The following is a 72,089-nucleotide window of genomic DNA, read 5'->3' on the forward strand; positions in this document are numbered from 1 at the left end:
GGCCTCAAGGGCTTGATCCGTATGCCCATTTTGTGAGGCGCCCCCAGCCTCATGCAACCATCTCACAAACTGCCTACCCTCGTGCCTCGGCCCCTCACGCAGCGAGCCTTGCCTCGCACCTCGGCCCCTTGTGCAGTGAACCTTCCCTCGCACCTCGGCCCCTCGCACAGCGATCCTTCCCTCGTGCCTCAGCCCCTCGTGCAGCGAGCCTTCCCTCGTGCCTTGGCCCCTCATGCAGCGACCCTTGCCTCATGCCTCAGACCCTCACACAGCGAGCCTTCCCTCACGCCTCAGCCCTTCGCGCAGTGAGCCTTCCCTCGTGCCTCGACCCCTCACGCAGTGAGCCTTCCCTCGCACCTCGGCCTCTCGCGCATCCATCTTGCCAGGCACCCTTACCTCGTACGTCCATCTCGAGGCAAAACAGTCTCGTACGTCAGTCTCGCGAACCATGGGCCTCATGTAGCCATCTCGCGAGGCGTACCTACCTCGAACCTCCGTCTCGTGCACTGCCTCCCCCGCGCATGTCTTGTGACACTGTGTCGCGAGGGTTTTATGTGCCTGACCCGTATGCCCATCTTGCGAGGCACCCCCACCTTATGCACTACAATCATGCTGCTTGCAAGGCATCCGCGCCTGATGCAACGAAAAGACGGTGGGCCTCATGCCTAAATATCATTGAGGAGCTACGGGATTCACGTAGAGAGAAAACACTATTATTGATGAGACTCTGGCTATGCAAGGCCCAACACCCATCTATGCATCAAGGGGACCCAAGCTACCCAACTAAAGAATCCATATAAGTCATTCAACACTTAGCCAAAGATAATGAAACTTGGAGCAATGGTGTGTCTTAGACATGTAAGAACTACCATCAGGTATAAGGTGCACGTACGAGCACAAGATGTACGACCATGTGGAGGACAGAAGCGTGACTCTGACATCCGTATCATACATGTAGTGGTGGTACGAATTAGTACAAGGAGTGGAGGAACTACTTGCACGCCTCTAACCATATATCAGAGCCAACATCACGGCTTCCTACACCACTACGTCTGGTGCCACTATCCTGGCAATGTACTTATATATAATTTTGTCCCCCGGGACCACAATGTATCAGGAGCCATTAGAGCTCCACTATAAATAGACCTTCACCCTTCCAACAAAGGGGTGGGAAAAATCATTGTATACTCAGGCTATTGAGAAATATACGAAGGTTGACTCCATTATTGATTTGTGTTCATTTTTCCTTAAGTCTATTCTAAGTTCATATCTAGCTATCTCCATACTTACCTTTGAGTTTTCCAACCTAACATCGTTGACGAGTTCTCACCGTCAACATCTGTTATGAATGAAGTGTGCTCCTCATCAGTCGGGTTCATGGGTATTTGATTGTACCCTGAATATGCATCCATGAAGTTGAGTAGCTCATGCCTAGCCATGGCGTCTACTAATTTATCTATCCTATGAAGCGGGAAGCTGTCCTTAGGCCAGGCTTTATTGAGGTTAGTAAAATCCACGCAAGTTCTCCACTTTCCATTGGGATGCGGGACTAAAATTGGGTTGGATACCCATATTGGGTAGAATTCTTCTCAGATAAACCCATTTTCCTTAAACTTGTCAACTTCTTCTTTTAGGGCCACGTATCTTTCTGGATCTAGTGCCCTCTTTTTCTGCCTCACAGGTCTGGGTTTTGGGTCGATGTTCAAGTGAAGGCACATGATTGATGGGTCTATCCCCACCATGTCCTCGTGACTCCAGGCGAATACATCGAGGTTAACTTTTAGAAATTCTTCCAGCTTTTCCTTCACGATATTCGGAAGGTTTCTTCCTACCTTCAACTTCCTCAACGGCTCATTCATAACTATGACCTCTTCCAACTCCTCTACTGGCTCGACCCTGGGTTCCTCCATGACCCGTGGGTCCAATTCATGTGGGTTTGTGCTTCCATGTACTACCATCACCATAGGCACTGACAATTTTATGGTCGTGCGGAGGGATGTGTTATAACATTCCCTTGCTTCCTTCTGCTCTCCTTTCATGCTCGCTATCACCCCAGGAGTCGAGAATTTCATGGCTAAGTGATATACTGAGGTTGTCGCCTTCAATTATCTTAGGGATGGTCTTCCTAATACTGGGTTGAAGGCCGAGGCGCAGTCTTCCACGACAAAGTTTGCCATTATGGTGGTTTGTCTGGGTTGTTCTCCCATGGTGAGGGCTAACTCAATTGCGCCTATGGGCTGTATCAAATCTCCTATAAATCCATACAGGGAGGTAATGCAGGCCTTTAGGTCCCTGATGTTCGGTCCCATCTTCTCTAAAGCTGGGCGATACAGGATGTCTACTGAGCTTCCATTGTCCACCAGGACCCGATGCACCCTCATGTTAGAAAGTTGGACAATTAACACCAAGGGATCACTGTGAGGGAAATGCACACCCCGTGCATCTTCTTCGATGAAGGTTATTGAGTCGTTCTCCCCCTTAAAACTCTTTGGGGGGCATTGCTCCAAACATAAAACACATGGAGGTGGACTTCGCCTGGCTTCCCTGGAATATTTGTCTCGCCCCTTCCTTGATTCGCCTCCAAACCCTGGCCTTTTAAGGATGGTCCTAACTTCTCCTTGCACCTCTGGGGCAACATCCTATGCCCGTGGTGAGGATACTCCTTCTTCTAGTCTTTGGTTTTCTTTGCGAACGTATCTGCCCAAGTGTCCCCTGCATACAAGCTCTTCGATTTCTTTCTTCAAATGAGTGCATTCTGCGGTGGTGTGACCAATATCTTTATGATACTGACAATATTTACTAGGGTCTCTTTTTCATCAGTCTTTTTTCATTGGCGGGGGGCCTCCTAAAATGGACCTAATTTTCATTTGTGACGAAGATATGCTCCCTAGCATGTGTTAGGTCAGTATAAACAGTGTAGGGGGCTTGTTTACGCTCATCAATGCGTTGGGGCTTTCTAGGCCGATCATCTCTCGACCCTTCGTAGACCCTCTTATTCTTTGCGCTACTTAGGCCTTCCCGGATTGAGGGTTTTGGAGGGGACCTGCTTTTTCCGACCTTAAGGCTCTCGTGAGCATCTTCGACACGAATATGTTTATGTTCCCGTTCGTAGAAATCATCCAAGTCAGTGACCTCCCTCTTAAGCATGTTATCCCATAGCTTACTACCCGGGCATACTCCGGTCGTAATGGCCATTTTTAATTCTCCACGTGTCAAGCTTCCTACTTTGGCTGCCTCCATATTGAACATGTGGATATAGCACTTTAGACTCTCATTTTCTCCTTATTTCATGTTAGCGAGGCTGGTGTCTGGCATTGTGTAATCATGCACGACGTAATGTTGTTGGAGACATTCATCAAAAAATTGTTGCCAAGACTTGATGGACCCTGGCCGGAGTCTTTTGAACCATTTGTGAGCACATCCTTTTAACGTGACAGCAAAGCAGTGGCATTTGGCCCTGCTACTAATTCCTCTTAATTTCATTAGGTCGTTGAATGCATCCGGATGGTATTTGGGATCCATATTTCCTTCATAAGGGGTCATGTGAGGATCTTTGAAGTTGGCTGGGAGTCGGACGGCTTGGATTTCCTTAATGAAGGGTGATTTGTAATCAAACTCATCGTCGTTAGCTTGCCCTCTAGACGCGATATTTTCTTGCTTCGGAGGCTACTCATTTCTGTGTCTAGGTCTTGTCTCCTTTTGTTCAAGGAGTCTCTTAAAGTGGACGGGTTAGCCTTTCCCTTCCATTTTTCTTCCTGGGGAGCCATAGGAGGTGTAGTCCTCTTGTTCGTCCTTTTCTTGTTGAGCTTTTCCCTTAAGTCTGAGGGTGTTTTCCTTGAAGTGATTTCGACTTCATTACGAAGGTCAGCGTTGTTCTTCTGCTTTGGCCTCTGGGGCTGTTTTGATTGTCCGGGACGTTCACATTGTTTCGTCCGAGGGGTATTACTAGTGGAGAGTCGAGTCCTCCCATCATCCACTGGGACTGTGGTTTCTGCCCCCTCTTGGTCGTTCTCTTTTCGCCTAGGAAGAGATATGCTTTATTTCCCCTATAGCAGGCCATTCGATACCTTTTGTCAGCCGGAGTTCGGCACCTGTGGCGACTTTAGAGGTGGGACTCTCCGGTATCTCTCATAGGAGCAGCCACTAATCTCAGATGGTTCGCATCAGATGGGACAACTGGAGATGAGGCCTCCATTTCATCTTCAAGAACCCTAGGCTCCTTTGGTGCATTCACATTTTTGGGTGGCAAAGGATTCTTCAAGGAGGCCTTCAACTGACATCCATTGAGGTGGACCTCAACCTCCCGTGGTTCTCTCAATCGCTTAGAGTGTCTTGGCATCTTCCTCTGCCGAAATCAATGGAAGAACAGTTACTTGGCACTTATCTTTCCCACATACGGTACCAAACTGTTGACGATAAGAACTCGTCAACTAAGTTAGATCAAGAACTTGGTGTGTTATAAAATAAGTAGATTCAAATAAAATGAACTTCAAGCAAACTTTCATATGATTTCAAGAACAGAAAATGTAAATGTTGTAATTTTTAGAATGAAAAATAGAGAGAATGTAGAGTGTCTCTTTCAACTCACAATGAGTGGTTACAAAATTCTCTCTCCCAAAAATCCCCCCCTTTCAGATGAAGGAAGGTCATATTTATAGCAGTGTACTAATGACTCTTAGTACACCATGGTCCCTGGGGACACCACCCTGCACATGCAGTTTACAGGTGGTAGTACTGCCAGGAACGTGGTGGTCGGTTTTAGTACATGCAGACGGTTTATTGGAGCACCTCAACTTCAGTACTTGGATGTACCTCCACCACTTGTTTAGTACGTCAGAGGTTGGCTGATTAGGACCACACCAGGTAACTTACTCGTATAACCACTACTTGTCTGGCGTGTACATTGTGTCCGTACTCCGACTCCTCTTGGTTTTTAGGTACATGTCGTATTTGTACGAGCTCCTCGAGCCACAATTTTTCACCCTCGCAAGGTACCTTATTCCTAAGGCCTTCAAGTGCTGAAATCCTTATATGTTATTCCCAGATGCCTGGCAATCAAGGATCTCGTGAGATGGCCCTATGAAAATGAGATGAGAAGGGCCTCTTGACCCCAAGCACATATTCTGGGCACAAAGTATGGCTCCATACGCGTATGAGGCGGGACACATAGGGTGTTCTCGCAAGACCATGGTGCGAGGTGAGGCTGCATGCACGAGGCTGTGGCACGAGCCCGTGGCGCAAGCCTGTGGCACAAGGCCATTGGTGCGAGGCGAGGCTGCACATGCGAGGCTGTGGTGTCTTGCAAGGAGTGACGCAAGACGTGGGCTGGTGGTGCGAGACGCCTGGTGCGAGGTGAACGATGCGAGAGCGTATCATGTGATGTTGGCGAGACGGGGTCGTGAGGTGCGGTCTTAGGGCACGATGGTGTCTCGCGTTGTGTTGGTGAGACAGAGTCGCGAGGTGCGGTCTTATGGTGTGACGCCGTCTCGCGTGGTGCTGGCGAGACGTGGTCGCGAGACGCTGACTTGGGGAGCGATGGCGTCTCACGTGGTGTTGGCAAGACGGAGTGGCGAGGGCTGACTTAGGGCGCAATGGCGTCTCACGTGGTACTTGTGAGATGGGGTCGCGAGGCGCTGATTGGGGTGCGATGGCATCTCGCGTGGTATTGGCGAGATAGAGTCGTGAGGTGCTGACTTGTGGTGCGATGGCGTCTCACGTGGTGCTAGAGAGATGGGGTCGCGAGGTGCTAACTTGGGGTGCGATGGCATCTCGCGTGGTGCTGGCGAGACGGGGTCGCAAGGCACCGACTTGGGGCGCAATGGCGTCTCGCGTGGTCCTGGCAAGACGGAGTTCCAAGGCGCTGACTTGGGGCGCAATGGCGTCTCGCGTGGTGCTGGCAAGATGGAGTCGCAAGGCACTGACTTGGGGAGTGATGGCGTCTTGCGTGGTTCTGGTACGCGGCATGGGTACACAGTATTTGGGAGCTAGGGTGAAGTGAGGTGTTTCCCTCTATGCGAGGCCATCATGGCTTCAAGGCACCCGAGTGAGACCTCTGAGTCAAGCGCGAGGTGAGCGCCTCACGGGACTACTCGTGTGAAATAGTTGTGTTAGGCATGACGCAAGGCCAAAGCGGTGGTAATGCTGAGACCATGTTTGATGCCTTTTTCACTGAGTCAGTGCTCCAAGAGACCAACGGGGCGTTGGCCATGGTTGTTTTGGACCTTCAAAGAACCATAAACACGAGATGTGGGTCTTTCATCAGTGTGGAATTTTTTGCATCCACCGTTGGTAACTGAATATATGAATAGGTCTTTAGATTTCCCCCTTTTCTTTAGAGGAAATTAAGGATGTAGTTTTTTCTATGCCTATAGATAAGAGTCCATGCTCTGATGGTATGAGTGTATGGTTTTATCAAAAGCATTGAGATATTGTAGAACCATTAGTATCTAAAACGATTTTGGATTGTTTGAATGGATTAGTGGACTTTTCTACCATTAACTCCACCATAGTCACTCTGGTTCTAAAAGTGAAAAACCCAGTTTCTATCAGTGAATTTTGACCAATATGCCTCTATAATGTACTTTATAAAGTTTTCTCTAAGATTTTAATTAATAGATTAAAACCCTTTCTTTTATCTATAATCAACATTTCTCAAAGTGCTTTTGTTCCAGGAAGACCCATTACAGACAATGCATTAATAGCCTATGAATGCCTACATAGTTTAAAACTTTAAAAGCTAGTGAGTAAGTGTTATGCAACAATGAAGTTAGATATGAGTAAGGAATATTATCGGGGTTGAATGGATTTTCTTGGAAAATTTGTTATTAAGAATGGGGTTCAGACAAGCCTGGGTAAACAAGATAATGAAGTGTGTAACTTCAATTTGATACTCTTTTCAAATTAACGGCCTAGTATATGGAGAAGTGATCCCATCAAGAGGTTTGAGACAAGGTGCTCCTCTATCACCATATCGATTTTTGATTTATGCTTAAGGCTTTTCAATTTTACTTCGACAAGCAGAAAGTAGGGGGGATATTATGGGATTAAGAGTTGCTACCAATGCTCCTGCCATTACTCATCTCCTTTTTGCAGATGATAGCCTCATCATCTTTCAAGCAACATAATGATCTGTACATGCAATACACCATATATTCTTTCTATACTCAACATGTTCAGGATGGGCAAAATCACAACTCACAATTGAATTTGATATTAAAATGTTAATATTATTATTTAAAATAACTATAATTGTTTTTCCCTTATAAGCAGATGATCAACTTCACGAAGTCTCTATTATACTTTTCTCCAAATATCCCATAAGATATTACTTCACTTTATACATCCACTCTAAACATGCAAAGGACAGATGAATTAGAAACATATTTGGGGTTACCTATGTTGGGAGGTAGAAATAAGAAAGCTTTATTTAACTCAATAAAGGATAAAGTTTGGATGAGGTTACATTCGTGGCAATCAAAACTTTTTTCTCAAGCTGGTAAAGAAGTCCTCCATAAAGCAATTATTCAAGCTATGCCTACATCCCTAATGTCATGTTTCTGTATCCTAGAAGGGGTATGTCATGAAATTGAAATGTTACAGGCACAATTTTGGTGGGGATCTATAAGTGCCCATAAGAGAATTCATTGGCGGGCATGGCATAAGATTTGTAGACCAAAGGATGAGGGAGAATTAGGATTCAAAGGCTTTATTGAATTCAATTAGGCATTATTGGTGAAAGAAGCTTGGAGGTTACAAATAAATCTTTCATCTCTCATCGCACAAGTACTTAGAGCAAGGTACTATAAACACTCCAGTATTATGGAAGCTAGGAAAGGTCGTTATCCTTCTCTAACATGGCAAAGCGTAATATGGGGAAGCGACCTCTTAAAAAAGACTAAGAAGACATATAGGTAATGAAAATGAAACAATGGCATTTATTGATCTATGGATACCAAGACCTCCATCTTTCCTCCATAATATATGTGACATATTTTATCCTTTAAAAGTCTCTAATCTCATAGAAGTACCTAGTTTATGGAACAAGACTTTAGTGGAACTATTGTTCAATGCCTCAGACACACAACACATATTAACCATACCATTGACCTTTTTTGATCATCCGGACTCGTAGCTTTGGCATTTTAAAAACAATGGAAACTACTCAGTCAGAAGTAGACAAAAGGTTTATATGTCTATTGATGTCTCAAAACCTTCTTCTTCTAGCGCTATCTTATCAATATGGTGGAAGTCCTTTTGGGGAATCAAAATATCCCATAAGATTCTACATTTTACATGGAGAGGGTTCCATGAAATCATGCCTACCTTCAAAGGGTTGAAACGTTGTAATATAACCTCAGATTGTAATTGTGTAATTCCCCAATTTCTCGAAACATTACTTTTAAATTTTCGTTTTAAATCGATAAAATTTATGAAAGAAAAACTTATTTATTGAAATAAAACTAGGCATGGGATCTCATTATTTAAAATAAAAATTTTGACACTTAATGAAAAAACCATAATGACATTAATAAATCAATTCAAGTCCAAAACCAAAACTAAAATGTTCCATTCTGAAAACATTTTAAAATTCTAAAACATTGCCCACTACTAATGTAACGCCCCAAACTCCACGGACCGCTACGGTGTGCCTTGTAAACAGTGCTAAACTCGCTAATCGAGTCATTTGGCCAAAAACGTGATCTAGGTATGATTAGCGATTCAGGGATTAAACATTTTGGTTAAGATGTAACGTTTCACTAGAACATTTAGTATATACATTGGGATCCTGAACATAAAGTTTTAGAGTTTATTACAGAAAATATTTACAACAGGCCGTTCTAAGCGGCAAAACAGGGTTTTACCCTAGTTCCACTTTAAACCTCGGCCGTGGCGGACGAGCAGCTGCATATGTACACATCATCACCTAAGCTCTCCAACTCAAGGATGGTCCAGCTTCCTCTTGCCTTTACCTGCACCACGTAGCACCCGTGAGCCAAAGCCCAGCAAGAAAACACAATAAAGCGTGACATAGTCTCAACAACGATCATAATAACCATTCAAGACTATCAGTCCAAGCAAATAGGTGACATTAGCCAAAAGTCACAATAATGAGCATCGCTCCTTCTGTCCATGTGACGATAGGGTCACCAGGGCTCAACTGACAAGTGATCCTTTCATAAGTTTGATTAGGATAGGTGCATGGTGAATGGTCACCAACATAACCTTCCTCCCGACCCTAGAGTCGTGCTATGGACAACGTCCCTTGGCCATGTGACAAACAGTCACCGGGGTCATATACCTTGGCCATAAACATCTGGTCATAGACCAGGCAAGCGCTTATAGTTCTCATTGACCTTCCGGTCGGTCCAGCATTAATACCCCATATGAGTCGTTCAATGTCGACCTCGATTAGATCTAATCTTTAATCGGCCCGGCGTTCACAACGCACTGCCACTTTTGACCCTTGGGTCGGTAAAATACAACCAGTGCTCAGCCCGTGGCGAACTTAACTAATAAGTCACAGCTTCACAGACGGATCTGACACCATTGTCGATTCTGACTAATAAGTCAGTGCCATACACAGGTAAGCCATGCCACCAAACATATATCACATGTCCAATATCCATAGACAAAGTATTTAGCATGCTTACTAAACAGATGCCAGTACAATTAGGACCATATACAACCACAGAGGCTCAAGCTCTGAACAATATCGTACCCAGTATACAAAGCATATCCTAACCACATGTTTCTCAAGCATCATATGCAATATATCCAGTAATCCAACATGCACCAGTAACAGCTATGCATGTCACGTTTAATAGTCAACCAACATGCATCAAGAATAACCATGCATGTCACACATAATAATCAACCGGCATGCATCAATAACAACCATGCATGTCATACTCAATAATCAACCAACATGCATCATAATAGCCATGCATGTCACATATACACAGGGTGTAGTTTTCTTACCTCAAAGTCGAGCTAGAACGATTAAAGGAACAACCCTTGAGAACGATCAACTTTTAGTCCTTTAGCGGTCACCTAGTCATAACCAAATACAATCTCCAATTAATGAAAATCACCAAAGATAGTGTCTTAACCTAAACCCCACTCTCGGGACCTCGAAACATGCCCACACGGTGAGTAGATTCGATCCCGGGCCTTAAGGATTGAAACCCCAAGCCAAAAGCCCTTAAAAACACCCAAAACAGGGTTCTGAGGGAACAGGGTAGCGCTACAGCGCTGCCTTTCTAGCGCCCCAGCGCTCAAGACAGAGTCACAAACCGCCCAACTGAGCCCTGTGTAGCGCTATAGCGCCCTCTGATGGGCGCTACCCCCAGACAGCACCACCCCTGAAACTTCCTTCTTCGACTTCCTCAATTCTAACTCGATTTTAATGCTTCCAAATCCCATTTTTGGTGCCAAATGAACCCAAAAACCATCCCCACATGTCCTAGGGACCACAACCCCAAGAATCCTAGCTAAAACTCCAACCAATTCCCAAGTTTCCAACCCAAAAACCACCTGAAACTTAACTAACAAAACAAAGCAAAACCAAGAGTTCTAGTGGCTAGAAACTCACCTTAATCTTGGCAACACACCCTCTTCAATGGTGGAGCATAACCCTAGCTTGGCTAAGCTTGGTTCCTTGGCTCGATTCCTCAAACTGAGCTCGAAAATCCAAAGAGAAAAGAGGAAGAAAATCTATCGGGAGAGAAGGAGGAGAGACTCTGTTTTTGTTACTCTTTTACAACCTTAATGGCTGATATATATCTCTTAGGGTAAAAAGACCTAAATACCCTTAGGTCTAAAATGAAACCTTAGCAGCCACCAAGGGCAAAACCGTCCTTTCACACCTATCTCATCAATCACAATTAACATCCTCCAATTCCCGCTATTCCCAATATTCTCAAACACCAATAACATATCCCATTACCCTTTAATTCCCGGTAATGCTCTAACCATTAAATTCACCCCGAGACTCCCCCCGAGCCCCGGACTTAAACCCGTTATGACTAGACCGAACACTTACATCTCATGATCGTCTCATGTCGATAGCTCGAACCAATCCACCTTATAATGTGGCTATATTAATTAATCACAATCATGCACCCAAGATACACAATTACGCCCACAGTGGCCAAATTACCAAAATACCCTCACAATAATAAATTCTCCCATATGCATGCACTCACCGTCATATAATAATATAATTCACGTAAATATGCATATAATCATGAAATACTATAATAAATCAATTATGGCCCTCCCGGCCTCCTAATCAAGGTCCTAAACACTATTAGGAAATTTGGGGCATTACAACTAACGTGTAAGATCCATGCCTCAAGCTCACACCACTCAGTGCTTTGTCTTGCCTTTACCTACATACAAAGTACCCATGAGATAATGCCCAGTAAGAAGAGGTATGTAGGACATACCCCCCCCCCCCCCCCAACCAGATAACATAAACATAAATAACAATTTCACAATTAACCACATGCGATATAAACACCATACCATAGTAAACATCCAATGTGTGTTGTACTCACACACATACAAAAGTCTCATATCGCACATTGTACTCACATATGATAATCAACTCAAATCCATGTTGATCAGACATGAAATGTAATTTTCCCTGCCTTGTTCTATACTCACACTTGGTCTCATTACCATGAATTGTGTCACCCATGATAATGCCAGCAAGTGTTGTGATCACACAAGCAGCAATTATATAGAACATGCCTATATAGTCTATCATTCAAGCATGTCAACTATCTAGTTGTCCCAGCACTATTCTCATGCTAACGACACTATCATAAAATAACCAATCACAGAATATAAGTGCATAAAATAACAAACCACAACAAGGTTGTATGCTTAAACATACACCATGTGCACAAATGTCTACTCTTCTTACCTTAATTGATATGAATCCCCTTGGTCTCCCCTAGAACTTCTTGCTAAATTTCATTGTTGAGGACAAGACCCTAGACACTCAACAATACAACGACAACTTAGAAAATACTCAAATGAGATAGCTAGGGTTTCTAACATCGAAACTCTAATCTAGAAATCCTAATTCAAAACATAAACCAATTTATTTTCACTAAGCATGACACACCAAACATAATTATTTCACCAAACAAATCATACCATTATCTTACATGCACATGTACAAAAATATTACATGTATCGCATGAATTCATACAAACACTTTTTATGTGAAAAATTACAAAAATAACCTTATAGTCAATACTGCTCCTTTAATAACCAATTAAGTTCACACAAGCACTTATGTAACGCCCTACCACCTAGGGACTGTTACACTGTGTATTTTAAATAGTGTTAAACTCGCTAAACGAACCATTTGTCCCTAATCATGTAGCAAAATGTGATTAACAGCTTAGGGTTCAAAATTTTGGTCAAGAATACAAACGTTTCACTAAAACATTTATTGTATACATGGGATCCCAAATACATTTAAAAGGTTAATTACAATAAAAGATTTACAACCAGCCGACCTAAGCGGCAAAATAGGGTTTAACCCTAGTTCCTCTTTGAACTCTCGGTCGTGGTGGTCGAGCAGCTGCATATGTACACATCATCACCTAAGATCTCCAACTCAAGGATGGTCCAGCTTTCTTTTAGCTTTACCTGCACCACATAGTACCCGTGAGCCGAGGCTCAGCAAGAAAACTTAAACATGCTCATAAGTAGTTAATAATATGTCATCAAATCATAATAGGCACACCTAGCAGTAATAACCCTATTCATGCATGCAGGCAAGTATAAATAAATGATTAGGGAATCATTCTGGATCGATTCCCTAGAACATGGGACTAATAAGTCACCATGGGGCTTTGCCTTGTCCTTTGTATAACCAGCTTTCTAGCTGATCTAGTGTACTCGACGCTAGGCTGTCTTCGACCAATAGGTCGGTCAAGCATATGATGTGCTTCAGGTTAGGCTAGATCATATGGACCAGCGCTTATCGTGCTAATGCCTTGCTTGACTAATAAGTCAATGCCTTACAACCAGCATTCAGTGTGTCATTGCCGTACTTAACTAATAAGTCAGTGCCTTTCGACCATTACTCACTATGTTAATGTCGTCCTTGATTAATGAGTCAGTGCCCTTTGACCAGCTCTCAGTGCTATTGCTCATCTTATTTAATAAGTCAATGCTAGGATGTGGGACTAATAAGTCACCTTGGGCCCCATTTCCCTATCCTCTATATAAGCGCACCTGGCGCTGACCAGCATTCAACTTGCTAAGGTCGTTCTTGACTAATAAGCCAATGCTAGGATATGTGACTATTTTGTCACCTCAGGTCTCTGAGCCATATCCTGTGTATAAGTGTACTTGAGGCTTCGGGTTAGCTTAACCAATACGACCAGCGCACCATAAGTCAATTCCATATGACCAGCACTCAGCACCATTGTCGTTCCTAACTAATAAGTCAAAGCTTCATGACCAGCGCTCAGCACTATTGTCGTTCTTGACTGATAAGTCAATGCTCTTCGACCATCACTCAGTACCATTGCTGCTCATGACTGATAAATCAGAGCATTACGACCAGTGCTCAGTACTATTGCCATTTCTGACTGATAAGTCAGTGTGTTTCTCAAGTAAACAATGCAACCATGGATTCTGTAATGCCCTAGATAACCAAGACTATTACACTGTGTAGTTAAAATAGTGTAGGACTTGCTAATCAAGTTATTTGATTAAAAATGTAATCCTAAGGTCAACAATCAGAATATGGTTAAAAGATTTTGATCATAAATGGTGAATTTTCTTTTATTGAAATAGATGTTTGGTGCATGGGATCCCAAAAATAGGTCTTAAGAGACAAAGTTACAAAATTCTCAAAAGTTATATACAATCCAGTGGCCATTCGAATGGCAAAATACAAATTTTAGGTTCTGTCCATGTACTTTTCCTATGCCGTGGAGGACGAGCAGCTGACAATGTACATCTCGCCCCCAGAGCTCTATATCATAGCATTGTGTTGTTTCGTGGTCTTAGGTAACTCGTTCACAAAGTCAGTAGTCAATGGTTGTAGCAATCTCGTTGGTCTTTGATGTTCTTGTAACGACTCTCAAAACATACAAGACCAAAATCATGCGGAAATTTAAACTTTTTACTTTTAACTCATTGTACCGAAAATCCATATAAAAAAATCTTTTAAAAGATTGTGTGCGCACACTTTTAGTTTAGTAAATAGAAATACAACTACTCTTCAATAGAGTTATAACAAAAAAATTATCCCAAAGAAATATAAAACTTCCATCTTTTTCTTTTCAAAATGGTGATCCATCAAAAACCTCCCTAGGTCAGGCCACATGTACATATCCATAAGCAGACTTGGGGGCTCACTGCTCCACTTTTCTTTTGCTCTTACCTACAACATGAAACAACTAGGTAAGCGAAAATGCTTAGTAAGAATTTCCTTGTACACTAATTTACTAAACCCAGTAATGGGTTGACCTATGGTAGATATCGCTACTAGTCATTAGGGTATTGGATAGATCTCAACCCTAATACAATTCTCATTAATAGCCATAACATAAATTCAAGCACATTGGTTGTGCCCAACAACCAATTTTCATACACCTTATAAAACCTGCACTCAGAAAAATTCCCAGAACATCCAATATATATAACCATATCCGAACAATAACTTTGGTTATTTCTAAAAACCAAGTTCACACATAACACAATAACCTACACTTAGAAAATCCCACAACATTCAAGATACATAATTATAAAATTTAATCAATTCAAACATACACAAAGGATCCTGGCTCCAACCTGGACTTTATCTTACCATGTCCTGGCTCCTACCCGGACTAAAATTTTACCATGTCCTGGCTCCAACCCAGACTATAATCTCACCATGTCCTGGCTGCAACCCGGACTATAATCTCACCATGTCCTAGCTGCAATCCAGACTATATTCTCACCATGTTCTGGCTCCAACTCAGACTATAATCTCACCATGCCCTGGCTCCAACCCGGACAGTATTATAATAAGTTCTGGCTCCAGCCCAAACTCACTTACCATTAAGTTGCATAATGCATAAGCATTGCAAAGGTAGGCATTAATCATACTGTAACAACCCTCCAAACATACAAGACCAAATCATGTGGAAATTTAAAGTTTTTTACTTTTAACTCATTGTAACGAAAATCCATATAAAAAAATTTAAAAGATTGTGTGCGCACACTTTTAGTTTAGTAAACAGAAATACAACCACTCTTCCACAGAGTTATAACAAAACAATTATCCCAAAAGAAATCATAGCTTTCAGCTTTTTCTTTTCAAAATGGTGATCCATTGAAAACCTCCCCAGGTCAGGCCACATGTACATATCTACAAGCAGACTCCAGCGCCCACTGCTCCACTCTGCTTTTTGCACTTACCTACAACATGAAACAACTAGGTAAGTGAAAATGGTTAGTAAGAATAGTTTTGCACACAAATATACTAAACCCAGTAACGAGTTGCCCTAACGAAGTTATCGCTATCGGTCATTAGGGTATTGGATCAATTCCAACCCTATCATACAATTCTCAATAATAATCCTAACAGAAAAATTAAGCACATTGGTTGTGCCCAACAACCAATGTTCATACATATCAAAACCATCTGCAATAAGAAAATCCCAAACATTCAAGATATATAACCATATCTGAAATAAATACTCTAGTTATTTCTTACAACCAAGTTCACACATAGCACGATAACCTGCACTCAGAAAAATTCCCAGTACAATATATTACTCATATTGTAATATCATGCACTCAAAAGATTCTCTGAATATTCACTCTAGGAATTAGTGGGAATGTGGCAAATGACGGATTTACCCTTGGTGGTATTAAAGGGCTAGAATTGATCTAAGGGGTGTTTTGGTCATTTTGGGTGCCAAGGGATAGACTTGGGGGAAGCTTTGAGAAGTAGTCAGACACACTTATTATCTTAGACCTTATCTCTCTCTCTCATTCTCGTGCATCACCCTCTCTCACTCTAACCTTGGGAAGTTTTGACACTTTGAAGAATTAACTCAATGAATTGGAGATTTGAAGCTTGGGGACTGGGAATTAAAGTTGGGATTAAGTGGAACAGCTCAAGGGGATTGAATTCTCAGTTGAGGTAAGGTTCTTATTCTGATTTTGGTAGACTTTCAGCTGTGGTTGAGTGTTTTCTTGAGGTTTAAACCTTAAGTCTGATTTTGGGTTTTTGTGAGAATATGGGGTGGTTTTGGGGTAATTAAGATGCCTATGTTGTGTCGATAGGATTCCTAGACATAATTATGGGTTTGGATACTAATTAGAGTGAATTCTAGTGAAATTGGCTTGAGAAAACGTAGGGAAATTCTGGGTTCTGGAGCTCGAGTCGTGGCCCTGTTCTTCAAACGCCGCGGCCCGCATGAACCCAGAAGGCTTTAGGGGTCTCTGAAATCGTCCAAGCACCGTGGCATAGGCTAAGGCATGTCGCGGCTCATGTCCCCTAGATGAGAGCCTCGAGATCTCTAATTTGAGGAGGGTCGTGACTCCCAGAGAAAGGTTGCGGCTCAAATGGAAAATAGTGGCCAATTAATAGCTTTGGGCTTGGGAACTCAAACTAAGAGGCTCGGGAAGGATCCTACTACCTGGTTTAGTAGAATTCGAGGTCCCGGAGGCTGGTATAATATTCTGAAGGATTTATTATTACTTTGTGACTAGGTTTTACCGCTAAGGCTCGAGATTAGGGATTGTGCTCGGGATCACCTAATACTGTCAACTCGGAAATCAAGTAAGAAATTTGTTTGTGCCCATAAAGTAGAGCATGGCCCGATTATCTGTGTTTAGTGTTATGTATGAATGTTTATAATTGTTATTCCATGTTTGTGTGTTTATGAGCGATCGACGTAGTTCGGGTTTGGCAAAGGTAGGGATCGATGAAGGTTGGGATCGGCAAAGGTCGGGAACGGCAATAAGCATGCCGAATGCAGGCCGAACGATAATAACCTTGCAGAATGCGGGCCGCCATGGCATGGCCATCTAGGGTGTTATACTCACTCGTTCAATGAAGACCGTGAACCTAGTGCCTGGTAAAGCACCTTGATCGGCAAAGGCCGCTATGTGAATTGCTTGTTGTATCTGTTTAGATTATGCAATTGTTGAAATGAACGGCTATATGCTATGTTTCTGGAGTTTTCTTGTTGGGCCTTGGCACACGGGGGCTCTATGGTGCAGGTAAGGGCAAGGGAAAGGCCGACCAAGCATGAGTTGGAGGGCATGGAGTGGTGCGTACATGTTTGGCCTACCTGGCCGCCACAGCTGGGGATGTGTTTGGGAAAAGTGTTATAAACGTTTAACTTTTATCGCCTAGGTTGACTGTACATTAACTTTTGGGTTGTAAATACTTTTAAACAATATTTTGGGATCCCAATGTAACACTTTTATGATATAAATGAATGTCCAACCTTTTCTTATAAAGTTTCATTAAATGAGTCTTTATTTTGATTTAATCTCACTTTCTGGTCTAATACCACGATTAGCGAGCTAATGGCACATTTTAAAATCACATGGTAACGACTCTAGGGTAGTAGGGTGTTACAATATGCTCCCCCACCACCACAGTCAAACTTTCCTGATGAAGTAATATTTTCTTATCAACTCATTATTGCATATATTGGATAAGGTAAAAATAAATTAGGTTATCTAAAACGCTTACTTTGATTGTTTTGTAATGTAACTCATTAATTGCAAGTTGTGCCTTGGTTCGACACAAAATATAGTTGCAGAGGGGAAACTTTTACTTGTTGCACAGAAATACATAGCGTTCAACTACCTATTATCATGTGAGAGTTGAGGTAGCCATTCAAGAGGACGCTAGTTAACTGCATCCGCTTACAATTGAAGGTTGTTTAAAAGATTTTGATCATAAAATAGTTGTTTTTCATTAAAAAATAAGATTTTGTACACAGGATCCCAAAAAGGTGTTTACACAACAATTACAACCCTCAAAATAATTACAATTGAAGCCAGCCTAAGTGGCAAAATAAAATTTGGCTCTAGTCCCTGTCAATCCCTCGGTCGTGGCGATCGAGCAGCTGCTGATGTACACACTACCCCTAAAGCTCTCCAACTTATGGTTGGTCCAGCTTTCCCTTTCCCTTACCTGCACCACATAGCACCTGTGAGCTAAGCCTTAGCAAGAAAACTTAATTTGCAATCACAAATGAACAACAATATATATAGTAAACTTAGATCGATCAATTCAAGGACAACATAAAATAAGCAATAAGCTAGGCAATGATAAACTGTTTATTCCAACATGTAATTCAATCTCAGCATTCAATACAGTTAGTTAAGTGCAAAAAGGCACTTCTGTTTATTCAAAGACGTTTAGGCCCGACCCCCTTAGGGCGACCCTCTAGTTATTTAGCTGACCCCGGCATGCTTAGGGCACGCTACGTTCTGCACACTTAACATCATCCTTGGCTCCCTTAGGTTGGACTTTTAGATCATATATAACAAATGAATAGATTGCAGAACACGCAATCGATTGCAGCACAAACAAGTATGTCTATCCAGATATTCTCAAATACAGATATATTAATAATCAATAGCATATTCTCTAATAGGGGTCCAAGCTCCAATCACAAATCGGGTGTAATTTTCTTACCTCGAGTCCCGAGCTGAAGGTGTAGAGCGGTCCCGAGCACGATCCTCAATCCCGAGCCTTAACGGTAACCCTAGTCACAAAGCGATAATGGATAACCACTAAAACCTAAACCAATTAAAAACTTTATAATAACATACTAGCCTCTGGGACCTAGAATTCTTCTAAACTGGGTGGTAGAATCCTTCTCGATCACTTAGGTTTAAGTTCCCGAGCCTAAAAACCTAGTTTGGATATTTCTCTCAATTAGAGCCACGGCCCAGGCCTTAAGGGCTGATGTGCGCTACAAGTCAGAGAGTAAGGGGCTTTTTCCTGGAAGACATGGGCTGCGGCGCGCCCTAACCTGCGTCGCTGCGTCTTGGCAACTTCAAGGGCCCTCATGACCTTCTCACGCTCAAGGGCCCCAATGCCTGAAGAACATGGCCGTAGCTCATGCCCAAAACCCAGTATTCCTCAACGTTTTCAATCTAAAAATCTTCAAAATTTCCCTATCAAAAACTTCATTTTTCCCAAAATCAAACCCCCCCAACAAGTTAACTGCAGCATATACAACATTTATGACCTATAAACTAGATCAAAACTACCTTAAATCTTAAGATTCATACTTAGGCTAAAAACTTAAGAAAAGCTTAACTTGACCAGAGAAATTCACCTAATAAATTGGTTTTAAACCTTACCTTGATAATGATTATAACCCTGAACTGATCCTCAAGTAATCCTAGCTTCAATTCTTCAGCAAATTCCTTCCCCAAAGTTCAGAGAATTGGTGTTCTTCTTTAGCTTTCAAAAGTTCCCCAAGGAGAGTGATAGAGAGGGTAACGTGAGATAGAGAGAACCCTTAGTGGTTTCTGGTTGTTCTAGTCACTTCCTGAAGTATTTCCCAAGCCTATCTCTTAACACAAAAGACAAAAATTCCCCATAACTTATCCTTAGCCTCTTATTTCCTTTAAGGGCAAACCCATCATTTACCACATTTCCCACTAATCCTCAAGTGATCCTATAAATTCTCAATTAATCCCGACATACCCAATTAATCACCAAATAATTACCTGTTACACAGCAAATCCTAAATATACGCTAAGTTCCCAAAATACCCCCAGGCTCACCCCGAGCTAGGCATTTGACCCTGTTGTGACTATTCCGCTAATCTACTCCCTAGGATTGCCTCAAGCTGAATAATGCAAATATATCCACATAATAATGTGGTCTTAATCATTTAACGCGTATAATCACATTTATACCCTCAACGGGTCAAAATTACAAATATGCCTTTATTAACAAAAATGAGCCCACATGCATATTTAATTCACATAAACATGCACCTATATTCATATTACCATATAAATCATGTATTCCACATAGTCACGCATTTAATCAATTAATTTCACACACACATATATATATATATCCAATTATGCCCTCCTGACACACTAATCAAGGCACTAAGCCTTATAAGTAATTTGGGACGTTACACAAGCTGTCGAGTACGATGTTGGATGGCCACATCATTGGGTCCTTACTAATCAACAAATGAAAGAGTCATTTGTGCCCTCTACTCAACAACAAAGTCAAACAAGGCAAAGAATAGAGGCATTGACACAGGAGCCTATAAAAGTGCATGTGAAAAGAATGTTGAAATGTTTGGTGAAGTTTGATAGGTGGTAAAGTGACCACGTGGTAGAAATTATGATTGTAGAAATGGTATTTGGATTATCTAATGATACTTGATTATTGAAAGAGGATTTCCTCCACTTTTGCAACTATGAGATGATTGGAAAAACTAAGCTAACATTATATATGAGGTACAGTGGTGTTTATAAATTTATAGTTTAATTAGTGTAACTTGAAATTTATTAGTTTATTGCTATATGTAGGTGCTCGATGATTTAGTGCATACGAAGGGGTTGAACCACATGTACACTTTCATGCATCTTGCTTTAGTGTCCATTGATGGAGGAACCAATGAAGCATGAGCTAAAAATCTCTTCAAACAATTTTTGCAGATGAAGCTAGAGACACAATTTCTAATTTGTCCTTGGAACAACAAGTAAGTCTACTTAATTTTATATACATATATTTTGTTCATTGATAAACATCTTACATAAAAGTTTTTTTGGTTGTAGCTTTCACTGGATGCTAGTATTGATTAAGCCACACAGTCATTTGATGGTATTTTTGGATCCTGTATATTCACATTTTCGTCCGAAAATCAAGGAGATAATTATCATGTAAGTTGTACATATTACTTAATCAATTTACAATTTAATCTGGACTCAGATCTAGATAAATATTAATATTTTGTACATGGCATTAGACCAATATGATACACACCGAAGACAAAATGTGTCTATTAAACTAAAAGTTTGTGTTCTTAAAGTAAGTAAATTATTATTTATCTTATTATAGTTTTGGACATATTTTTATTATAATAAATTGCTAAATATGATACTTACATTTGGATAGCTATGTTGTAATAGTGTCAAAACTAAACTGGGTCTACCGAGTGTGGCTATTACATTATAAATTTTGCTAGAGAATTGATTTCACAACCTAGACCGAAGACCTACTTGGAAAATGAGGTATTATTTTATTCTTTAAATTTTATTTAAACTATCGCTTATGATTTTATTTGGATGGATTCTAACTTCTTATTTTAAATATTTCTTAAATAGTTTAAGAATACATCACCATATACGGCTGACGAAATCAACGAGATGCGGAATGAGTGGACTGAATCAATTTTGGTGTATCTCAGTTAGCAAATTAGCAAGTTTGGTGAGGAAACTTTTGTTTAAGTGTTTAATTCTTAGAAATTTAGAATACAATAGTTATAACTATATACATAGATTAACTTTGAAATCTAAATTACTTTTGTATATTTTAATAAAAAATGTTAACTATACAAATGTTTTAATGATTTATGGTATTTTTTTTTACACTGCTATTTTCTATTTTTGCTGCTGTTTTTCTATTTCTACTGCTGCTTTTCTGTTTCTGCTGCTGTTTTTTTTTATCAAATAGGCCAGGGGAATCGGCATAAACATTTGCAATTTTCCTGGTTAAAACATTATGTGGCAGTTCTTAATTGACGCAAAAAATTAAGTTTTTCGCTTTTGTGGCAGTGGAGCACTAACGCAAACCAGCCTATCATTTGCGTCAGTGGAGCATTGACGCAAACCTGACATTTGTGGAAGTGTAGCACGGATGTGGATGCTAGGCTAGTTTGTGTCATGGGATTTTGCATCACTTTTAAAACTGACGCAAAAAATCAATTGCGGCAGTTGGGAACTAACACAAATGTCCATTTTTGTAGTAGTGAATTCTAACAAACGGGGCGGTGGAGTCGTCCCCAGTGCCCACAAGTTCTCCCTAAGCCCTAAAAATGACACAAGTTGAAATGGCATAGGGCAAGGGCGCCCAAAACAAGGGCAGGGGCACCCAAGCTTCCCCCTGCATAGTGCAGGGGCGCCCAAACCAAGCACAGAGGCTCTAAGTTGCGAACCCAGAATTCAGGGTTGCATTTTCTGCAATTCCTTCCACCCAAACTCGACCCAATTCGACCTAAGCCCTCAAAAATCACCAAACCAAGTTTCCAGACCAGATTTTTTTACCTCAAAACACCTCATACCACTTAGATAATCAGAACCCAACCTCATTAGACCACACAAACACAATTTAAGCCCAGTTGAACATAGCTTACAATTGTTGAGTTTCAAAATCAACTTAAGCTTCAAATTATGAAATTCCAACTTTAAAACTTAATTTCCCAATAGTAACAAGTATCAAAATTAATTTATAAACCAATTAATTAAACCAACTAATGCCCAGAAATGTTGACACTCGAGCTAACTCTAAAAATTTCATCAAGAACACTTAAGAGAAAAAGGAAGAACAAGTGAAGAGAACCCATACCTTTCCTCTGATCTCCTTGAAACCCTTCTAGTGTTTATGACCTCCAACAACCAAAATCCTTCCCCTTGAAGCGGAATCCCACCAATATCTCCAATCTATGGCAAGGTTTAACTCTAGGTCTAGTGTTTAGCTCTCAAGACTCCTTCAAGAAGAACTTAGGAGAGAGAGAGAGAGAGAGAGAGAGCAGGTACGGGAATCAATAAGAGTATTCAGCCTATTACTTAACATAACTTAACTTATTCAAATAGTCAAAGTGACAATTTTACCCCTAGCTCTAATTAACCTGAAAAATCAAATCCAAGGGCATTTTGTTCATTTTTCCTAAATCTCCAATAATCCTCAAATTATGCCACTAATTCCCAATTAAATCCATTAAGCTCAAATACCCACCAAACTAATTCGAATTACCCAATAAACCCTAGTAACTAGCCATGTTACCAAAGTACTCCTAGGCTCACCCCGAGTCGGGTACTATCCACGTTGTGACTTTACTGCTAAATTGCTCACTAGGACCGCCTCGTGCCAAATATCTCAAATATATCCACATAATAATGTGGCCTCAATCACATAGAATATATAATTACACATATACCTTCACCGGGTCAAAATTACGAAAATGCCATCTTCTAACAAAAATGGGCCCACGAGCATATTTAATATACACAAACAAGAATAAGAAATCATATCATAATATAACTCATGTAATTCACATAATCACATAATCATTCAATATAATCATATAATATCGCATATAATTTCTAATAATTCCCTATTTGCACCATAATCAAGGCACTAAGCCTTTTTGGGATGTTACAACTATCATCCAAGTCTTCTTCTATCTTTTGAATGTTTCTGATCTCCTTAAAGATGACATCTCTAGGTGTTTCCATTCTAGCTCAAACTACACATAACAATAAATATATCACAATGAAAATCATACAATAAAACAACTTACAAACAAAATGATGACTTAGGTTCCTTCCAATCTTGTGCATGTATTCTGTGGGAGTTTCGAGTTTTTAATTAACAACTTGTCTCTGATACCAACTTGTAACACCCTAATTTAACTAGGACATATTCGTTGAATAAACATTTTTTATGCAAAAGAAAATAGTCTTTATTAATGCTCGGGAGTTGAGTTTCGTAAAAGATAAAGCCAAAACATGCAATTTAAATCAAATATGTCCCAACATAAAGTGAATGTATTTCATAAAACTAAAAATAAACTATGGTGTTTATAGGATCGTCATCGTCCATACGGTCCCCTCTCATAGCACATGCACCTTCTTTGAATATTCCCTACTCACCATGCCATCACATATTCAATTCTTGGCTGTGGAGAGGGAAAAAGGGGGTCAGTTAAAGCCTAGTAAGGAGAATCAAACAAAACAATCAACATAAAACAAACCTCATAAAGCCAAACCATAAACTCATATCATAACACGACAAAGCATCATCTTCATCATAATAAAATTCATCATACAGAAAACCTATGTACGCACTATGCATATAAATGGGAGAGATAACTACGAGGAAGTTCTTGCTATCCTCTCTGCGACCTCCAAGGTCAACTTCGTGGTAACCTTTGTCCACCGTTTATGTAACGCCCTGGATAGCCAAGACCGTTACACTGTGTGTTTATAAAGTGCCAGACTTGCTAATCAAGTCATTTAATTAAAATCGTGTTACTGAAACTGTAAAGGAACTAGGGTTTAAAATGGTTTGGTCTCAAAAGCCACATTTCCATTAAGAAACATTATCCTTTACACGGGATCCCAAAAAGATACAAGTTTTAAGATCGTTTACAAAAGACACAAGGTTTATACACAATATCAGGCCATACTAAGGAAAAACAGACAGTTAGGTAATCCCTGTCTTGATCCACTCCTCGACCATGGCGATCGAACAGCTGGCTATGTACATTCCACCTCGGAGCTCTCCGTCTCAGGCTTGGTCCAGCTTGCCCTTGCCTTTACCTGCACCACATAGCACCCGTGAGCCAAGGCCCAGCAAGAAAACACAACAACAGAGCATAAGCAATAAACAGACAAACCCATATCTCACATTGTATCACAAGTTCTCAAACATATAATCATTCAGCATGACCAAGTATTCAACATACTAAGCATACCAATTCATATCACATATCACTGCACAAATGATAACTAGGGCTAGCGCTCTCAGGCTGCTCCCTCCGTTATCCCAGTGACTCCGGCCCGCTTAAGCCGAGCTCAGTGAATATTCTCGGCTACCAGTGGCCAAGCTGTGCCCTGTGCGCAAATACTATGTACGGCACTCTTAGGCCGCTTTACATGTCCCATGGCGTAATACCATCATTGACACGATACACTTCTCGGGAGCACTTAGTCCCATCACAAACATATAACGGGTGCAGTTTTCTTACCTTTCAATTCACTAGCTTTGATCCCTCGACTCCTTGAGCACGATCCCCCTCGAGCCCTAGCGCCCACCTAAACACAATCATGGGCCAAAGTTATCATCAACCCTCAAGTCCAAAACCCAGCCCCGGGGCCAATCCCGAGCCCCCGGGAAGTCCTAGTTCCACCAAACAAGGTGGTGGAATCAAACCCCAAACCCTTGGTCAAAAACCCTTGCAAATAACCCTAAAATCCCTTTCTGAAAACAGGGTAGCGCTACAGCGCTCATGGGATGGTGCTACAGCGCTACAAACAGAAGCCAAAATCCCCTCAGCATCATGGCCTAGCGCTACAGTGCCCAAAGGCTAGCGCTGTAGCGCTAGTCACAGACAGACCAGCTTCAGTGTTCCCCTCTTGCGATTTCCTCGAACCAACCTCAACCAAAACTCTTCCAAATCTTCCCCAACCTCAAAAACAACCTTATGACCATACTCCACTCATCCCAAGCACCCCAAATACCTAGAACTCAAGCACATGCATCCCCAAACTCAAAATTCACCATAGCCACTCCTAAGCTCTAAAACTTAGTAAAAACCAGCTAAACAATAAAGTTGGAGTTAAGGGTTTATACCTTTGGTGTAATTTCGACCACAAATTGCCTCAAGACTTCCTTGGCTTGCTCCTCCTCAGCCTTAGACCCGAATTCCCTAAAGTTCCATCCAATTCAACTTAAGCACCATAGCTCAAAAACCAGAAACAGAAACTGAAGAACTCTAAAGTCTTACCTCAAGTGTTGATGTACCCTTGCTAAACCTCTGCCAATTCCCCACACTTAGCTTAGAATCCTTGATGCTTAGTTTATCCCAGCTCTCCTCTGAGCTTTACTCCAGAAATCCTCAAGAAACAGGTGAAGGAAATATAAACCGACCTAGAGAACTCTCTCTGTTTTCCTTCCTTTCTTTTCCCTTCCTTTTCCTTCTTTTTCAGACTTCTACATTTCTCTACACTTCCCACTAACATAAAGCCTTGGTAATACTTAACTCTTGTAAGCCAAATGACCATTATGCCCTCCCTATTAAATCTAAACCCTTTAATCCACTTAAGGGCATTTTAGTCATTTTACCCAATTCCCGCTAACTCCTCGAGTGTCTCTAATATTTCCCGCTTAATTCCCGATACCTAATTAACCACCAATAATATTCCTCAATGTCAAAATAGACTACAGTATATTCGCTAAATTTCCATTTATACCCCTAAGCTCACCCCGAGCCGGGTATAAATCCCCGCCATGACTTTTCCAGTACTTTTCTCACTAGGATCGTCTCGAGTCACAGATCACAGATATATCCACATAATAATGTGGTCTCGACAATCATCACATATATCAAAACAGTTATGCCCATAATGGCCAAAATTACGATTATGCCCTTCTAACCTAATCAGGGCCTACATGCATACTAATACACATAGTCATGCATCTCAAATACTCAAATAATCATATAACATGCTTTAACTCATAATCATGCATCTTAATAATTAAAATCACACATAATTCCCTTTATGCCCTTCAGGCACACTAATCAAGGCCCCTAAGCCTTATTAGCGAATTTGGGTTGTTACAGTTTACCTTCCCAAGTACATGCCCTAAAATATATAGCATACAACATGCATTCCAAAAACATTAGCAATCAAGCAAACATGTTTAACCTCCTTACATTGGTGTGTGTGTGGAGTCTTTGAAAAAGAAGAAAGTGATCCCGTTTATCGATCAAAGCCTGTCCACAAAATAACAATACCTTATTTAGATCATATCATGATTACATAGATAAGTTACACTGTAATGCCCTGGATAGTCGTGACCGTTACACTGTGTATTTTAAATAGTGTTAGACTCGCTGAATGAGTCATTTGGCCATAACCGTGTAACTAAACGTGATTAATGGTTTAGGATTAAAAAAATGTGGTCAAAAGGTATAAATGTTTCATTAAAATATTTACGTTCATACATGGGATCCCAAAATAATGTTTAAACAGGTAATTACAATTCAAAAATTACAACCAACCGACCTAAGAGGCAAAATAGAGTTTGTCCCTAGCTCCTCTGAGAAACCCCCGGCCGTGGTGGTCGAGCAGCTGCATATGTACATGTCGCCACCAAAGCTTTCCAACTCATGGCTGGTCTAGCTTCCTTTTCCCCCTACCTGCACCACATAGCACCCGTAAGCCAAGGCTCAGCAAGAAAACTTAAATATGCTCATAAGCAGTTAATAATATATTACTAAATCATAATAAGAATGCCTAGCAGTAATAACCTTACTCATGCATGAATTCTATGCAATTAAGTGACTAAATTGTCACTCAGGGGCCCGCTATCCAACTAGATGTCTAATAAGTCATATCGGGGCCATGCCCTAGGATAAGGGACTAATAAGTCACGCTGGGGCCCATTGCCCTATCCTTTGTATAACCAACTTTGGAGCTGGCCCATCGCACCTGGCACTTAATTTTCCACGACCATTGGGTTGGAAAAGCATATAATGCACTCCTAATTAGGCCTAACCAAAACGACCAGCGCTCAGCATGCTATTGTCGCCCTTGACTTATAAGTCAATGCTTTCGACCAGTGCTCAGCGCTATTTTCGTCCTTGACTCATAAGTCAAGCCTTTCTCCATCAAGTAATGCAAACAGGCATACATTATTTAGCAATTATCCAGATACAAAGCATTCAACATGTTTAATCAAACAATTACAAGCATAATCATAACCATGCGCATTTACAGGGGCCCAAGCCCTAATCATGTACATCACGTATTGGGTGCAGTTTTCTTACCTTTGGTCCAGGCACATGTTAAAAATGAACGACCCTCGAGCATGATCCATTCCTGAGCCCTAGCGGTATCCTAGTCACAACCATAATAAATGATATTCACCAATATCAAGTAAATAAAGGCTTCCGGGCCGAGTCCTAGCCTCCGGGACCTCGAATCCTACTAAACCAGGCAGTAGAATCATTCCCGAGCCCTTAGGTTGGAGTTCCCATCACTCCAATCTGAGGACTCCAACAACCTCTGCCCCAGGGACACGCACCGCGACTTGACCCTGAGGGTCACAGTGCGCCTACACCAAATAGAACCCCCTGCGCCCTGGGTTCACACGGGTCGCAACGCAACCCTATGAACCCAGTTTCTCCCCTCTTTTTCCTCAGCCAAACCTTATCACCCAAAACAAAACCCAAAATCATAACTCAATCCTAGAACAACATCAGCATCTTACCAGCATCAAAACCCAACCTTAGTTTACTCAAAACCCTTACCAAATCTCTAATTCAACACCTTGAACCTCAAGCTCAAGAACACCATAAAACCAGGTGTACACCCTGATATTCCCACGGGCTGATTAGGGAGCTGAGGTACGGCCTGATCATGATTACCAGGCAGACATCCCCAAGACTGGAGCTGTTGTCGTAAGGTCCTACCTCCTTAGCTTGGGGTAACCTAAGGGTTAGCCAAGATTGCCTAAGGATTGAGTCTGGACTCGATAGGCAGCAAGACGAGTGAATATCCAGCTCGTTATACAAGCTGGAGTTGGAGGCTGAGACCCCTTATAAAGTCAACCACGCAAGGTAAACGTGCATATATCAGACATCACATGTTTGATATACCCGTAACTTCTCGGACACGCAGCAGGAACGTGCGTATTCAGACACCCACGATTGGGTTGGGCCGTGCGACCCATTATCTCCTTACCTATTGATTTGACCACACTTATGTGTCAGGTTTAGGAATTAATTATGAATGTCACATATTTGACATGATAGGTAAGAAGGTCACGGGATGACCCTCTTACCAACTCCCAGGTGCCTTCTCCTATAAATATGGAGACCTTGGGAGTTAATAGAGGTTGGATTCTCGATTGTAAGAAATACCCTGTAATCAAATATCTAGTATATAGCAATAATACTTACTAGTGGAGTAGAAGGATTTTAACCTTTGAACCACTCAAAAAACGTATTTTGAGTCACCATTTCATTTTCTAAGATCATATATCTGTTTCGGTTCAACTTGAGCACTAATCCCTTTCTCTTCTTTTCTTAATTACCTGTTGGCGAAGAACCGCGTCAACACCAGGGCAGAACTAAATCAAAACATAGATTGTAGCCTTACCTCAGTTGTGATTAAGTCCTCCTAGCTGCAGCTAATCCAATCGTAGATTCAAGCCTTCAAACCAAGCTTAAGTTTCCACTAGTTTCCTCAAAAATCAAAACAAAGAAAGAAAGAGAGGGATATAAACTGTTGAGAGAGAGAGAGAGAGAGTATTTCAATGCTCGATTTTTGCGGTATCCTTCAGTTGAGGAAACCAGTGGCTAAGTCACTAATTTTGGCACAAAATGACCCAAGTGCCTTTTATCTTAAGCCTGGCACTATTGTGCCCTCAAGGGAACTTTAGTCTTTTGTCACATTTTCTTGTTAATTATAATTAACGTCTCACAATTCCTGTTACTTTCAATTTCCTCAAATAATTACCAAATAATTTCCTGTTACCCGATAAATCACGATAATGTACTAAATTACCAAATTACTCCTAGGCTCACCCAGAAACTGGTATTTGACCCTGTTATGACTAAACTGCTAACTCGCTCCCTAGGATCGCCTCGTGTCGAATAACCCAAATATATCCACATAATAACATGGTCTGAATCAGTATACACACAAATATACAAATATGTCCTCAATGGGCCAAAACTACAAAAATGGCCTTCTAATAAGAAACGGGCCCACAAGCATGCTTAATACACATAAATTTTGAAATACAGTCATATTATAATATAACTCACATAATTCATATAATCATGCATATTATCACATAATAATGCAATTAAATCAGTTATTTCCCTCGTGGCCCCCTAATCAAGGCACTAAGCCTTATTAGGGAAATTGGGATGTTACATACATGCCCAAGAATCCCTTTGCATGAGCCATGCAAAAAGTAGCCTTATTTTATTAATCATAAGTATACCATTCCCATATATCAAATTTACCCTAATACCAACACCAAACAACCTTCAAAATAACCAATGATACCTTAAGTATATGTGTAGGCTGAACCACTACTATGAAGCACCACCACCTTAAAGATTATGAACCCTAAACAAGAATCATCTCCCAAATACAATCCAAAGAACAAGAAGAGAATGAACTTGAAGACTAAACCATAAAGAAACATTTTACTTTAAACCTTTATTCCCTTCACGAGAATCCCGAGTCCTTGAGCTAAATTTCCACCTCCTTGGCCTTCTCTCTTTCTTTCTCACGCCTTGTCTCTTTCTTTCTTTGTTTCTTTCTTTCTTCCCTTGTGCCTCTCTTTCTCTTCTTCTCTTTGTGTTGTGCGTAAATGAGAGCTAGGCTCTCTCTATTTATAGGCTCCAAGGCCACTCATCAAATCCTCCCAATTAAAATTGATTGATTCCAATCTTCAATAAACATAGCCTAATTCATTCCTAATCATCATTGATTGATCATATCCTATTCATACTAGCATGAACCTAGTCGTCATTCTAACCATGTTCATCAAACACTCTCACCATCCATGATTTTCTAAAATCAATCACCATTAAACCTAATTGATTCTAATACTAATCACCACCATAAACACATGAACCTAGATTTGATCTTGCACTCTACACATGATTGATTTTACATCATCAAATCAAGAGACAATCTCTCCTTTTATATCACCAAATCAATCAAGAGTACCACCCTAGCTTGACTTTTGAAATTGGCTCTTCAAGGCAACCCATGATTCCACTGAATCAAGTAACAAATATTTCCATTCACATTATCACCCTTATCCTTATGAAATTTAAAAAATCAAGCTCTCACTTCCCTTTTATTGTTCAAAAATTCAGCTTGTAGTGTGAATAAGAAAACCCTCTTTAATTCACCACAATTCAATCCAATCTTTCCAGCCTTAATTCATGCAATCATCAAGATCTCATCACACTTCCCTTTCACACACACCACACGCCCCAAGGCCTAGTCACACACACACACACACTTGTGCACACATTATCGTATAATTATATCAAGGCATAAATAAATACATAAAATAAAGGTAAGTAAATAACTACATAAATAAATAAATAAAAGAATAACTATTATAGTAAATAAGGTGACAACTAATTAAACAAGTAAACAAGATAATATATAAGAATATTAAAATAAAATAATTAAATTAAAAATAAGTGAATTAAACAACAATTAAATAAATTAAACAATAATTAAAATGTGTGTGTTCGGATATTTCTCATGTCTTGACTTAGTACGTTCTCCCCAAATGCTCCAAGCTATGATACAAAGATGACAAAGTTGCAAATAAGACAACATAGTATTTAGGGTATTTAACATATCTCAAATATTCCAAACAAAACAAAACTTCAGAAGAACCTAGTATTCTGATATAGGGCTGAGCATAAAATCCAAAAATCTAAAGAAAAAAAACTGAGCACACCGACCTTCTGAACACCAAAAAAATCATTAACGGCGTAAACCACTACTGTTCGGTCGGTTTGAAAAATCTGGGTGCACCGACCAAATTGATAATGTGTTGTGATTTGAGGTTATGCTTATGGACTTTTAATTATGTTTCAAAGTATCAAATTTGTGAATGTAACTATATTCTATGTATTTATGTTTGAAAAAAAACACAAAAATAGATTCCAACAATCCAATTTTTTTAGTTTTTTTTAACTAAAACTTTTTCAAAAATTATGAAAAAAATAGTTAAAAAAAATTAACATCGGTTTGGTCAATTTAACCGACCAAACCGCGGTCCAACACGGTTGGTTTTTTTTTTTTGTAATAGGTTTGGTCGGTCAGTTTTTGGATCGCACCAATCTGAATTGAAAATCGAATTATGGATTTAAGCATATGAAAAAACCGCCCAAACCGACCGATGCTCAACCCTATTTTGATAGCTTCCAAACTTGCGTAAAAGATGGACACGGAAACAAAGCATGTAAAGTATCATCAAAAGCATTGCCACAATGGAATCAAATGGAGGGACAAGGAATATGAAAGTGTTGTAAAAAAGTGGTAGTTGGACATCATATTTGGTTTTTAAAATAGACATATAGTGTTCACATATAAATTAGGGAATGAGAATAAATAGTGGGTATTCTTATTATTGTTTTCACTGATATAATTTTGTCAATTAGAATGCAACATGTGAGTCCCATACCAATTTATAATTAAGGAATGAGATAAAAAAAATCCATGAGGCTGGCAAATTTTGATCTGCATTATCTATCTAAACACAAATTATCAATTTCATTTACATTTACATTTTAAAAAATAAAATAAAATTAGATAATTTTTTAAAAGATATTTCTATATGCTTTTATTACTCTTTACTTAACATATTAATTATTTTAATATAAATATATGTATGAAATTAGTGACTTAATAATTTAAATACTCATATTGTTTTTCTAAATAAATTATATTAAAAATTAATGTAAAGACAAATTATTATCTAAGTTAATTTGTAAAATATATGTTTAGATATATTTCAAATTACTTTTTTCATAAAGATAAATATATATATAGGGGAAATAGCGGTAAAAGTACCCAATAATTTGAAAAACTTCTAAATTAATACCCAATCTTTTTTTTTTGGGAAAAGTATCTAATGTCCACTTCCGTTGGTATCTGTTGGTACTATAAAGCGCCATATTCTATTACTTTGTAAAATGTCTCACAACTCATAAATAATTAGAAAATACCACTTAACATATGAAATTCAGTGGGGCCTTGAAAATGCATGCAAGTTGGGCCCAATAGTTTAAAATAAAAATAAAGTGTTCTTATGCAACGTTTAAAGAAAAATAAAATTTAAGTCCCACTGATAGTTTTAAAACTAAAGTCCATAACATAATTCTTTAAAACACGACACTTATGTTGATTCTTTATTCGTTCATAGGAAACCCCCATGCCATACACACCCAGACATCGGAACTCCCCACATCACAGCGTGTGCCAAAGAGAAACCCTATTTATTACCTGAAGGGGGAAAGTAAGGGGGTGAGCTAAAAACCTAGTAAGGAAGTACAAACAAATACAACAACATTCCAGGAAACACAATAAGAACATATTCATATCTTAAACTCATAACATATCATAATCATACGTCCTAACCATACACCATAACCATACATCATAATCATACGTCATAACCATACATCATAATCATACTCTTTGTGATCATGGCGCCACTATTGTCCATGTCACATCTTGAGGTAACCACTAAAAGCATAAAACTGGAAAGACCTCCTCTGTGAGGTAAATGGGATCTCAGGTATTTGAATAACCTCGACGCGTTCTCCCTATGATTTACATCATATCCTTAGTAATTCATTTGTTGTGTCGCGTACAGCACGCTAGTAACCATTTATTTTTTCATACAACATACAAACACATGTAATCCATTTCATATCAAAACAATGGAAACACATGTTGCATCATAACATTTCAAGATAAATTCCCATAACTCATATCACATGGTCCATTATTATCAATAGCACATCATTTTCCTCATAACAAACCAATCTTACCATTCCATAGCATAAACATAGAAATTCTATCTAACTTCCTTACCTCATGTCCGAGCAAAGAAAAAATGAGAAAAACTTCACAACGAGCCCATAATCATAATGAAACATCATCTTTTAGAATCTCATGCCAATACTCTTGCCCAACACATACACCCCACGTGTGCATGGGCCATGCACACGTGGTACAAGTTGCCCAATAATTCCAAACGTACACATTTTCACACAAAATCACAAAAGAATAATGCTAATTCTACCTATTAATCCTTCATGGTTACAAGGTAAAAACTATATATTTGAACAATAGGCATATATTTGAACGTAAAAATGTATTTGTTGTTGGGAAACTTATACATGATCTTTATCTATTTTCATGTAGATCTAATATTAAACAGATTAATATGAGACAACCTAGAACATGTTTCTAAAATTGAATTCAAAGAGAAATAATGATAAGAATACTTACATTATATGCAGCAGAATGAATGATTCCTTCCTTCAGTTTCTCTAACCCTTGTATTCTTTATGTTGCAGTGTATTACCAAGAAACTAAACCGATCTTTAATTTTACTTACAGTCTTCAAAAATATCCTTAGAATCACCTAGACTAGGATGGGAAATTCTCAACACATGAAATACATAAAGAGGGAAGAAGAGAAAAGAAAAAAAAAGGCATAGAAAAGGACTTATGTTAAGAGAAACTCTAAAACCTATCAGAAACTTGTGTTTCAACTTATGTTTTGACTTCTGTTTTCAACTCTCTCTTAGCATTCCTTTTATAGAATCAATTAGGTCATTTATTTAATTAAAAATTCAATAAAATAATAGCCAATTAACAGTCCTAGGTTGAAATTATCATGGGCTTTAGGCCCGTGAAATTTCCCATTTAATTATAAGCCCGTTGGACTTAAAATCAAGGCCTGTATTATTTTCTATTGATTTAATTAATTAAATAATTATTTTTTTTAATTAATAAATTTTTCCTAATTTCTCTTTTCTTCTCTAAATTGTATAACTATGTGAAACTATCAAAAATTGACATGGTCAACTTTGATAATTCTAATTGATAATTAAATCAATTAATTGAGACTATCTAGATGATTTTATCCAAGGTATAGTGGGGACCATGGGACTATAATAAGTTATCATAAATCTAACAAATAAATTTACTAACTTATTAATTCCTCGTGACTCCACTAAAGAATTGGAATTGCACTCTTGAATTCATAGAACGCTCAATAAGCAATAGAGATACGTTATTAATTATCCATTGTTACGACCATAATTGTCACTCAATCCCCTATAGACGGTCTACAATGATATGGGACTAAAATATCGTATTACCCCTCATTGTATTTTATCCTTAAAACACTTAGTTCCTTGTAAATGATATTTCAGTAAACTAATATTAATTACTGAAATGAGATCTCTATCATTTAACACCTTGAACCAAACTAGAAGCAAACCATCGTTTCACTTCTTCATCGGAAGCTATAGATGTTCATATCTATTATTAACACTCCCACTCAATTATACTACCGAGTTCCCAAGATGTAAGTATGGGCTAGTCGGTAGGGTAAGCTGGTAACTAACAAGTCAAAGAACTCAAATAATACAATCAGTTAGAATACTAACCACTTAGAATTGCGATTGAATTGACCTATGGTCAACTATATGATATGACTAGAATAGATAATAATGGTATGTTTACTTATCCTATCAACAGTCAATATCGGTCTTGCCTGATTTAACAAATACATCCGATCTTATCTGTTTTCCTAATGTTCTGGAAAGAACATAACACTACAATGTGTAAGTAGATCATGTCATAGATTGGCAAGTCAGTGTAAATCATGTCCACTGACTAATCTTAGGACTAACTTATTTTGAACATATAATCATATTTATATACCACTGTGATTATGTCACTATAAATATGATTAGCTATATGCTTGAAATTTAATCGAAGTTTATATTAAACAAATACTCATGAAAATAAAACATGTGAGCAAAGAGATTGACCAAGTCAAAAAATGATTTCTATTCTTTTATTGACACTAAATGAGATTACAAAGAAATTGGGTATTAATTAGGGCATAAAACCCCAACAAACTCCCACTTGCACTAATTGAAACTAATGCCTTAATTCTACTCATCCGACTTCTTTGATATGCTTATCAAATGTAGCTTCTGGTAGTGTCTTTGTAAATGGATCCACAAGATTGTCATCAGATGCAATCTTCATAACCTTCACATCTCCCCTAGCCACATATTCTCGAATAATGTGATACTTCCTTTCTATATGCTTAATCCTCTTGTGACTACGAGGTTCTTTTGAGTTGGCTATTGCACCTGTATTGTCACAAAACAACACAAGCAGTTTATCCATTTCTGGAATAACACCAAGATCCGAATAGAACTTCTTTAGCCAGACTATTTCCTTAGCTACTTCTGACATGACTATGTACTCAACCTCCATGGTGGAATGTGAGATTGCAGACTGCGTTACACTTCTCCATATCACAGCTCCACCCCCAAGAGTAAATACCATTCCAGAAGTATACTTTCTGTCATCGACATCAGTCTGAAAATCTGAATCGGTGTAGTCTACAGGGTTCAGAACACCACCCTTGTAGACTAACATATAATCCCTAGTTCGCCGTAAATACTTCAGGATATGCTTAACTGCTATCCAATGTTCCGGTCCTGGGTTTAACTGATACATGCTCATTACTTCCACTGTATAGTAGATATCTGGTCTAGTACACAACATAGCATACATCAGACTTCGAACTACAGATGCATAAGAAACTATTCTCATTGCATCCTCCTCTTCAAGAGTCTGGGGAGACTGCTTCTTTGAAAGATGAATTCCATGGCGGGATGGTAAACGTCCTTTCATGGAATTTGTCATTGAGAAACGTTCAAGCACTTTATCAATGTAAGCTGCTTAAGATAGAGCTAAGAGTCTGTTCTTTCTAACCCTAATGATCTAGATACCTAGAACATAACTTGTTTCACCCAAATCCTTCATCTGGAATTGAGTGCTCGGCCAATTCTTCACATCTAACAATCTCTTAACATTGTTTCCAATGAGTAAGATAACATCTACATAGGGAACCAGGAATACCAATATTTGATTTGCCTTCAATTGGTAAACACATGGCTCGTCAATATTTTGTTCAAAGCCATAGGTTTTTATTATTTCATCAAACCTAAGATTCGAGGAACGAGAAGCTTGCTTAATTCCATAAATAAACCTATACAACTTGCAAACTTTTCTTTCTTGTCCAGCTACTTTAAATCCTTCTAGTTGATCCATATAAATGACTTCGTCAAGCTTTCCATTAAGAAAAGATGTCTTGACATCCATTTTCCATATCTCATAGGCAAGAGAGGCTACTATGGATAGGAGGATGTGAATGGACTTGAGCATGGCTATCGGACTAATTTTTTTCCTCATAGTCCATGCCTTCTCTTTGGGTATAACCCTTTGCCACTAATCAAGCTTTATAAGTCTCGATATTTCCATCAACACCTCATTTCTTCTCGTAGATCCACTTGCACCAATGGCCCTAAAGTCACTAGGTGCTTCCACAAGATCCCAGACGGAATTTGAGTACATGGACTCCATTTCATGTTTCATGGCTTCGAGCCATAGTTCATTTCCAGGGCTTGCCATTGCCTATTTGAAAGACAGCGGATCATCATCACTAGTGTCACCAACAACCATATTGGTTTCACCATCCCAACCATAGAAAACTGGCTTCCTAGAAACCCTCCCACTACGATGAGGCTCTGTGACTGTTTGCTCAGGAACAGTGGTACTTTCTTCATTTAAATCGACTTTCATCAGTTGGACATGAAGAGTGGGAATTTCATCATCAACTTACATTGATGACGATGGAACATTGGTTGGAGTCCATTCTTTAAATATCTCCTCTAAAACTACTTTGCTACGTGGTTTGAAGTTTTGGGCATAGTCATTTTCCAGAAAAGTAGCATTCGTAGAAGTAAACACTATCTTTTCTGAATGACTAGCTTTCCTTCCTCTTTCCTCAGGACGTGGCAGGACACCCCCAGATTCTATAATGGCGCAAACTTGGTTCACAACCATTCCAGTGTTCTAAAGGTGTTTTGGGGATTGATATAGACGACACGACATTGAGAATGTCGTTCGCAGTTTCAATTGCATGTCCCCAGAACGAAGTTTGTAGAGTTGAGTAACTAAGCATGCATCTAACCATTTCCAATAAAGTTTTGTTCCGGCGTTCCGCTACACCATTTTGTTGTGAAGTACCTAGGGCAGTAAGTTGTGATAAAATCCCAAGTTTAGTTAAATGATCTTGGAACTGCATATCCAAATATTCTCCACTCCTGTCAGATCGCAAGATCTTTAACGTTTTTCCTAATTGGTTCTAAGTCATCACTAGGAATTCCTGAATCTTTGAAAAAATTTCTGATTTCCTATGCATTAGGTAAAGACATGAGTATCTAGAGTAATCTTCAATGAAAGTGACAAAATAGTCAAAACCACCGCTGTCTTGTACATTCAAAGGTTCTTTGGCCCTATCACCCTTTATAGAGAATGGACGCTTGGTCAGGTTGCCTTCTAGACAAGAATCACAGACAGGTAATTCACCTAAGGTGAGTTCCCTCAAAAGCCCATCCTTTGTAAGTCTTTGAATCATATCATATCCAATGTGACCTAGTCTCAAGTGCCATAAATATGTCATATTATCATTGTCGGTCTTTTGACGTTTATTGGTCCTAGGTTTAGCTACTTTCAATAAATCATTGTTAAGAGCGAAGGGTTCGTTAGGTCGTATAATATAAAGCCTGTTTTCCAAATATGCAATACATAATTGAGTTCCATTGAAAGAAATAGATATATTAGAACTTATGAAAGTCATAACAAATTGTTCTAATTGCAACATGGAAACTGAAATTAAATTTCTACTAAAATTAACAATAAAAAATATATCATTTTAAATTAAAATTTTATTTCTGAACTTCAGACGAGCTCTTCCACTAGCTTGGACCGCAATAAACGCTCCATTCCCAACTCTAAGCTTTAAGAAACCTTCGTCCACTTCCTCCTACGATTCAAGAAGCTTTGTTTTTAGCTGCTAGAAACATGGGGCAATCATGTTTCCAATGCCCCTTCCCTTTGCAGTGAAAACACTTAACTTTACCTTTCTTGTTTTTCTTGTTCTTCCCCTTAGGCCTCTATGCATTTGGTTGTGCAATCGTCTTTGCAGGCTTGGGGTTGTTGTTTTTGTTGGGAAAACTTATACAGGATCTTTATTTATTTTCATGTAGATCTAATATTAAACAAATTAATATGAGATAACCTAAAACATGTTTCTAAAATTGAATTCAAAGAGAAACAACGATAAGAATACTTACAGTATATGCAGCAGAATGAATGAGTCCTTCCTTGTATCCATCCTATCGCAGAGTATTATCAAGAAACTGAACCGCTCTTCTATTTTCTTCACAGTCTTCCAAAGTATCCTTAGAATCACCTAGACTATAGTGGGAAATTCTCAACATATGAGATAGATACAAAGATAAGAAGAGAAAATAACAAAGAGGTTTAGAAAAGGACTTGTGTTTAGAGAGAATCTAAAAACTATCAGAAAATCTGACTTGTGACTTATCAAACTTGTCTGTCGTCTTCTTTTTTTACTTCTCTCTAAGCACTCATTTTATAGACTTAATTAGGGCATTTAATTTAATTAAAAAATCATTAAAAATAGAAAATTTGAAGCCCTAGGTCAAAATTATCATCGACTTTAGGCCCGTGAAATTTCCTATTTGATTATAAGCCCATTGGACTTAAAATCAATGCCTGTATTATTTTCTATTGATTTAATTAATTAAATAATTATTTAAATCCTTTATCAAATTAATTATTTATAATTTGAACCTTGATTTAAACTTATTTATTAATATAGATACCAATTTATCTTAATTAATAAATCTGCCCTAATTTCTCTTTTCCTCTCAAAATTACATAAATGTGTGAAATTATTCAAAATTGACCTAGTCAACTTTGATAATTCTAATTGATAATTAAATCAATTAATTGAGACTATCTAGATGATTTTAACCAAAGTACAATGGGGATCATGGGCCTATGAAATCAAGCTCCAATGATTGATCATAAATCTAACAAATAAATTTACTAACTTATTAACTCCTCGTGACTCCACTAAAGACTCGAAATTGCACTCTTGAATTCATAGAACGCTCTATAACAAATATAGATACGCTATTAATTATCCATTGTTACAACCATAATTGTCACTCAATCTTCTATAGACAGTCTACAATGAGATGGGACTCAAATACTGTTTTACCCCTCATTGTATTTTATCCTTATAACACTTAGTTCCTTGTAAATGATATTTCAGTAAACTAATTTAATTACTGAAATGAGATCTCTATCATTTAACACCTTGAACCAAACTGAAAGGAAACCATCATTTCAATTCTTCATAAGAAGCTATAGATTTTCATATCTATGATTAACACTCCCACTCAATTTTACTACCGAGTTCCCAAGATGTAAGTATGGGCTAGTCCGTAGGGTAAGTTGGTAACGAACAAGTCAAAGAACTCAAATAATACAATCAGTTAGAATACTAACCACTCAGAATTGAGATTGAATTGACCTATGGTCAACTATATGATATGACTAGAATAGATAATAATGGTTTGTTTACTTATCTTATCAACTGTCAATATCGGTTCTGTCCAATGTAACAAATACATCTGATCTTATCTACTTTGCCAATATTCTGGAAAGAACATAACACCACAATGTGTAAGTAGATCATATCGTAGATTGGCAAGTCAGTGTAAATCCTGTGCACTGACTAATCTTAGGACTAACTTATTTTGAAAATATAATCATATTTATATTCCACTATGATTGCATCACTATAAATACGATGATTAGCTATATGCTCGGGATTTAATAGAAGTTTATATTAAATAAATAATCATGGAAATAAAACATGTGAGCAAAGAGATTGACCAAGTCAAAAAAATGATTTATATTCTTTTATTGATAATAAAATGAGATTACAAATCATTTGGGTTTTAATTTGGGCATAAAATCCCAACAAACTCCCACTTGCACTAATTGACACTAATGCCTTAATTCTATTAATCCCATTTCCTTGATATGCTTATCAAATGTAGCTTCTGGTAATGTCTTTGTAAACGGATCTGCAAGATTGTCTTCAGTTGCAATCTTCATAACCTTCACATCTCCCCTGGCCACATATTCTCGGATAATGTGATACTTCATTTCTATGTGTTTACTCCTCTTGTGACTTCGAGGTTCTTTCGAGTTGGTTATCGCTCCTATATTGTCACAAAACAACACAAGTGGTTTATCCATTTCTGGAATAACACCAAGATCCGAATAGAACTTCTTTAGTCAAACTATTTTCTTAGTTGCTTATGAAGCGGCTATGTACATAGCCTCCATGGTGGAATCTGAGATTGCAGACTGCTTTACGCTTCTCCAAATCATAGCTCCACACCCCAAAAGTAAACACCATTCCATGAGTAGACTTTCTGTCATCGACATCAGTCTGAAAATTTGAATCGATGTAGCCTACAGGTTTCAGAACACCACCCTTGTAGACTAACATATAATCCCTAGTCCACCTTAAATACTTTGGGAAATGCTTAACTGCTATCCAATGTTCTGGTCCTAGGTTTGACTGATACTTGCTCACTAATCCCACTACATAGCAGATATCTGGTCTAGGACACAACTTGGCATACATCAGACTTCCAACTACAGAAGCATAAGGAACTTTTCTCATTGCATCTTCCTCTTCAGGATTCTGGGGAGACTGCTTCTTTGAAAGATGAATTCCATGGCGGGACGGTAGACACCCTTTCTTGGAATTTGTCATTGAGAAACGTTCAAGCACTTTATCTATGTAAGATGCTTGAGATAGAGCTAAGAGTCTGTTCTTTCTATCCCTGATGATCTGGATACCTAGAACATAACTTGCTTCACCCAAATCCTTCATCTAGAATTGAGTGCTTAACCAATTCTTCACATCTAATCATTTCTTAACAATGTTTCCAATGAGTAAGATATCATCCACATAAAGAACCAGGATTACCACTATTTGATTTGCCTTCAGTTGGTAAACATAGGGCTCATCAATATTTTGTTCAAAGCCATAGGTTTTAATTATTTCATTAAACCTAAGATTCCAGGAACGAGAAGCTTGCTTAAGTCCAATGATGGACCTATTCAACTTGCAAACTTTTCCTTCTTGCCCAGCTACTTTAAATCCTTCTGGCTGATCCATATAAATGACTTCGTCAAGCTTTCCATTAAGAAAAGTCGTCTTGACATCCATTTGCCAGATCTCATAGTCGAGAGCGGCTGCTATGGATAGGAGGATGCGAATGTACTTGAGCATGGCTACCTGACTAAAAGTTTCCTCATAGTCCACGCCTTATCTTTGTGTATAACCCTTTTCCATTAATCGAGCTTTATAAGTCTCAATATTTCCATCAACACCTCATTTCTTCTTGTAGATTCACTTGCACCCAATGACCCTTAAGTCACTAGGTGCTTCCACAAGATCTCAGACGAAATTTGAGTACATGGAATCCATTTCATGTTTCATGGCTTCGAGCCATAGTTTCTTTTTAGGGCTAGCCATTGCCTGTTTGAAAGACAAGGGATCATCATCACTAGTGTTACCAACAACCATATTGGTTTCACCATCCAAACCATAGCGAACTGGGTTCCTAGAAACCCTCCCACTATGACGAGGCTCTGTGACTGTTTTCTCAGGAACAGTGGTACTTTCTTCATTTAAATCGACTTGCGTAGGTTGGACATGAAGAGTGGGAATTTCATCATCAAATCGCACTGATGACGATGGAACATTGGCTAGAGTCAATTCTTTAACCATCACCTCTAAATCTACTTTGTTGTGAGGTTTGAAGTGTTGGACAAAGTCATTTTCCAGAAAAGTAGCATTCGTAGAAGTAAACACTTTCTTTTTTGAATGACTACAGAAAAGTCCACCCCGAGTACCTTTAGGATAGCCAAAAAACATGCAAACTTCAGTTCGTGGTTCTAGCTTTCCTTCCTTTTTCCTCAGGACGTGGGCGGGACACCCCCACATTCTATAATGGTGTAACTTTATTCACGACCATTCCAGCATTCTAAAGGTGTTTTGGGGATTGATTTAGATGGCACGACATTGAGTATGTCATTCACAATTTCAATTGCATGTCCCCAGAACAAAGTTGGTTGAGTTGAGTAACTAAGCATGCATCTATCCATTTCCAATAAAGTTCTGTTCCGGCATTCTGCTGCACCATTTTATTGCGGAGTACCTAGGGCAGTAAGTTGTGATAAAATCCCAAGTTCAGTTAAATGATCTTGGAACTGCACATCCAAATATTCTCCACCCCTATCAGATCGCAAGATCTTTAACGTTTTACCTAATTGGTTATGAGCCATTGCTAGGAATTCCTGAAACTTTGAAAATGTTTATGATTTCCTATGCATTAGGTAAAGACATGAGTATCTAGAGTAATCATCAATGAAAGTGACGAAATACTCAAAACCACCCCTGGCTTGTACATTCAAAGGTCCACAAACATCTTAATGAACAAGTCCAAGTGGTTCTTTGGCCCTATCACCCTTTACAGAGAATGGACGCTTGGTCAGTTTGCCTTCTACACAAGATTCACAGACAGGTAATTCACCTAAGGTGAGTTCCCTCAAAGGCCTGTCCTTTGTAAGTCTTTGAACCCTATCATAGCCAATGTGACCTATTCTCAAGTGCCATAATTATGTCATATTATTGTTATCGGTCTTTTGACGTTTGTTGGTCCTAGGTTTAGCTACTTTGAACAAATCATTGTTAAGAGCGAGGGGTTCGTTAGGGAGCAGAATATAAAGACCGTTTTCCAAACATGCAATACACAATCATGATCCATTGAAAGAAATAGATATATTAGAACTTGTGTAAGTCATAACAAATCGTTCTAATTGCAACATGGAAACTGAAATTAAATTTCTACTAAAATCTGGAATAAAAAAGACATCATTTAAAATTAATTATTTATTTCCAAACTTCAGACGAGCTATTCCTCTAGCTTAGACCTTAACGAACGCTCTGTTCCTAACTCTAAGCTTTAAGTCGCCTTCGTTCACTTCCTCCCACGATTCAAGAAGCTATAAAGAGTTGCAAACATGGTTGGTAGATCCAAAATCAATAATCCAAATGAATTTATCATTCTCTAGAACACATGTTTCTAAGATAAATGAACTATACTCATTACCTTTGTTTTTAGCTGCTAGAAACTTGGGGCTATCCTGTTTCTAATGCCCCTTCTCTTTGCAGTGAAAACACTTACCTTTACCTTTCTTGTTTTTCTTGTTCTTCCCCTTAGGCGTCTGTGCACTCATCTTTCCAGCCTTTGCAAGCTTGGGGTTGTTGTTTTTTCCACCTTTCCTCTTGTTTCCAGATTTCGAAGATGAAGCTTGGTTAGCTTCAGCCTTAGCTGAATCAGCAGCAACAGCAGTAGTCTTATTTTCTCCTCCTTTACTAGGTCCACCCATGATAGGCTCAATAATCTGAAGCTCGTTCATGAGCTGTGTCAGACCATTGTTAAGTTGATCACGAACGTGCAGTCACGGTGCTATTCGAACATTCATGGTGTCATCACGTATGTGTGGAGACGGTGCTATCCATGCATTTTTGGTGCCATCATGAGCATTGACAGTGCCATCACGAACGTGCAGACACGGTACTCGTTCTGGGGATTCCTCAATCATGACAAACTCAGAGTTGTCACCAATCAACTCTATCTTGATATTCTGCTTCCAATTAAGGAATTTTTCTCCAGTGAGTTTCTCCATCGAAAGTTGAGAAAGGATGGGAGTAGACACTAACACTACTTAGCTTAAAACTACAAATTATCAATAACATACAAATCAATCACTTTTTCTCAATAAAACTTCTATTCACACAAATTTCAAGAAATAGCACAACATATACCAAAAATATGTAAGTTATGAGAAAAAATACCAAAATAATCATATCTCTATTTCTTTAGGTGCTTAACTAATCTATGATATCCTTGTCCCGGTTGGCAAGAGTCAAAAATACCACTAGTTAAATAAAGTTGTAAACTTATTTAATAATGGACACCATTATTAACAACCTACTATTCGATCAAAATAAGAAAACAAAATCTCTTATTTTATGAGCTAGACCCACGGTTTCGATAATCATAGATTTAGTCCTAGTAGTCACCGTAGGGGTGAGTCTAGTAGAATTTGACCTATAATTATCTATATTTCGAAATCTAACCTTGTCAAAATAACTAATGAACACCTTCCGTAGGGGGACAAATCAAAGCGCCTCGAGGACCCATTAAGTTATTGACATTGTTAAACCAACAATGGAGATCGAATATAAATCTTAAAATAAGCTCATTATATAATTAAATAATAGTATTTTTATTATTTTTCGAAAATTAATGACTATGGTTCTCCAAAAAATTTAAGATTATAATTTTTAAAACCAAAGTCCTATAATTTCCTATTAATTCTAAAGTCTCACATTGAAACAAATTCAATTAATTTAGAATTAATTTGTTGCTAATCAATATTTATGTTTAACTAATATAATGAACCTTTACAATTAAGTCAAACTCAGGTAAATGGGCCTTACCAATTGGGCTTGTATGGAGGAGGGCTGGATCCAGTATGTTGTACCCACTACAAAGGCCCCCAATCTTCCATACAAGTTCCAAAAGACAGGAATTTAAACCTTTGTTTTATTAATTGTTATTAATTTATTAGGCCCACTATAGTCATGCAAAGCAAATGGGCCTTCACAAGTGGAATCACCCACAAGAGAGGAATTTAAACTTTACATTTTCTAATGGGCTCAAATAAAACCTATCATTTTATGAATATTTTATTTGGCAAAAACCATATATCTAGCAAACATATGGGCCACTATATGCATCTAAGCTCAATTGCAAAATACCACATATAGTGCAAACAGACATGTTATAATTGGAAGGGCCTAATCATGTTACTATATGAGTAATTCTATGAATTTATGCAAAAATACCACAATTTATGTCATTTGCAAAAATACCACAATTAATTATCTAGGATTTATCTAAAAATTCAAATTAATTAAATTTTTACAAAAAATAAGTCTATTTAAATGAAATTTATAAACAATTAACAATATATAATTTAAATCTCATTTATCAACAATTAACATGGTTTAGGTTAATTTGAAAAAAAATATTAATTTAATTTAAATAGGATTTATTAACAATTAACCAAAGTTAATTTAAATCCCATTTTATTAAAAAAAATTAATAATTGGTAGAAAAAAATTTGATATTTTTAAAAATTTAACCAATTTTAAATTTTAAAATCAATATCTTAACCTTTTTTTTTCAAAAATATCTTGTGTTGTTACAACTATTAGCTAATATTTTAACCATTTTAAAACATATATAAATATAAATAGTTATAACAACCCTGAAATATCTCAAAACAGTTTATCAAATTCAAATATCTATAAAAATATCTAACTAACTGTTACACCCAGATTTCGAGACTTGAGGTTGTGACCTCGAAAGCTAGATCCGTCAGGTGTGAGTTCGCGATAGCTAAAATACATGTTCGTAATCTAGACGCTGAATCTTCAAAGCAGGTGGCAACCTCAAAGATTGGTAGCCTCGAAGTCCTTATAAGCTCGAAAAACAGAACAATCGGAGTATATCCATTGTCGGGCAGCCTCGGATCAAGTGGATCGAGCTTGGCATGAGTGTGAGCTCGAAGTAAGGCAGCCTGGGTGGTATTTACCCACTCTGAGCTGGTCTTGGGAAAATAATGCAACTCGTAATTTACTCAGAGACTTAGACTGGCATGATGCTGATTGCTGATCTCGAACGGCTTAATAGGTCACTTGAGGAGACGCAGTCCATGCATTCAAGAGATATTTATTGTTGTAACTTCCCTACAATAAAGGGATATTAACTAGTCGATTATATGCCCCCTGGTCTTTAGGGGACGTTTCCTTTTATATAGGAGTTACAAGCTTTAAAGTCATTAAATTTATTAATATACAGAATAACTTCCCGAAACGTGTGGGATAGTATTCTGAAATCTCCTCTATAAATAGAGAAGTCATGCACCATTGTAAAGGACCGGAATTTTGTGATCTTGAGAGAACCTCTGGAGAATTCATCCCTGAAGAATTTCCATAAATTTCCTAAGTTCTAATAACAAAGACACGTGGACTAGGCAGAGTTAACTGCTGAACCACGTAAAAAGCTCTCCTTATTTTATTGTGTTATTGTTGCCATAGTTTTTACTGTTTACGTGCTCTACATTTTAAGTTGACGAAAAACGACGTCAATAGTTTGGTGCTTTCAATGAGAGCCTTAAGTAGTATGATCCCTGAACAGTTATGACCGCGAATGATCAAAACATTCCTAAAGAAAACTATCCAAGACGCCCTGGGAAGCAGCCAATGGTAAATCCAGAGACTGAAGAGAGAAGCGAGTCCTCCGATTCTCGGGGACCTCCAGCACCTCTAGCCCCAACGGATGAGGACATGTACTATAATCATGAACGGTATGTCCCCATTATGGAACTTGAAAACTAACAGTTGAAAAAAACAGTTGGTCGAGGCCAATAAGCGGAACGAGGAGTTGGCTAGGTTAGCCGCAGAGGCCCAGGCGGCTCAGCCCCCACCTCTGCATGAGAACCGAGCCCCACCTCCGAGGGACGTGCATGTTCCTCCCTGCAGGCCTCATGGACGGCCTCGAAAAAATGCTGCCACAAGGAGACCAGAGCAACCTCCGGCACCAGCAGAGCAATCCGCTCCCTCGAGACCCCAAAGAAGTACTTGAGCTAGGGCTCCGGTTAATTCAACTGCGGAGCTACCAGCGGGAACTGGGAATAACCGAGCCCCTACAGAGGCTCGGACTCAAATCCCTGGTGACACGCAGAATGTTACCAACCCAACACGGGCGAACTCAGGACCGTCTAGGCCTCGAAATGGGTGGCAGCCACCGTCACCCATACGATTCCCTCCATCACCTATTAGATACCGTTCACTGCCTCGCAGGAACGCTCAGCCAGTTCGAGGTGATGAGGAAAGACATGCAGGGAGAAAACAAGAAAATAGAGAAGCCTTCAGGGAACGGAGAGGCGCCCAGCCTACAAGAAGTCAAATGTCTCTGTCTCGCACTGCGGAGACGAGGCCGCATGAAAGAGATCCGTCTCGAATAATCATGCAACGAGCCTTGCCAGTGATGACTCAGGAGATACTAGATCAGTCAGTATGTATGATCGAGGTCGAAAAAATACTGGGAACCACAGGAATCGCTCTGACCTACGGGAATACTTGAATCAGAATCGGGATAATGGTAACCCATCGAACCCAGACCTAAGAGATCGCCTAAATGGGCGCAAAGATCCCATGCGAAGGCGCGAACCTAGAATTGTGATCAATGATAGCCAATTTCAGGCACGACCCCCTACAAACCCAGTTCAAGAAAGAATTGATCAGTTGGTAAAGGCCTTTAGGCTTTTGCAAAATGAGCGAGGTCAAAGTCGGGATGAGGATTCTGACGAGGAGCTTGTACCGTTCGCTCCCCATATTTCCAACACTCCATTTCTCCAAGGGTTTCGGATCCCTCATGTCCCGCCTTTTGAGGGGAAGTCCAACCCGTACAGCCATCTGAGTACATTCAATAACATAATGAGAGCAAGTAATGTGGGTTACGAGCTCAGATGCATGTTATTTCCAGCATCGCTTACGGGACCAGCAAAAAGCTGGTTCAAAAAATATAAAAGACATTCGATCACTTCTTGGGATCAGCTATCAAAGGATTTCAAGAAACAGTTCAGAGCCATGATCAGGGTAAGACCCGAGGCATCAACCCTGACCAACGTTCAGCAACAGCCAAGCGAGATGTTGAAAAGCTACCTTACGAGGTTTAATTTGGAAGTTGCTTGAGCTCGAAATGTGGATGACAGTGGTCATCTAATGGTTGTCCAAGCTGGAGTAATGCCGGGAAGTCCTCTCTGGGTCGATATGCAGAGATAACCGGTGAGGCCCTTAACCGAGTTTAATAAGCGAGCACAGAGGTTTGTCAATGTAGAGGAGGCAAGGTCAACACTGAATATGACTTCTCAGCCCGTAACTACAACGATAAATGTAAACTCTGCCTCAACCTCGGCGGACCCACCAGTTCAAAGCCTACTGCAGAAAACCCTTCCAAAAGAAAGAAGAACAAAGGAAGTAACCCTGAGGCAGAAGGGGGAAAGGTATTTCTCCATGTACAAAGTGTACACCGAGCTCAATGAGTCTTGGGAGAACATATACCTGGCTAATGAAAACCAGGTCCCTTTCAGGCGTCCAGACCCCATGAGAAATCAGAAGTCCAAGAGGGACTCCAGCAAGTACTGTCGATTTCATTGAGACACTAGCACACTACTGATGAATGCAAGAAGTTGAAGGACGAGATCGAAGGATTGATCTCAAGAGGTTATTTCAGACAGTATGTCAAAAACCAGAGTAATAATCAAGCTTCTACTAGCCAGAGGGCAGCTACACCACAACCTGCCCAAAACAACAATTCCCTAGCAAGGGAAGATGATAGGCCCCCTCCAATTGATGGAGAAGACGTGATAACCATCTCGGGCGGGCCTCATCTCGTAGGGATGGGCAGGAATGCCCAAAAACGATATGTGAACGAGCTAAAAACTAAGGACGAGTCTCCTTATGAACCCGAACCTAGAGCTCCAAAAAACCAGAAGATTGAATCTCAGCCGATAACCTTTACTGAGGACGATGCGTCCCATGTTCAGTTTCTTCACCATGACCTACTGGTCATCACTCTCCAGATTGCGAATAAGAGAGTTCACCGAGTTCTCATAGAAAATGGGAGCTCAGTGAACATTCTCTATAAGGCCACCTTAGAAAAGATTGGACTCGCGCTTCGAGACCTAAAAGCCTGTGCAACGACCTTGTATGGTTTTTTAGGAGAGGGGATTGCCTGTATAGGGTCCATCGAACTCCCGATAACCTTGGGAGACTATCCGGTCTCAGTAACCAAGATGATGGAGTTTGTAGTAGTGGATTTTTCATTGGCCTACAACGTGCTGCTCGGGAGTCCCGCCCTGGTTGGACTGGGGGCAGTCTCGTCTGTAAGGCATCTGGCCATCAAGTTTCCAACTTCTAGTGGCATCGGGACGCTAAAGGGAGACCAATTAGCTGAAAGGGAATGCTATGGCATTTCCGTAAGAGGAAAGAAACAGGCAAGCGAACAAGCACTCATCGTTATTCAGAATAAGGACGGGACGGTCTTGTAGATAGATGAAGAGATCGACCTGAGAGTGGAAGAAAAATATGATCTCGAACCATTAGAGGAGCTCGAAGAGATCAAGCTCGAAGAGTCAGATCCCTCGAGAACGGTAAAGGTCGGGAAACATCTATGCGAAGAAACTAAATAGCAATTAATTTTCTTTTTAAAGAGAAACCAGGATGTCTTTGCGTGGTCACATTCGGACATTGTAGGAATAAGTCTGAATATAGTGAGCCATTCGCTAAATATCGATAAAAGCTTCCCACCGAAGCAACAAAAGCGAAGACAACCGAACGACAATAGAAAAAAGGCATTGAAAGAATAAGTCGACAGGCTAAAAGAAAACCAATTCATTAGGGATGCTTTTTACCCTGATTGGGTCACCAATCCAGTACTGGTCCCGAAGCCCAATGGGACATGGAGAACCTGCATTGACAATTCAGACCTCAACAAGGCCTGCCCAAAGGATTGCTTTCCTTTACCACGAATTGACCAGCTCGTGGATGCCACGGCAGAGCATGGACTGATGTCATTCATGGATGCCTATTTTGGATATAACAAGATTGACATGCATGCCCCTGACCAGGATCATACGAGCTTCATAACAGATAAAGGGTTATATTGTTATAACGTCATGCCATTTGGGCTCAAAAAGGCTGGAGCCACATACCAGCGGCTCGTAAACATGATGTTCTCAGAGAAAATAGGGAACATGGAGGTTAACCATGTTGATGATCTTGAAGAATGCTTTGCCATGCTCCAGAAATATAACATGAAGCTTAACCCCCAGAAATGCTCTTTTGGGGTATCTTCAGGAAAATTCCTCGGTTTCATTGTAAATGCTCGAGGAATAGAAGCTAACCCAAACAAGATCCAGGCCCTGATAGATATGCCCTCACCTCGAAAACACAAAGATGTCCAGAGTTTGACAAGCATAATGGCGGCACTAAGTAGGTTTATCTTGAAATCTACAGACCGTTGTCTTCCGTTTTTCAACCTGTTGAGGGGAGGCAAGAAATTTGAATGGACGAAAAAATGCGAGTTGGCCTTCCAGGAGCTTAAAAAACACCTCGCAGAACCCCCTATCTTATCAAAACCTATTACGGGAGAAGTGCTATACTTATATCTTGCCACTACCGAGCACGCCATAAGTGCAGTGCTCGTACAAGAGGAAGAAAAGGTGCAAAGGCCCGTATATTACGTCAATAAAAGGTTACTAGGGGCAGAGTCGAGATACCCCTTGATGGAAAAACTATCTCTTAGCTTAATTCACTCATCTCGGAAACTTCGACCCTACTTTCAAGTGCACCCCATCCATGTACTAACTGATCAACCACTAAGACAAGTCTTGTCTAACCCAGAAGCTTCAGGTCGACTTCTTAAATGGGCAGTTGAACTCAGGCAATTCGAGATCACCTATCATCCAAGGATGACCATTAGGGCACAAGCCTTGGCAGACTTTATAGTGGAATGTACTGGCATGACCAACGATGAAGTTATAACCCCGGCCCACGAGCTGTGGAAACTTTACGTTGATGGGTCATCTAATGAAAATGGATCGGGGGCAGGAGTAATTTTGATCACTCCTGCAGGAAGTTTATTTCATTCTGCCTTAATATTTGACTTCAATGCATCAAATAACGAGGCTGAATACGAGGCTTTACTGGCGGGACTTCGTATAGCTAAGGAGCTCAATGCTAAAGCAATACATTGTTACAGCGACTCCCAGTTGGTGGTTAACCAAATTTTGGGAGAATACCAGGCCCATGGCACGAAAATGGAAGCTTACTTAGAAAAATCAAGGTCAGCATTGGAACATTTCGAGTTTTACGCAATTGAACAGGTCCCACGAGAACAAAACTCGAATGCGGATGCCTTAGCTCGGCTCGCTACTTCCACCGAGAATGATGAGCTAAATGCCGTACCAATTAAACATCTCTCGGCACCTAGTATTAATGAGCCAGAGCAGGAAGACGTGTGTATGATTGATTCCGAGCCTACCTGGATGACTCCGATAGTCGAATATCTTGAGACCGGCGTCCTTCTGAAAGATCAGAACCAGGCTCGAAAGTTGATGTATTAAGTCCCATGTTACACCATTATGGATGGAAGGCTATATAGAAGAGGATATCCCATGCCATTACTTCGGTGTGTGTGACTCCGTCCGAAGCCAAGAAAATCTTTGAAGAAATTCACGAAGGGTTCTGTGGAGACCATACTGGGGGGCATAGCCTGTCCAAGAAAATCATACACCAAGGTTATTTCTGGCCTACCATCAAGTCGAATTCTTTTAAGTACGTAAAGAAGTGTGATAAGTGCCAGCGATTCGCCACGATTCCTCGAGCTCCACCGTCCGAGCTGACTATGATGACCTCCCCATGGCCATTTGCGGTATGGGGAATCGACCTCATAGGCTCTCTCCCAACTGGCAAGGGCGGGGTGAAGTACGCGGTAGTCACCGTAGACTACTTCACGAAGTGGACAGAAGGAGAACCGTTATCAACTATAACCTCCAAAAAGTCCTTGACTTTGTAGTGAAGAACATCATATGTCGATATGGGATGCCAAGGAAAATTGTATCCAACAACAGAACCCAGTTCGACAGCGATCTGTTCACCAACTTTTGCGGAAAAAAATGGAAAAATAAAGAGTTTTTTGTCAGTAGCCCATCCCCAGGCAAATGGCCAGGTCGACGCTGTAAACAAAACTCTAAAGAATTCGCTGAAGAAAAAGTTGGAAGAAGCAAAAGGACGATGGCCCGAAGAATTGCCCCAAGTCCTATGGGGATATAGGACTACGGCTCAAACATCGACGGGACATACCCTGTTCTCTCTGGCGTACGGTTACGAGGCTATGTTGCCAATTGAGGTCAAAATTCCCACAATTCGAGCCCTTGCTTACGATCAAGCCTCGAACCACACCCAGCTCGAAGAAACTCTTGACCTGATCGAAGAACGAAGGAATGAAGCTCAGCTAAAAAATGTTGCATACATCCAGTGAGCTACCAAGTACTTCAAAAAGAGGGTTCGGGATCGAAAATTCGATGTGGGAGATTTAGTGCTAAGGCGTGTATTCTTGGCAACACGAGATCCAGCAGCTGGCGTGCTCGGGCCAAATTAGGAAGGACTCTACCAGATAGAGTCAGTCATCCGACCCGGTGTTTACAAGTTGGGGAGATTGGATGGGAGTCGAGTACCGCGAGCATGGAATGGTGAACATCTACGACCTTACTATCAATAGTGTAGGAAGGATGTTGCATGTAACCATGCTTGTTTATTTGTACTTTTTGTCTACTTTTGGATTTTGTCAAATAAAGATTTATTTCGTCTAATATGATTTATTTTTGCAATCTCTCTTAATCTAATAACCTATGGTCACATTCATAGGATATTAAGGGGGCATCATTGGTATATATACCATCAAATTGAAAAATAAAATAACATATACGAAATACATGCAAGTGTTTGGAGATAACCAAATGTGCAAGCTAAGATAGTTTGGATATAACCAAACTATCAAAAACATATAAGTGTTTGGACGTAACCAAATGCACGAGCTAAGAAAGTTTGGACATAACCAAATTATCAAAAGATAAAAATGTTTGGATGTAACCAAATATGCGAACTAGATTAAAAATATAAGTGTATGGATTACAAACCAAACACTACCTTAATAGGTTTGGAGCAAACCAGCTAAAACTAATCGACAGTAAGTTGGAAGATAAACCCACTTCGAGTTAAGTCGAGATCGAGGCTAGAGTATCTTAAAAAACAATAGTTTTGAACTCATAACCTCGGAGAGATAATCGAGGACGAGAAAAAGTAACTAAAAAGTAAGATATAACTAAACCGGTTGCATTACACACCATACAAGTACTTTCGGGTGCATGGTTAAAGTAATATCTGACCTTGACAAATAACGAGATCGGAAGCGGATAATTCGAGCAAATTGTGCATGAATGCATTGAACCTCGAGCCTAAATCCAAACTATGTTTGTGCGATTAAACAAGCATATACAACTCTTTAATATAAAATGTGCAAAATATTTCAAACCGAGAAATGTAAAGCATATATATTAAAAGAAAGTCAAAAAGAAAGAGAAATTGTATCAGCCCTACGGGCATAAATTAAAACAATTACAGAAATAAAGGGACGCAGCCCCGAGGTTAGATTTATGAAGGAGCAGTCTCCTTAGCCTTCTCAGTACCAGTAGCACTATACTCTCCAAGACGAATAGCATGACTATCCTTCTGAGTCTCCCATGCAGCCTCCCAAGCAGCCTCCTCCGCTTCAAGTCGAGCCTGCCATTTGGCCACAAATCCTGCCTCGAAAGAGCCCAGGAAGCTGGTGTCGAGGTCGGCGTTCCTGGCCTAGATCCTATACATGGCAAGATCAACTGCCTTGTCCTTCTTCTCTTTGAACTCGGCAAGGAGACGAGCCTTTTCATTCTTGATTATCTCGAAAGTGGCGGCCTTCTCCCCCTCAAGCTTGGCATTAGCCTTCTCCAGCTCCGCAAGCCGAGCATTCGCCTTTTCAAGCTCGGCTGTCTTAGCCTCGACCTCTGTCTTCGAAGCCTTGAGCTCATCATCCATCTTAAGCTGAAGATTCCTCGAATCTTGGGCCAAAGACATGCTCGAGTGCACCTCATTGGTCAGCTTATAATTAAGCTGAGTTAAGACAACAAGAGCCTGAAACACAAAGAAGATTGAATTAGAACATATGTCAAGACACATAAGCAATTAAAAGTAAGTTGTGAAAATTTACCGCAGCAGTAAGTTCAATACTCTTATCATAAAGAGTATTGCAGTCCCGAGCTTTATTCATGAACTCCCAGTGCTCAGCGTCGAAACCCGCAAGGCTCTGACCCACCCGAGTTAGGATATCCGAGCCAATTACAGCTCCGTGGGCCCCGACGACATTTTCAATCATGAACTCATCAACATGAGTTCGGACCGACAGCATGTGTGACTTGGAGGTTGAGGGTTTTTTTGAGGGTGGGCCAAGTACTGGATGAATTGTTGCCGGAGGAAGCGCAGCAGATGCGGCCGAGATGGATGCATCGACTCGGGTAGTCGGGTCCTCGGCTGTGCTCGCAATAGTCGGAGCTGGTGGAGTCTTCTCAGTGCACTTGAGGACCTTGGAGGTTCGGTCCGACCTCTGCGAGCCTCTCAGGCGCTTACTTTTTTGAGCCCCCTCGCTACTAGCGAGCACGGCATCAAGGTCGGAATCCATGGCACCTGCACAATTGCAATTAAGATTTAGCATGGCGCTAACAAACATAAAAGGGCTAAAAGGACAAGTGGAGAAAAATCTAACTGCAACTCTCCCATGAGCTTGAGCTCGGCGACCACAAAATACCCCCATCTTCAGAAGAGGCGGGGGGAGTACCTTCCCTATATGTGGACGTCAACCTCGAAAGGTCCCTATAGTCATTGGTCCCATATTGGATGGCTATTCCGTTCCATACCTCATTCAGGCTATACATGGTGTCGTATTTCCCAAGCTAGCTATCGAACCTATGAACCCGTTCATCTACCCAAAACCATACATAAAAATGGTTTCTATCATCCTCACACAATACTAACTTATCGGGTTTATGCTTTAATAGGGAGGGGGACCACATATATGAGCTTAGGATGAATGTACCTTGCTCATCCAAGCCCGAGCTTGAGGCCTCGTCATTGGCCTCGTTCCCTGATTGTGGACCCCTTTGACGAACTGGAGGCGGAAGACTCACCTCTCTCCTTGGGGGGAGGATGCCCGTTGGTAGAGGCAAGAGCTCCCAATGGTCGTATTTTTTATTGGACCAATCCGAGGTGGACTGATCCTTTCCCAAGAACCCACAAGCTTGGAGCTTGTCTTCGCGCAAAATATATGAGAGGGATCTCCTACCGTAAGGGAGTTGGAGTAGAGTCTCTCTATGCTCCTTCATCTCATCAGTGGGAGCAGGGCGATGATAGTTGGCTGGAAAATCAAACACATTTCAACTAAGTACGGGCCTAAAAACAGGGTTCGAGCACAGAAAACAAGGAGGTTGAGGTAATTCGTCTGAACGATTAGTATCGAGACGGAGCTAGGCCATCTGTCCAGAAAAAGGCCTTCTTAAAGTCATGGGGATTGTTAGGAAGATCCTCGAACATCTTCTTTTCTTTGGGATTGCTCATGAGATAATAGAAGCCATCTCCTCCCCGAGCTCGGGAGGGATTGATTTTCAAACAAAAGAGATACAGGATCTCCTCTGGCGATGGTCCTTCCCACTTCAATTCATGGTATAGCGACCTCAGGGCAGATAGAACCCTGTAAGAATTGGTGTTGAGTTGGAAGGGGGCCAACCCAACAAAGTATGTGAAGTCTTTGAAGAAAGACTTCAAAGGCAGTACCGCTCCTGCCTTCATGTGCTCCTGGCTCCAAGCCGCGTATCTCAGCTTGTTGTCAGGATTTCCATCTCCTAGAGCACGGTAGCTTCGCTCGTGGGAGGCCGGGGCTCGACACCTTAGTGAGCCTGATAATCCTGTGCCATGAAGGGCCAGAATGTCGGTTATCTAGCCCAATGATGTAATCGAGCTCCAATAATGCTCGGCCTCGAAAAACTCCCTCCTCGGCTGTGAGGTAGAGGGCTCCCCCATCAGTGAAAACTACAGATCACCTGGTTTGAAGGCAACTGTCACTTTAAGCTTGGGGTCGAGGGGAATCGGTCTAGGCTCGGTGTCAGGGTCTGGATGAAGGGAGATCCTTAGTCTCTTCCTTTTCCCTTCCTCGACCTTGTCTATCTGACGTCGGAAGTGATCTCGATTGTCCTCTTGCTCACACCTCAGCTCGTGTTCGCGAATAGCACGCTGGTTCCGGGCAAACAACGACTCCGGGCTCGGAGTTTTTGGCGAATACGGGATGGCAAGCAACGACCCCCACTGTCTTTCCAGATTCTGTGACATCTAGCAAGAAAGAAAAAATGGTGAGGGCCATGCATGCAAGGAATCAAGAATAACGATCTTGGTTGATCAGGCTCGAAAATGCTTGGATACGAGATGAGTTCTATCCTTGGGACTCGATTAGTGTCATGACGTGTATTTCACGAAAAAGGGAGGGAAGTGGATTTAATTTTTGAAAATCCTAAAATATCAGGGAAAAAAGGTGGTGGTTATTAAAAAATGGTATTTTTGAGAATCGTGCATTCTTTAAAACCAAGATTTTGTACCCGATATCTTGGTGTGCAAGATACGTCTTCCGAAATTTGAAAACCCAGAAAAAAGACCATATTTGGGTCTTCCTACATATGAACTGGATTTAGAACCAGTAATGTGGGAACCTAAACCTAATATCTATCGATCAAAGCATCCTTGTACATCAAACTAAAGAATGAACCAGCACAGTCCTAGAAACTAAAAAGCAACAGAGGCAAAAACTGACGTAAAGAAAAAAGAAAATATATATAAAGCCAAGATCAGATAGTTACACACTGAAGATGGTGGTTGCAGAGAAATAGATGATTGAAGAAGAGGCTACAGGTATAGTCTCACGGTCTCGAACAAGCTGATGGTTCTTTATTTCTTTGGCTGAGAGAACATGTAAAAGAAAATACTTTCTGGGCTTGCCTCTGCTTTTCTCTCCATTTTCCCTCTGATAAACGTAAAAATGAAAGGAAGAAGACGACTGGAGTCTTATATATAGGCTATCAGAAATTGTAAAAGAGGGATTAATCTGAGCCATTGGCCAGATTCCGTATCAAATATGACGGCCAAGGATAAGTGACATGATGGTGCCGTAAAGGTGGCAGACGAACGATCGTGGGCAGGTTTCCAAGGTACTCGAGTACCTTGAATAAGAGACATTCAATCACTTCTTGGGATCAGTTGTCGAAAGATTTCAAGAAGCAGTTTTGAGCCATGATTGGGGTAAGACCCGAGGCATCGGCCCTAACCAATGTCCGGCAACAACCAAAGGAAACGTTAAAGAGCTACCTTACAAGATTCAATCAGGAAGTCGCCCAAGCTCGGGATGTAGACGACAACGGTCAGTTAATGGCCGTCCAAGCTGGGGTAATGCCCGGAAGTCCCCTCTGGGATGATATGCAGAGGAAGCCTGTGAGGTCCTTAACTGAGTTTAATTGATGAGCTTAAAGGTTTATCAATGTAGAAGAGGCAAGGTCAACACTGAATATGACCTCTCAGCCCATAACTACAACGATAAACGTAAACTCTGCCTCGACCTCGGTGGCCCCATCAGCCTCGAAACCCTCTGCAGAAAACCCTTCCAAAAGAAAGAAGAATGAAGGAAGTAAGCCCAAGGCAGAAGGGGGAAAGAAGAAGAAATGGGAAAGATACTTCTCCGTGTACAAGGTATACACCGAGCTCAACGACTCTCGGGAGAATATTTACCTGGCTAATGAAAACTAGGTCCCCTTCAGGCGTCCTGACCCCATGAGAAATCAGAAGTCCAAGAGAGACTCCAGTAAATACTGTCGATTTCACAGAGATACTGGGCACACTACTGATGAATGCAGGCAACTAAAGGATGAGATCGAATGACTGATCTCGAGAGGATAGTTCAGGCAGTATGTCAGGAACCAGAACAATAATCAGGCTTCTACCAGCCAGAGGACAGCTGCGCTGCCGTTTGCTCAAAACAATAATTCTTGAGCTAGGGAAGAAGAGAGACCCCCTCCGATTGATGGAGAAGATGTGGTAACCATCTCGGGCGGGCCTCACCTCACATGATCGAGCAAGAACGCTGAGAAGCGGTACGTGAACGAGCTGAAAACTGGGGACGGGTCCCCTTATGAACTCGAACCCAGAGCTCCAAAGTACCAAAAGGTTGAATCTCAGCCTATAACCTTTACTGAGGACGATGCGTCCCATGTTCATTTTCCTCACAATGACCCACTTGTCATCACTCTCCAGCTCGCGAACAAGAGGGTTCTTCGAGTCCTCATTAATAATGGGAGCTAAGTGAACATTATCTATAAGGCCACCTTAGAAAAGATGAGACTCATGCTTCGTGGCCTAAAAGCTTGTGCAACGAAACTATATGATTTTTCAGGAGAGGGGATTGCCTGTATGGGGTCCATTGAACTCCATGTGACCTTGGGAGACTACCCAGTCTCAACAACCAAGATGATGGAGTTTGTAGCAGTGGACCTGCCATCGGCCTACAACGTGCTGCTCGGGAGACCCTCCCTAGTAGGGCTGGGGGCAGTCTCGTCTATAAGGCATTTGGCCATCAAGTTCCCGACTACTAGTGGCATCGAGACGCTGAAGGGAGACCAATTGGCCAGAAGGGAATGCTATAGCATTTCCATAAGAGGAAAGAAGCAGGCGAGCGCACAAGCGCTCGTCGTTATTCAGACTAAGGACGGGACAGTCTTGGAGATAGATGAAGAAATCGATCCAAGAGTGGAGGAAAGAGCTGATCTCGAACCATTGGAAGAGCTCGAAGAAATCAGGCTCGAAGAATCAGACCCCCCAAAAACGGTAAAGGTCAAGAAAAATCTCCACGAAGAAACCAAATATCAATTAATTTGCTTTTTAAAGAAGAACTAGGATGTCTTCGCATGGTCACATTCGAACATGATAAGGATAAGTCCAAATGTAGTGAGTCACGCGTTAAATATTTACAAAAGCTTCCCACCGAAGCAGCAAAAGCAAAGACAACTGGATGACGATAGGAAAAAGGCCCTTAAAGAGGAAGTCGACAGGTTAAAAGCAAACCGATTCATCAGAGATGTTTTTTACCCCGATTGGGTAGCCAACCTGGTGCTGTTCCCGAAGCCTAACGGGACGTGGTGAACCTGTATCGACTACTCGGACCTCAATAAGGCCTATCCTAAAGACTGCTTCCCTTTACCACGGATCGACCAGCTCGTGGATGCCACGGCAGGGCATGGACCCATGCCATTCATGGATGCCTATTCTGTATATAACCAGATTTCCATGCATGCCTCGGACCAAGAGCATACAAGCTTCATAACTGACAAAGGGCTATATTGTTATAATGTCATGCCATTCGGGCTCAAAAATGCTGGTGCCACTTACCAGCGGCTCGTGAACATGATGTTCTTCGAACAAATAGGGAATAACATGGAGGTTTATGTTGACGATATGTTAGTTAAATCTCAACTTAACAATAACCATGTTGATGACCTTGAAGAATGCTTTGTCGTGTTGATAACATGAATCTTAACCCTCAGAAGTGTTCTTTCGGAGTATCTTCAGGAAAATTCCTCGGTTTCATTGTAAATGCTTGAGGAATAGAAGCTAATCTAGAGAAAATCCTGGCTTTGATCGACATGCCTTCACCTCGGAAACATAAGGATGTCCAAAGTTTGACTGGCAGGATGGCGGCATTAAGTAGGTTCATCTCAAAATCTACAGATCGTTGTCTTCCATTTTTCAACCTTTTGAGGGGAGGCAAGAAATTCGAATTGACAGAGGAGTGCGAGTTTTCCTTTCAAGAGCATAAGAAGCACCTCGCAGAACCCCCCATCTTGCCAAAACCCGTTACGGGAGAAGTGTTGTACATGTACCTTGCTACGACCGAGCACGCCATAAGCGCAGTACTTGTGCGGGAAGAAGAAAAAGTGCATTGGCCTATGTATTACGTCAGTAAAAGATTACTGGGGGCAGAATCAAGATATCCCTTGATGGAAAAATTAGCCATCAGTCTAATTCACTCATCTCGAAAGCTTCGGCCTTATTTTCAGGCGCACCCCATCCATGTACTTACTGATCAACCACTAAGAAAAGTCTTGTCCAAGCCAGAAGCTTCGGGTCAACTTCTCAAATGGGCCGTTGAACTCGAAAAATTCAAGATCACCTATCATCCAAGGACGACCATTGGGGGATAAGCCCTGGTAGACTTCATAGTGGAGTGTGCGGGCGTGGCCAACGGAGAAGTTATAACCCCGGCCCATGAGCTGTGGAAACTTTATGTTGACGGGTCTTCCAATGAAAATGGATCGGGGGCGGGAGTAATCTTGATCACCCCTGCAGGAAGCCGATTTCACTCTGCCTTAAGATTTGACCTCGACGCGTCGAATAACGAGGTTGAGTACAAGGCTTTACTGGCGGGACTTCGCATAGCCAAGGAGCTCAAAGCCAAAGTAATACATTTCTATAGTGACTCCCAGCTGGTGGTTAACCAGATTTTGGGAGAGTACCAGGCTCGTGGTACAAGAATGGCGGCATATTTAGAAAAGGCAAAATCGGCAGTGGAACATTTCGAGTTCTATGCGATAGAACAGGTCCCCCGAGAACAGAACTCGAACGCGAATGCCTTAGCCAAGCTCGCTACCTCTACCGAGAATGACGAATTGAATGTCGTGCCAATCGAACATCTCGCGACACCCAGTATTAACGAGCCAGAACAAGAGGATGTTTGTGTGATCAATTCTGAGCCAACCTGGATGACTCCGATAGTTGAGTACCTCGAGACCGGCGTTCTCCCGGAAGAACAAGCCAAATCCCTAGGTATACCATTGTAGATGGAAAGCTGTATAGGAGAGGATATTCCATGCCGCTACTCCGATGCGTGACCCCACTCGAAGCTAAGAAATTCATGGAAGAAATTCATGAAGGGTTCTGTGGAGACCATACTGGGGGACATAGCCTGTCCAAGAAGATCATACGTCAGGGATACTTCTGGCCTACCATCAAATCAGACTCGTTTGACTACGTCAGGAGGTGTGATAAGTTCCAACGGTTCGCCACAATTCCTCGAGCTCCACCATCTGAGCTAACTATGATGACCTCCCCGTGGCCATTTGCGGTCTGGGGAATCGATCTCATAGGCTCCCTTCCGACTGGCAAGGGCGGAGTAAAATACACAGTGGTCACCGTAGATTACTTCACAAAGTGGACTGAAGCTGAACCTTTGGCAACGATAACCTCGAAGAAAGTCCTTGACTTCGTCGTAAAGAACATCATATGCTGATACAGGATGCCAAGGAATATTGTATCTGATAATGGTACCCAGTTCGACAACGATCTGTTTACCAACTTTTGCGATAAAAATGGGATAATAAAGAGCTTCTCATCAGTGGCCGATCCCGAGGGGAATGGCCAGGTCGAAGTTGTAAATAAGACCCTAAAGAGTTCGCTGAAGAAAAAGTTGGAAGAAGCTAAAGGAAGATGGCCCGAAGAATTGCCTCACGTCCTATGGGCATATAGGACCATGGCTCGTACATCAACAAGACATACCCCGTTCTTTCTAGCGTACGGTTGCGAGGCTATGTTGCCAATCGAGGTCAAGATTCCCACAATTCGAGCCCTCGCTTATGATCAAACCTCGAACCACTCTCAGCTCGAAGAAACTCTGGACCTGATCAAAGAAAGAAGGAATGAAGCTTAATTAAAAAATGCTACATACCAACAGCAAGGTACCCGGTACTTCAACAAAAGAGTTCGAGGTAGAAAATTCAGCGTAGGAGATTTGGTGCTGAGGCGTGTATTCTTGGCAGCGCGGGATCCAGCAACTGGCGTGCTCAGGCCAAACTGGGAGGGACCTTATCAGATAGAATCAGTCATCCGACCTGGTGTGTACAATTTGGCGAGATTGAATGGTAGTCTGGTACCACGGGCATGGAATGGCGAGCACCTACGACCTTACTATCAATAGTGTAGGAAGGATGTCGCCTATAACCATGCTTGTTTGTCTGTATTGTAAACTATTTTTGGATTTATCAAATAAAGTTTGATTTCGTTTTAATATGCTGTATTTTTTGCAATCTCTCTTAATTTAATAACCTATGGTCACATTCATAGGATATTAAGGGGGCATTAGTGGTACTTATACCATCAGCTTGAAAAACTAAAAAAGCATAGATAAAAAAAGAGTATACAAGCGTTTGGACATAACCAAATGCGCGAGCTAAGATAGTTTGGATATAACAAAACTATCAAAAACATACAAGTGTTTGGATATAACCAAATGTACGAGCAAAGATAGTTTGGATATAACCAAACTATTGTAAACATACAAGTGTTTGGACGTAATCAAATGCGCAAGATAAGAAAGTTTGAACATAATCCATAAGTGTATGGATTACAAACCTACACGACCTTAATAGGTTTGGAACAAACCAGCTAAACTAATCGACAGTAAGTTGGAGCATAGCCCAATTCGTGTTAAGTTGAGATCGAGGCTGGAGTATCTTGCAAAACAATAGTTTCGACCTCATAACTTCAGAGAGATAACCGAGGATGAGAAAAAGTAACTAAAAAAGTAAGATACAACTAAACCATCTGCATTACACGCCATATAAGTACTTTCAGGTGCATGGTAAAAGTAATATCCGACCTTGACAAATAACAAGATCGGAAGCGGATAATTCGAGCAAACTGTGCATGAATGCATTGAACCTCGAGCTTAAATCCAAATTATGTCTGTATGAATAAACAGGCATATATGACACTTTAATTTAAATTATGCAAAATATTTCAACCCAAGAAATGTAAAGCAAATGTATTAAAGTAAATTAAAAAAAGTGATGTCTCAAATATCATAAAGGACAGCTCTTTCACGAGCTGTAAAATTGTCTTGGCCCTATGGGCATAAATAATAAAAAAAAAGAAAAAGGGCTATTACAAAAGATTCAGTAGGATGCAGCCCCGAGGCAAGAATTAAGAAGGAGGAACATTCTCCTTGGCCTTCTTAGCATCTTCCTTGGCCTTCTCGGCATCAGCGTCCCCCCCCCCCCCCCCGGCTCTCTCCGCCTCATCTTGAGCTGTCTCTTCATCATCCAGCCGAGCCTGCCATTGGGCCACAAGCTTCGTTTCAAGAGGGCCTAAGAAGCTGGTGTCGAGGTTGACATTGTTGGCCCAAATTCTGTACATGGCCATGTCGACTGCCCGGTCCTTCTTCTCCTTAAACTCTTCAAGAAGACGAGTCTTTTCACCCTCCATGATCTTGAAAGTGACGGCCTTCTCTTCTTCAAGCTTGGCATTGGTCTCCTTGACCCGAGCATTCTCCTTTTCAAGCTCCACGAGCCGGGCATTCAGCTTTTCAAGCTCAGAAGACTTGGCCTTTACCTCCTCAGCTCCTGCCTCCACCTTAGCTTTTGTTGCCTTGAGCTCGTCATTCAGTTTGAGCTGAAGATCCTTCGCCTTCTGAGCAAGGGACATGCTCGAGTGGATCTCATTGTTCAGCTTATAGTTGAGCTGGGCAGAGACAGCAAGAGCCTGGCATACAAAGAAATTAAATTAGCATATGGACCAAGTGTAAGTACAGCTAATAGCGAGAGAAGAAAGGTTACCGCAGTAGTAAGCTCGACACTCTTCTCGTAAAGTGTATTGCAGTCTCGAGCGTTGTTCAAAAACTGCCAACGAGGGGCGTCGAAGCCACTTAAGCTCTGGCCCACTCGAGATAGAATTTCCGAGCCAAGTGTAGCCCCATGGGATCTGGCAGCATTGTCAATTACATACTCATCGACGTGAGTAGAAACCGACAACCTGCGTGTTGTGGAAACTGAGGGTTTTTTTGGAGGTGGGCCCAGTGTTGAGTGAACCATGATTGGAGGGGGTTGGTGCTTGACCGTAGTGGACGCTTCGACTTGAGGAGTCGGCTCCACAGCTGGGCTCGTAGCAGCTGGAGCTGGTGGAGGAGGTGTCTTCTCAGTCCTCTTAAGGACCTTGGTGGGTCGCTCAGACTTCTGCGAGCCCCTCGGGCGCTTACTTCTCTTGGCCCCGCCACTCTCAAGGATGTTTTCAAGGTTGGAGTCCATATCGCCTGCACATTTACACCACATTATGAGTTATCCCAAAAACAAAATAATTTAACATGATACGGATAGAAGGGATGAGAAGACAAGTGGAGAGAAACCTAACTGGAACTCTCCCCCGAGCTTGTGCTCGGCGACCACGAAACTCTCCCATCTTCAGAAAAGGCGGGAGGAGTACCTTCCCTATAGGTGGACGTCAACCTCGAAAGGTCCCTATAGTCGTTGGTCCCTTATTGGATGGCTATTCCGTTCCATACCTTGTTCAGGCTATACATGGTGTCGTATTTCCCAAGCCAGCTATCGAACCTATGAACCCGTTCATCTACCCAAGACCATACATAAAAATGGTTTCTATCGTCCTCACACAATACTAACCTATCGAGTTTATGCTATAATAGGGAGGGGGACCACATATTCGAGCTTAGGATGACTGTACCTTGCTCATCCGAGCCCGAGCTTGAGGCCTCGTCATTGGCCTCGTTCCCTGATTGCGGACTCCTTTGATGAACTGGAGGCGGAGGCCTCACCTCTCTCCTTGGGGGGAGGATGCTGGTTGGTAGAGGGAAGAGCTCACAGCGGTCGTATTTTTTATTGGACCAATCCGAGGTGGACTGATCCTTTCACAAGAGCCCACAAGCTCGGAGCTTGTCTTCGCGCAAAATATATGAGAGGGATCTCCTACCGTAAGGGAGTTGGAGCAAAGTCTCTCTATGCTCCTTCATCTCATCAGTGGGAGCAGGGCGATGATAGTTGGCTGGAAAATCAAACACATTTCAACTAAGTACTGGCCTAAAAACAGTGTTCGAGCACAGAAAACAAGGAGGTTGAGGTACTTACGAATCCGTCTGAACGAGTAGTATCGAGACGGAGCTAGGCCATCTGTCCAGAAAAAGGCCTTCTTGAAGTCAGGGGGATGGTTAGGAAGATCCTCGAACATCTTCTTTTCTTTGGGATAGCTCGAGAGACAATAGAAGCCATCTCCTCCCCAAGCTCGGGAGGGATTGCTTTTCAAACAAAAGAGATACAGGATCTCCTCTGGCGATGGTCCTTCCCACTTCAGATCGTGGTATAGCGACCTCAAGGCAGACAGAACCCTGTAAGAATTGGTGTTGAGTTGGAAGGGGCCCAACCCAACAAAGTTTGTGAAGTCTTTGAAGAAAGACTTCAAAGGCAGTACCGCTCCTGCCTTCATGTGCTCCTGGCTCCAAACTGCGTATCTCAGCTTGTTGTCAGGATTTCCATCTCCTGGAGCGCGCTAGCTTCGCTCGTGGGAGGCCGGGGCTCGACACCTTAGTGAGCCTGATAACCCTGTACCATGAAGGGCCAGGATGTTGATTATCTGGCCCAATGATGTAATCGAGCTCCAATAATGCTCAGCCTCGAAAAACTCCCTCCTTGGATGTGAGGTAGAGGGCTCCCCCATCAGTGAAAACTGCAGATCACCTGGTTTGAAGGCAACTGTCACTTTAAGCTTGGGGTCGAGGGGAATCGGTCTAGGCTCGGTGTTAGGGTCTGGATGAAGGGCGATCCTTAGTCTCTTCCTTTTCCCTTCCTCGACCTCGTCTATCTAACGTCAGAAGTGATCTCGATTGTCCTCTTGCTCACACCTCAGCTCGTGTTCGCGAATAACACGCTGGTTCCGGGCAAACAACGACTCCGGGCTCGGAGTTTTTGGCGAATACGGGATGGCAAGCAACGACCCCCACCGTCTTTTTAGATTCTCTGACATCTAGCAAGAAAGAAAAAATGGTGAGGGCCATGCATGCACGGAATCAAGAATAACGATCTTGGTGGATCAGGCTCGAAAATGCTTGGATACGAGATGAGTTCGATCCTGGGGACTCGATTAGTGTCACGAAGCGTATTTCACGAAAAAGGGAGGGAAGTGGATTTAATTTTTGAAAATCCTGAAATATCAGGGGAAAAAGGTGGCGGTTATTCAAAAATGGTATTTTTGAGAATCGTGCATTCTTTAAAACCAAGATTTTGTACCCGATATCTTGGTGTGCAAGATACGTCTTCCGAAATTTGAAAACCCAGAAAAAAGACCATATTTGGGTCTTCCTACATATGAACTGGATTTAGAACCAGTAATGTGGGAACCTAAACCTAATATCTATCGATCAAAGCATCCTTGTACATCAAACTAAAGAATGAACCAGCACAGTCCTAGAAACTAAAAAGCAACAGAGGCAAAAACTGACGTAAAGAAAACAGAAAATATATATAAAGCCAAGATCAGATAGTTACACACTGAAGATGGTGGTTGTAGAGAAATAGATGATTGAAGAAGAGGCTACAGGTATAGTCTCACGGTCTCAAACAAGCTGATGGTTCTTTGTTTCTTTGGCTGAGAGAACATGTAAAAGAAAATACTTTCTGGGCTTGCCTCTGGTTTTCTCTCCTTTTTCCCTCTGATAAACGTAAAAATGAAAGGAGGAAGATGACTGGAGTCTTATATATAGACTATCAGAAATTGTAAAAGAGGGTTTAATCTGAGCCATTGGCTAGATTCCGTATCAAATCCGACGGCCAAGGATAAGTGACATGATGGTGCCGTAAAGGTGGCAGGCAAACTATCGTGGGTAGGTTTCCAAGGTACTCGAGTACCTTGAATAAGCAATACTTAACTGACGCGTGTCCATACTCGAGTATGTGTGACGGTGCGGTTCCCAAAGAAAGTAGTTCAAAAGTTTCCTTCTCATAGGATTCGAACTAATACTTTTGAGGGGACAAAATGTTACACCCAGATTTCGAGACTTGAGGTTATGACCTCGAAAGCTGGATCCGTCAGGTGTGAGTTCGCGATAGCTAAAATACATGTTCGTAATCTAGACGCCGAATCTTCAAAGCAGGTGGCCACCTCGAAGATGGGTAGCCTCGAAGTCCTTATAAACTCGAAAAATAGAACAGTCGGAGTATATCCATTGTCGGGCCGCCTCGGATCAAGTGGACTGAGCTTGGCATGAGTGTGAGCTCGGAGTAAGGCGGCCTCGGTGGTATTTACCCACTCCGAGCTGGTCTTGAGAAAATAATGCAACTCGTAATTTACTTAGAGACTTTGACTGGCATGATGTTGATTGCTGATCTCGAACGGCTTAATAGGTCACTTGAGGAGACGCAATCCATGCATTCAAGAGATATTTATTGTTGTAACTTCCCTACAATAAAGGGATATTAACTAGTCGGTTATACGCCCCCTGGTCTTCAGGGGACGTTTCCTTGTATATAAGAGTTACAGGCTTTAAAGCCATTAAATTTATTAATATACAGAATAACTTCCCGAAACGTGTGGGATAGTATTAAGAAATCTCCTCTATAAATAGAGAAGTCATGTACCATTGTAAAGGACCGGAATTTTGTGATCTTGAGAGAACCTCTGGAGAATTCACCCCTGAAGAATTTCAAGAAATTTCCTAAGTTCTAATAACAAAGACTTGTGGACTAGGCAGAGTTAACTGCTGAACCACGTAAAAAGCTCTCCTTGTTTTATTGTGTTATTCTTGCCATAGTTTTTACTGTTTACGTGCTCTACATTTTAAGTTGATGAAAAATGGCGTCAACACTAACAATATTCAAATTTCAAATAATTTAAATATTAAAAACTATAGAATAAAAATATATTTATATTTCCAAATAAAGATTTAAAAAAATATCAAGAATTTAAAAGTAAATATCTTAAATATCTAATATCTTAATTCTAATATTTTAATATATTAAAAGATTTAAAATTAAGTTGTTAGTCTATTTTTAAATTTGAATTTGAATCTTTGTAGAAAATATCTAATTATTTAAATGTCAACTAACAAAAAATATCTTATTTTAAAAAATATTCTTTAAATACAAAAACAAATATAATATTTTTAGTTTTGATTATAAATAATTAATTTTCACATTTTTAATTTTCTTTAATAAAAAATAAACTAAAAAAACCGGATGAACAGTTATGTTCATCGCGCGCGGGTGGCGGGTGCGCGTGAGAGGGTGGTGAGTGCGCACAGGGCGCGCAGGCGGGGCTTGTGGGGGTGCGCAAGCGCGTGCGTGGTGTACGCACGCATGGCCAGCCAGGCCAAAAAAATTCAGAAAATTTTTTGTGCAATTTTCTAACCAAAACCATTTTCTAATTAAGTTTTAACATGTTTTACACAAAATAAAGCATATATAAAAATTAATGGCATAGAAAACACAACAAAATAACCTAAAAATTGCTATAATCACATAAAATCAATATGCTTCATAAAACAAATGAAAATTCATCCAATTTTCAACATGTTCATGCATGAAAATAAAGATTACCAAAGGCTCTGAGGCCAGTTGTTGTGAAAACTTATATAGGATCTTTATTTATTTTCATGTAGATCTAATATTAAAATACTTATTATGAGATAAGCTAGAACATGTTTCTTAAATTGAACTCAACGATAAACAACGATAAGAATACTTATAGTATACGCAGCGGAATGACTGAGTCATTCTTTCAGTTTCTCTAACCCTTGTATCATTTCTGTCGCAGAGTATTATCAAGAAATTAAACCGATCTTCTATTTTCTTCACAGTCTTCCAAAGTATCATTAGAATCACCTAGACTAGAGTGGGCAATTCTCAACATATGAGATAGATACAGAGAGAAGAAGATAAAATAACAAAGAGGCTTAGAAAAAGACTTATGTTTAGAGAGAATCTAAAATCTATCAGAAAATTTAACTTGTGACTTATCAAACTTGTCTGTCGTCTTCTTTTTTGACTTCTCTCTAAGCACTCCTTTTATAGAATCAATTAGGCCATTTAATTTAATTAAAAAATAAAAAAAATAATAGTCAATTTGAAGCCATAGGTCGAAATTATCATGGGCATAGGCCCGTGAAATTTCCCATTTTATTATAAGCCCATTGGACTTAAAATCAATGCCTATATTATTTTCTATTGATTTAATTATTTAAATCCTTTATCAAATTAATTATTTATAATTTGAACCTTGATTTAAACTTATTTATTAATATAGATACCAATTTATCTTAATTAATAAATCTGCCCTAATTTCTCTTTTCTTCTCAAAATTACATAACTCTATGAAACTATCCAAAATTGACCTGGTCAACTTTGATAACTCTAATTGATAATTAAATCAATTAATTGAGACTATCTAGATGATTTTATCCAAGGTCCAATGGGGACCATGGGCCTATGAAATCAATCTCCAATAAGTTATCATAAATCTAACAAATAAATTTACTAACTTATTAATTCCTCGTGATTCCACTAAAGACTCGGAATTGCACTCTTGAATTCATAGAACGTTCTATAACAAATATAGATACGCTATTAATTATCCATTGTTACTACAATAATTGTCACTCCATCCTCTATAGACAGTCTACAATGAGATGGGACTAAAATACTGTTTTACCCCTCATTGTATTTTATCCTTAAAACACTTAGTTCCTTGCAAATGATATTTCAGGAAACTAATTTAATTACTGAAATGAGATCTCTATCATTTAACACCTTGAACCAAACTAAAAGAAAACCATCGCTTCACTTCTTCATCAGAAGCTATAGATGTTCATATCTATGATTAACACTCCCACTCAATTATACTACTTAGTTCCAAAGATGTAAGTATGGGCTAGTCTGTAGGGTAAGCTGGTAACGAACAAGTCAAAGAACTCAAATAATACAATCAGTTAGAATACTAACCACTCAGAATTGAGATTGAATTGACCTATGGTCAACTATATGATATGACTAGAATAGATAATAACGGTATGTTACTTATCTTATCAACTGTCAATATCGGTCATGTCCAATGTAACAAATACATCTGATCTTATCTACTTTGCTAATGTTCTAGAAAGAACATAACACCACAATGTGTAAGTAGATCATATCATAGATTGGCAAGTCAGTGTAAAAGCTGTGCACTAACTAATCTTAGGACTAAATTATTTTGAACATATAATAATATTTATATTCCACTGTGATTACATCACTATAAATACGATTAGTTATATGCTTGGGATTTAATAGAAGTTTATATTAAACAAATAGTCATGAAAATAAAACATGTGACAAAAGTGATTGACCAAGTAAAAAAAAAATGATTTCTATTCTTTTATTGATAATAAAATGAGATTAGAAAGAATTTGGGTTTTAATTAGGGCATAAAATCCCAACAGCTTTGTCCACCTTTCCTCTTGTTTCCAGCTTGCAAAGACAAAGCTTGGTTAGCTTCAGCCTTAGTTGGGTCAGCAGCAGCAGCAGCAGCAGTAGTAGTAGTAGTAGTAGTTGTTGTCTTCTTTTCTCCTCCCTTACTTGGTCCACCCATGATAGATTCAGAAGTTTGAAGCTCGTTCATGAGTTGCATCAGACCTAGTTGAGTTTATTCAACACATAGTTGGTGGTGAACTACAGGAAAGCTAACTTGAGTTTCCTCATCTATTGTTGCTCCATGTAGTTCAGCTTCCTGAAAGTAGTTTGTCATCTTGATTAGGTGATCACGAACATGTTGAGACGGTACCATCTGAGCATTGCCATATTTCTTGGTGGCCTCAAAACGAGTCTGCACTGACTTGGAACTAAACATGTCTTGGAGTTGATCCATGATTTCGTATCCCATCTCAACATTCTCCATCTTTGTCTTGAGAGTGTCAACCATACTAGTCAACATGTAGTACCGCGCCTTGTTGTGAGCCACCTGCCAACGTTCATACTTATCCCTCACAGACTTGGTAGCTCCTTCAGCTGGAACTTCTGGGGATTCCATAGTCATGACGAACTAGGAGTTATCACCAATCAACACAATGTTAAAGTTTTGCTTCCATTTAAGGAAGTTTTCTCCCGTGAGTTTCTCTATCGAAATTTGAGAAAGGATGAGAGTAGACACAGCCATACTTAAAAACTACTTATTATCAATTAAATAGAAATCAATCACTTTTGCTCAATAAAACTCATATTCACACAAATTTCAAGAAATAGCACAACATATATTAAAATATGTAAGATATGAGAAAAAAATATCAAAAACAATCATATCTCTATTTTTTTAGGTATTTAACTAATCTCTAATATCCTTGTCCCAGTTGGTGAGAGTCAAAAATACCACTAGTTAAATAAAGTTGTAAACTTATTTAATAAAGGACACCATTATTAACAACCTACTCTTCGATCAAAATAAGAAAACAAAATCTATTATTTTATGAGCTAGACTCACGATCTCGATAATCAAAGATTTAGTCCTAGTAGTAACCGTAGGGGTGAGTCTAGTAGAATTTGACCTATAATTATCTATCTTTTAAAATTTAACCTTGTCAAAATAACTAATGAACACCTTCTGTAGGGGACGAATCAAAGCGTCTCGAGGCCCCATTAAGCTATTGACG

This window comes from Humulus lupulus, chromosome 8 (genome assembly GCF_963169125.1).
Source record: "Humulus lupulus chromosome 8, drHumLupu1.1, whole genome shotgun sequence".
Lineage (NCBI taxonomy): Eukaryota > Viridiplantae > Streptophyta > Magnoliopsida > Rosales > Cannabaceae > Humulus > Humulus lupulus.